Genomic DNA, 72,089 nt, shown 5'->3' with positions numbered 1-72,089 from the left:
ATGACAACAACACATTTACCTCAGACTTGACCTCCATACAAATTACGCAGTTCTTAAGTCGATACCAAAAACGTGCTAATATGTGCAAGCGGCCAAGAAGGACGCCAAATTCAAAATGGCCGACTTCCTGTTGAGTTGAGGCCGTGGTCCCGATTGACTTTTTTGTCCGTCTTGGACTATACCAAGTTCCCACCAAGTTTCGTCAAATTCGGGGCAACTTAATTTTGGCTTGTTCCATCCACTTTTCGCCTTTGGGGCACTATAGAGCCCTTGAGCAACGCACGGGTTTAGGCACTATAACAACAGTGCATTTATGATATACCTGAGTTTTTATGCACGTAAGCGCCCTCAAAAATGACCACAACGACACAGAATAAAAATAGTATTCTGAAGGAAAACAATAGGCTAGGAGCCGTTTCGGCCGCTAGCATTCATGCTCGGGCCCTAGTCAAATGAATGCAGGGTTCACTGTGTGTTGAGCAGTTAGCGAGATGGTATAATTCATTCATTTTCGCAGGGGCATTAACGGCGCGTTGAGCTTAAAGGAGAAGCTTCAAGGTGCATTCAAGGAACCTCTAAAAAGGCTCATCACTCATACAAAAACAAACAAAGTCCACAAACTAAATGGTTTGTGCCGCTGCTGCCACCTTGTGGTAATACATGCACAAATAATGGAATACTCACCCCCCCCACCCCATCACTAAATTTAATACGATATTTTCTAAATACAATTTTAATCCTCAGACACCATTAGGTGAATTATATCAGATATCAGACTTTATCAGGCTAAATAAATCCAGAGTGTGTGATTGGTCGATGCGGCTCGTGATGGTATCTGCTGTTTCTCTGTATCTGCATGTGTAAAATCATGTGGGGGTTTTTTATCTAAAATATAATCTCAATCCATCAAAATCACTCAGGTTTTGCACTTAAAATTCAAAGTTTGTAGGTAAAAAAAAATAACAAAACACTATCTATGAAGATACATTTGTTGAATTAATGTGAAAAGTGGGTTTGTTTAGGTCCGTGTGCAGATGTATTATACGTGACCTTCAGGTACTGCTGAGTTTATTAATGTTAGGTTAGACTCAGATTACGGCAAAAGTTGCAACAAATTTGTTGGGATTAACTTCAAGCTGCAAAATTGACACTTAATTATCGGGATTAATCGATGAAACACGGGTTGTTTTTGTGGAAAGTTCAGACTCGTCGGTGCCGCAGGAGTTTGGAGTTTTGTGTTGTTGTTGCAGAGCGATGGAAGGCACTTTCTCCAACAGCGTCATAAATGTAAGAGTGTGTGCGCGTGTACGAGCCAAACACCTTCAAATATTCACGGCGGCTGGTTTTGCAGAGCCGAGGTGGAGACGGTGTTTGGCTTTAATAAAAGCAGCTCAGATGTGAACTCGCAGAGGAGGACGAGGAGGAGAAAGTCAGTAAAAAAAAAAGAGAGAGAACTTCCTCCGTTTGCTTTCTTTTTTAACGCTTTTTTAATCGAGTCACAGTTTCTTCATCGTCTCCGACTGTGAATCAATGACGCAGCAGCAGCAGCAGCAGCAGCAGCAGCACGAGTGTGTTATTGTTTTCTAAACAAACATATTCACACAATATCCTGAAAGTGAAGCTACTGTGGAAGTGTCTAAGACCTGCATTCTCCTGAATGGCCTTTAGGGGGCGACTCTGACTTGATTTATAACTAGTGCTGGGCACCGTATTTTAGAAAAACTCTGAAACTTGCGATAAAGACCATTAACTACTCAGGAAAACGCTAACTGACGTTATAAATAGTGCCGGGCAACCACGGCTAACGCGCCAACGACGTCAACTTTAACGCACGTTAACGCATGATGCATTTCCATGGCGACTGACCGGGAAAAAAAATGCGTGTGACGTCACGTTTACGCGCCCCGATCACCAGTTAGCTCTGTTAGCTACTTTAGCTACTTTAGCTGCGTTAGCGTGCCTACAGTCGAACTGGAGCGGACCGAAAGAGCAGCGTTGACGTTGACGCACGTTAGCCCATGACGCGTTTCCGCGACGACTGACCGGGAGTCATGCTTACGCCGTGACTCCCGATTGTTAAAATGCGTCTCTAAAGTAACGCTAACGTTTGAAAACAGAGGCACACATACGCAGTACACAGGTACGCTGGTTATTTGTTAGCGCTGCTCTTTTCCTTTAATAAACAGACCGCTCCAGTTCCACTGTAGGCGCGCTAACGGCGCTAAAGGAGCTAACGCGGCTAACGGAGCTAAGTGGTAAACGGTGCCTGGAATCCGGTTTCCGCGGCACGTAAACATGACGTCGCGCGCGTCTTTTTCCGGTCAGTCGTCATGGAAACGCGTCATGTGCGCCAATGTCGGCGCCTTTAACATACCATTTATAACGTCAGTTAACATTTTCCTGAGTAGTTAATGGTCTCAAAATCACTAGTTTCATCTATTTTCTACAATATGGTCCCCCATGGTTCTCAAACCGTGGCACGTGTACCACCAGTGGTACGCCAGCATCCTCTGGTGGTACATGGAGGGAAAATACAGAAATAACGTTCTACTCTAAATACCAAGGTATGTGATCGGAGCGGAGCGTAGGGCTGGGCGATATATCGTAAATGTATTTATTTATTCATTTCGTCATCAAAATTTACGACTATAATCGACATCATTTTGCCGTTAACGATATATTTCGATAATTTGAAGAAAAGAAAACAAATTAAAAGTCGTTAATTTTGGCCGTGTGTGTAGGGTAGGCAGGCTAATGGTCGATTATTATGCAAATTAGGCGATGATATCATTTAGCAACTTCATTTAAAAAAAAAAAAAAAAAAAATGTATTTCACTATACCAGTGTGTGAAGTATATGTGAGGAATAGCAGGAGGATTTACATCAAATAGACCTGGAAAAATCTATTTTCCTAACATTTCCTGTACCAAATCCCATAGAGAAAATCATCATTTTTAGCTCACAGGGTCACAGGAGCCTCTGTGTTACTGCTGCTTGATTTGACAAGTTTGTGTCACTGAGGTAAATTTCAGCAAAGATTTTACATGCCGACGTGATAAAATACAACATTTCTAGTTGGTTCTGGAGGCAGAAACGGGTCAAAAACTGCTGTGTCCATGCAGACTAAAAACACTGATTTTGTCAATGGAGTTTGGTGAGGACGCGGAGGAAGTGACACAGACGTCAGTTTCCTGCAGGAAGAATCTTTCTCCATATATTTTTCATACTGTACACTTAAAAAAATATAATATAGGGCCAGTTTTAGCATATTTTAGGTTATGATTAAGTTATAATATTAAAGTTTAGAGTGTAAACTTGAGAGAGAGAAGTAAAAATCACTCCGTCTCTTCTTCTTCTCTGCAGGGTTTTTCTTTCTGTGCATGGCTGAGGAAATGTTTGAAATGATGTGTTGGTGTTACAGGAGCAGGACCTCGACCTCCGTGTTAAATCTTTCACAACACAATGAGAGCTCAGACAGACTAAACAATCAGCCTCACACACACACACACACACACACACAGTTGACAGGTGTTGGACGTGAGCTGCTGCTGCTGCTGCTGAAATCACAGCGTACAAGAACGTCGGCCATGTTTTGTCTGCTCTGAATTCACTCCGCCTGGTTTTTTTTTTTGTAGCTTGTTAGTTTGTTTTTCCTGGTGAATCACTGATGACGGATCAGGTTCTGAGGTTTCTGCGCTCGCTGAATCAAGATTTGACCGTTAAAGATTCAGGAGGAAATCTAATCCTAGAGCTGGATTATTTCATTTTAAGCACATTTTTTTCGTTGTTTAGACCAGCACAGGTTCTTCAATCTGTCTGTTGGACAAAGATAATCTAGTTTTTCACACGTTAATTTCAAACTTAGGGGAAAAAGTTCACAACCCCTTCTTTCCGTAACATTTCCGAAAAACACCTAAAATGTTGTTTCATTTAGGACGCCAACTAACGATTATTTTCATAATCGATTTCTTCGTTACGCGGAGCAAAAAAAACGGTAAATATTCACATTTACGAAGTCCGAGTTTAAATTCAGTTCATGCAATGTCCACTAGATGTCACTAAAAACAAAAAGGTGCCACTCCCGAATAAAGTTTTATGACTCAAAAGCCAATTTAACATTTCTAAAAATCCAGAGTTGCCGTTTCTTCCAAAGCTCCCTCTAGTGTTCAAATTTGGAAATTACAACAGATGATTTATTTATTTTTTTTTTAATGTGACTTTTGTTACCTGGCCGGTGCTTTCTTCATGTGCTGGCCGACGAACGTGGCGTTGGTCATGCCCATCAGAGTGTTGGCCAGCGAGATGACGGACAGCAGGTGCTGCGTGGTGACGGCCCTCGACACGCCGTACGTGCCCTTACCCACGATGTCCGACAAAGTCAGCTTACGACCTGTCGCCAGGGACAACTGGTACAGCAAGGACTCCTGGGAAAAAAAATTATGCGAGTGTTATTCTTAAAAATATAAATCGTTTTGGTTTTCTTGACCTACAGAGGCAGCCATTTTGTGCCGCCGTGTTTCTAGGGTAGCTTGCGTACGAGTGTACGTTTATTATGCAAACAAATGTGAAATACATCCTTTTCTGGTCTGTGGAGGCCACCGTAGTTCCCCGACACACTTGGAAAAGTGAGGGTTGAGTATAAGAGACGTCTGCTTGTTATAATTTTCAGTCTCACCACTAGATGTCACTAACTCTTACACACTTGACATGAGGCCGCCATCTTGTGCCGCATTGTTTCTACAGGAGCCCGGACAGACAAACCAGAATCCGAAATTTTGCAGGCAACACGATATTTAAGTCACATATGATATGATATGATATTATTGCGATATTTAGGTCACGATACATTATCATGGTATTTAAGTCATATGCGATAAAATATTGTCACAATATTTAAGCCACATGATACGATAGTATCACGATATTTAAGTCGTATGCGATATGATATTATGACGATATTTAAGTCACGATACGATATTATCACGATGTTTAAGTTGCGTTATGATATTATCACGATATTTAAGTAACGATACAATATTATCAGGAGATTTAAGTCACAATACAAATATTATCACGATGTTTAAGTCACGATACGATATTATCACGATGTTTAAGTCACGATACGATATTATTATATTGCAATTTTCTGAGTAATTGTGAAATCATATATCGCGATATACTCACAGCTAACAGCGCTAGTGAGAGTGAGCATGAGGCGCCATCTAGTGGACTGAAATGTCAATTGTTTTTGTTTTTATCTACAGCTAGAAAAATGTTTTGACACATTTTGCAGTCTCACCACTAGATGTCACTAATTCTTACAAACTGGACCTTTAGATAGATAAACCTTATATAAAAGTCAATAAAATACAATAGAAGAAGAAACCATTCAATCATTCTGAACATATTAATGGTTTTAAGGCAGTTTTTAGCCCATTAGTCTTTGTTTTCATGACTCTCAAAGAGCCTCGTGACCTTATTTTTTGCTTTATTGCGATTAAAACTACAGTTCCGGGTACCTTGAAGGTGGGCAGCATGAGGGACATGTGTCCTCCTCTGGAGATCAGGCCAAAGGAGATGGGACAGTGTGGTCGCAGCATTCCCAGACGCTCCAGGCAGATGCCGTCCAGCTGCTGGTTGAGGCCCCAGGCGTGCAGGCAGGACATGAAGAGCTTGGCCGTGTCCATGGTCAGGTTGTACTCCAGCAGACTCAGAGACTTGGACTTCTCCTCGCGGCGCCTCATCTCCTCCTCCTCCTCCTCGTCCTCGTCCAGCAGGTGCTCCTTTATGGTCTCCTTCATGGTCTCTTTCACCTGGACAATTTAAATTGAAAAAAAATATAGAAATTAGACACAGACTTTCCCTCCTCCCCGTCGTCGGCCATTTTTGTCGTGACGGTTGTGACCTGTTTGAAGATCTTGTTGGCGAGGAAGGAGCCGCCCTTGTCGGCTCCGGCCTGGCTCTTCTGCAGAGACTCTGGAGACACCAGCATGGGGTTAGGCCTCTGGGCTTCCTCCGTCAGCAGCTGGATGATCACCGCCTCCACGTCGAAGAACAGCACGTGCATGTCCGGGTCCGTCAGGTTGGTCTTCATCGACTGCACCACCAGTGCATTGTGGGAGTATTTTGGCAGGTTGCCCTGGACGCGACGAGAGAGAAGACAATACAGAGGTATTTTGTAATTCTTTTTAAAAACTTGAAGGAAACGGTGATGAATGTTTAAAAACGTGCGACTGTTTTTCAACTGTGAGGTTTTTGTTTTTCTGTAGAAAAAAGAAAACAAAAAATGAGGAGGACGGAGGCCCAGAAGGGACATTAAGCAAGAATATAAACGAAGGATGAAAACCAGGAAATGTACTTAGATGTATTTTTGTGGGATCTCACAATCACTAAGATACAATATTATCACGATATTTAAGTAACGATACGATATTATCACGATATTTAAGAAACGATACGATATTATCACGATATTTAAGTAACGATACGATATTATCACGATATTTAAGAAACGATACGATATTATCACGATATTTAAGTAACGGTACGATATTTAAGTAACGATACGATATTTAAGTAGCGATATTTAAGTAACGATACGATATTATCACGGTAATAACGTCATGGCACGATACTATCACGATATTTAAGTCACTTACGATATGATATTATCACGATATTCAAGTCACTTACGATATTATCACAATATTTAAGTCACTTACGATATGATATTATCACGATATTTAAGTCACTTACGATGATATTCTCACGATATATAAGTAACAAGCAATAACATATTATCATGATATTTACGTCACATACGATATGATATTATCACGATATTTAAGTCACTTACGACTTGATATTATCACGATATATAAGTCACAAGCGATAACATATTATCACGATATTTAAGTCACATACGATATGATCACGATATTTAAGTCACTTACGATATGATATTATCACGATATTTAAGTCACTTACGATATGATATTATCACGATATTTAAGTCACGATACGATAGTACCACGATATATAAGTCACAAGCGATAACATTATCACGATATTTAAGTCACATACTATACGACATTATCACGATATCTAAGTCACAACACATTATCACGACATTTAAGACACTATAAATCACAATACATTTTCACAATATTTGAGTCACGATAAATTTTCACGATATTTAAGTCATGTGATACAAAATAATCACGATGTTCAAGTCATTGCGATTTACTGATTATTTGTGAAATCATACATTGCGATATGCTCACAGCTAACAGCTCTAGTAAGAGTGAGCACATGGCGCCACCTAGTGGACTGAAACGTCAATTGATTACTACGGCTATTATTTTTGCAATTTGTTCAAGTATTTTGCCTAATGAAGACAATTTAATATCTACATCTTTAATCATCTACTAGCATGAAAAACACGATGTTGACGGTCGAGACGCTAACGTCTGAGCCGTGAAATGTGAAGACGTTTAAAGGATTAAAGGGAGTGTGTGTGTGTGTGTGTGTGTGTGTGTGTGTGTGTGTGTGTGTGTGTGTGTGTGTGTGTGTGTGTGTGTGTGTGTGTGCGCATGGAGACTCCTGACTGAGTAAGAGACACAATACAGCTGCAGCTGGAGAGAGAGAGAGGAACAGCAGCCCAGCTTTGACAGGAAAGTCTTCCCTGGGGTTGTGTGTGTGTGTGTGTGTGTGTGTGTGTGTGTGTGTGTGTGTGTGTGTGTGTGTGTGTCACACCTCTCTAGGACCTTTCCTATTCCATATTACACACTGATTGTATCCAGGACCAGCAGTTCTCTCTTGAGGGACCAAAACCTGGTCCTAATGAGGCAGAACCTCAGTTTCTGGAGGTTTCGGGTTCAGATTAAGAGTAAGATTTGAACTGTGGTTATAGATTAAGATTAGCACCGTCACAGTGTCACTCCCCTCCGTCATAAACACTGACCTCGTCAGGACCAGTAGACCAAAAACCTGGTCCTAATGGATTGTGATTATGATTAAAGTTACAGTTAGAGATTAACTAGCGATGGTTATAAAGTCAGTGATAAGTCTTTGTTTAGTCTGTTTAAATAAATGAATGGAAGTCAATGCTGTGTCCTAAATAGAAACGCGGCAGCCGTTTTGCTGGATCAACACTGCCCTCTAAAGGCCAACAGACATATTACACACACACACGAGTGGATAGTTAATATTCACAGAGGAAAAACAAACACCACAGACGACAGATGATAAACACTTACTACTATATGTTAATGTTCATAAATGTAGAGCAGCAACTCTCACAAACTACTAACCTGATTACTGATTTATTTATTTAATGTCATAAAATTGTGCAAATGTGTTAAACAAACCCACAAAATATTCAGTTCACTGTCACAGAGGGGCAAAGAAATCACAACACGCTCACATTTAAGAGGATCTGATCCTTACTTATCATAGAGTTGGTAATTAATCGATCAATTAATCCCTGCAGACCTAAATAAACGAACCAGGACGAGTTATTTTCTTACATTTACAAGCAAAGTGGATCTGAAACTGATTATAGTGACTAATCTACAGGTATTTTTGATCAATTATTATATAAAATAAACTATTTACGACACAGATATGTAGAGTAACGAGCAGAGGACAGAGTCAAAGTCACAGACAGACAGAGACAAACAAACAAACAAACAAACAAACACACCAGGTGTAAACACACAGGGATGCAGACCTGCAGCTGACTGCGTGTAATGCTGGGGTTGATGCTCTGACATTTTATGGTCATTATCTGCCATTACACCCCGCAGGGGAGTGAGTGTGTGTGTGTGTGTGTATATATATATATACACACACACACACACACACAGTCATCAGGGACGGTGGGTGGTTTCGAGCCATAATTTGAGCAGATATGAGAAACGACAGAGGAGACGGGAACAGAAAAGAGCTGTGATTACGGACACTGATGGCAGGAGAGGCCCGAGAGACGCCTGCGATACATCTGAACACACACACACACGCACACACACACACATATATATATAAAAAGGTTATACACGATGGTGGGGGAGGAGGTGGAGGAGGAGAAAGACAAGGACAAGCTAAATGGATCACCAAACTGTAAAAGTCAAAGTGGAGCAGCTGAACTAAACGACGCTTAAATTATTCATGGTGTTTGTTTTCTGTGCTGGGAGGCCCCGGGTGGGCGGGGCTTACCCGACACAGCGACGCTACTAAAAAAAAAACAACAACAATCTGGTTTTCAGACTTCACTTTTTCAAGATATATCACAAAATTAACATAATAATAGACCCAGTCACACTAATATGGGGGGGAAAAGGGGGGCGGGTACAAGTGGGAGGGACTACAAGCAAGGGGGCGGGACTTTAAGTTGTCCGAATCGCACAAAACCACAGGAGATGTCAGCAAAATGACTTGTAGTTACACACACTATATCTGAGGATGGAAGACAGGTGTGGACGTGTCTGAAAACTGTATTTTCTTGAATGTCCACCAGGGGGTGCAAGTCTATGACAACAATGAGCTTCGACTTCTCACTTTGAAACACCAGGAAACATTTTCCTGAGCAGTTTCAGCTCTTTGTTTTGTAAATGATGTTTCTATTTTTAAGTCAAATGGATCAGAGATTCTTAACATGGGGACAGACACACACACACACACACACACACACACACACACACAGGGGAATAGTGAAAACTTTCCACATTTCTTCTTCTTCTGGACAGTCGAGCTCAGGAGGAGGAAAAAAAAAAAAAAACACACACTGCACCTTTTTGACATTTAAGATAGTTCATGCTTCCCTCTGAGACACCAGCGGACACACACACACACACACACACACACACACACACACACACACACGAACACACACACACACGAACACACACACAGGCAGACACACACAGGCAGACACAGTAGTGTTGACCTTTCGTTTGTCTCCAGCAGTATTTTAATTGGACTGTGACTTTGGCCAGCAATCTGACCAACTGTGTGTGTGTGTGTGTGTGTGTGTGTGTGTGCGTCAGAGAGAGAGAGAGATAAACACAACTACGGGCGATCGGGAGACATCTGAACTTCACACAAGTCAGGAAAAACGGAAAATTTGTGTCGCTCACTCTCACCTGCACCAAACCCCATAGAGAAAACCGGCGATTTTAACATAACAGCACACAGGAGTTCACAGGAGCTGTTGATCCACTGCTGCCTCTATCTTCAAGTTAAAATGTGTTATTTTAATGAATTCTGTGCTTGAAATACTTCGTTCCGAATTACGTAAATGACATAAAGCGAGGAAACGACGCAGCAGTAGAGCAGCAGCTCCTGCGTCACCGTGAGCTAAAAAATCGCTGATTTTCTCTATGGGGTTTGGTGAGGAAGTCAAAAAACTTCAGTTTAAAGCGACAAACAAAGACGGCGCGTACCTTGTCGGCGTTGTCGGCGGCGAGCAGGTTGGTGGCGAGCGTCTGCAGCTTGTGCTGGGCCATGTTCTTCAGCGCCGCCAGGCTGCGGCGAGTCATGGCCTGCTTCAGGTTGACGGCAGAGTGACTCAGAGCGTCCACGGTGGCCGGGGCCAGCTCGTCACAGGCGTTCAGGATCTCCACCGCCGTGATGCCCATCACACAGCGGTCCAGAGCGCCTGACGACACACACACACACACACACACACGCACACACACACGCACAATCGGAACGTTAGCAAACGGCAAATAAACCAGAACGTATTCGAATAAATCTTGATTTTTTGATTTAAAAACTACTTTTATGTCAATTATAATAATTATTGCGATAATATGGTTCTATATCTTTCATTTTGGTCAATTGAAGTCAACTTTTTGACATGAAAACAAGGATTTTAAATAAGATTAAAGGTCTGTAACTCATACCGGATTAATCTGGTGATTATTGTCGACATGCTTTTATATTTATCACAATTTTAAATGTATTATATTCAACGTTAAGTCATATATAAGCTTGTTTTGTGTTTAATTAAACTTCTCTACATGTTATTGTCCACTAAATATTTGATTTTACTGCACTTTTGTCTGTTTTTGCTTCTTATAGATTAATTTTTATAGTGAACTATACATTATTCCACATCAAAACAAAGACTTTTACTTTGAAATTCTGTGAAACATCATAAATATCGATATTGTGATGGAATATTGTGATTTTTTTCAAGACCAGCCCGCTCTTCATTAAGCAAAAATTATACAAAAATGGCAAATTTAAGGGATGTGTTGGTTTAAATAAGTAACTTAAAAACTGCTCTTTGACTCTTTTTTTCAAAATAAAAGACTATTAAAACAATTTAAATAACATTACAGGAATTTGGATGTGAAACCTATGATTTAAAACAGAGAAACTAGAGCTTTAAATGTTCTTTTTGGAATGAAATAATGGATGCGACAATAATTAGATTATTACTAAGTATTTTGAGTGTTCTTCTGATTTTTCAGCCTCTTAAATGTGAATATTTACTGGTTTATTTGATCCTTATTAACAAAGAAATCATTATTTCCAGGTTTGGTGAACAAAAAAAATCAACATTTTCTATCATTTTATGGACCAAACGAGATAATAATCATTAGTTGCAGCCTGAATTAAAAATTTAAAGAGCTTCTGCAGCTTCTAAAAGTGACAAACAGCAACACCTCGATGCACCTTGATGATTATATTCTAGAGTGATGCCGTCTGAGAGAGTGTGAGCAGACATATGTGTGTGTGTGTGTGTGTGTGTCTCATCATGTCCCTGCACTCTCCACTTTATATAAATCTGCTAAACCCTCTCTCTCTCTGTGTCTGTGTCTGTGTCTGTGTGTGTGTGTCTGGACGCTGAGCTTCATCATCTATTATCTGAGGAATATGATTCAGGTCACAGACAGAGATGTTCTTCACAGAGAATAGAGAGAATAGAGAGAGGATGAGCAGCGTTTCATACAGAGACATCATTAGGAGCACAGAGAGAAGTGGCACCATTATACCTGTGTGTGTGTGTGTGTGTGTGTGTGTGTGTGTGTGTGTGTGTGTGTGTGTGTGTGTAAAGCTGTAGCTGCTGGGAGATTGCAGGGTGGCTAAGTGTGAAATTAAGGAAGGTGTGTGTGAAGTCAGGCGTTTGACATGTAATAGAGCATGGCTCTCTTTCTCTTATGTCTCCACACACACACACACACACACACTATTTCTTGTACTTGCAGCATACTGAGGACCAGCATTTCCACTTTATAAATCAACACAATTACAAATATCTACTTCATAAATTACATCTATAAAGAACCACTGGGTGCAGTACCATAAAATGTCTGCAGGTGGAACCAGGTTTTGTACCAAATTGAGGGCTTCTGTTAAAAAAAACACAGTATAGCATGTTTACGACCTAAGGAAGTGATTTCGATGAAAACAAAGTGAGGCCCGGCAAAAAATGTCCTCACTTCGTAAAAAAGACCTCACTTTGTTTGTTTAAAAACACTCGCTGGTCCTCAGTATGCCACAAGTACAAAAACACACACACATTCTTGTACTTGCAGCATACTGAGAACCAGCATTTCCACTTCATAAATCAACACAATTGCAAATATCTACTTCATAAATTACATCTATAAAGAACGACTGGGTGCAGTACCATAAAATGTCTGCAGGTGGAACCGGGTTTTGTACCAAATTGAAGACTTCTGTTAAAAAAAAAACAGACTATAGCATGTTTACGACCTAAGGAAGTGATTTCAAAGAAAACAAAGTGAGGCCCGGCAAAAATGTCCTCACTTCGTAAAAATGACCTCACTTTGTTGGTTTAAAAACCCTTGCTGGTCCTCAGTATGCCACAAGTACAAGAACGCACACACATTCTTGTACTTGCAGCATACTGAGGACCAGCATTTCCACTTCATAAATCAACACAATTATAAATATTTACTTCATGAATGACATCTAAAAAGAACTACTGGGTGCAGTACCATAAAACGTCTGCAGGTGGAACCAGGTTCTGTACCAAATTGAAGACTTCTGTTAAAATAAACAGACTATAGCATGTTTACGACCTCAGGAAGTGATTTCAATGAAAACAAAGCGAGGACCGGTCAAATGACCTCACTTTGTTGGTTTAAAACCCTCGCTGGTCCTCAGTATGCCACAAGTACAAGAACACACACACATTATTGTACTTGCAGCATACTGAGGACCTGCATTTCCACTTTATAAATCAACACAAGTACAAATATCTACTTCATGAATGACATCTATAAAGAACGACTGGGTGCAGTACCATAAAATGTCTGCAGGTGGAACCAGGTTTTGTACCAAATTGAAGACTTCTGTTTAAAAAAAACTGAGTATAGCATGTTTACGACCTAAGGAAGTGATTTGAATGAAAACAAAGCGAGGACCGGCAAAAAATGTCCTCACTTCGTAAAAAGGACCTCACTTTGTTAGTTAAAAACACACACACACACACACACACATTATACAGCGTATAGCATGTTTAAGACCTAAGGAAGTGATTTCAATGAAAACAAAGTGAGGCCCCGGCAAAAAATGTCTTCACTTCGTAAAAATGACCTCACTTTGTTGGTTTAAAAACCCTCGCTGGTCCCCAGTATGCAGCAAGTACAAAAACACACACACACAGTGAGGACCCTCATATGGCGTTTTTTTTTTCTACTACACAGTCCCTACATGCTTTTTTTGGCCTGGTCCCTGGTGTTTTGGTCCGAGCCGATACTAAAATGTGACGTCGACAGACTGCCGGTCACTGATTGGTCAGAGAGTGACGTCCCTGGCATCATCCTTTAAAAGCATGACGTTAATCTCCAACATTTAGCAAAGGAAATGTTTTAAAATGTCAATATTTAGCGAGCTTTCATTAGCGATAGGGTACGTGGGTTAGGGTTAAAAGAGGTTTTCCGTCTCACCTGTGTCCATCTGCCAGACGTACACAGAGCCGTCAGAACATCCCACCACCAGGTAGTCGTCGGCCGGACGCCACTTGATGACCTGGATGGGGAAGAGGTGCCGCGACGCCAGCATGATGCACTTCCTCTCCCTGAGGCTGAGCAGACCCACCGAGTGATCGCTGGCCACCGAGCAGACGCAGTGCTGCACGCGAGTCTGAGGACGACACGGAGAGAGGAGAAGACGTTTAAAAGTCACATCGGGGACACGAGGACAGAGGACGCCGCGGAGTTAGTCCCAAGGGCGCCTTACGCTGCAGTTCTCCGGCGGGATGATGAGCTGCGTGATCTCGCCGCCGTGCACGCAGAAGATGTGCTTCATCTCGCCGGTGAAGATGTCCCAGACGATGACGGAGAAGTCCACGCCGCCGGACACCAGCGAGCGCTGGTCGTAGCGCGGGGAGACCTGGTACGGGTAGAGGACGCACGTCACCTTGTTGCGGTGGCCGCGCAGCGTACGGTGAGGAGGCCAACCTGCAGGGGGACGGGAGGAAGATATATGTATACATATATATATATATATACATATGTATACGTGTGTGCGTACATATACATGTGCATGAGTCAGTATTTGGCATTTTTTTTAAATAATCAATATTGATAAAATGAAGCATTTTTATTCGCAGAAACTCTCTAATATGTTTTAAATTTAAATCGAAATATCTTAGGACATCATCAAGAACATATATATATATACACATATACACGTATAGAAACACACATATACACACGTGTATATATATATACACACGTACAAACACATACATACATCGGTGTATGTTTATATATATATATATGTATATACACATACACACACATACATACATATATATGCACATACATACATACATATATATATACATATACATGTATGTATATATACATATACACGTATATATGCACATACATACATACATATACATATACATGTATGTATATGTATATGTATACATATACACGTATATATGCACATACATACATACATATATATATACATATACATGTATGTATATATACATATACACATATATATATACATACATATACACATATATATACACATACACACATATATGCATATACATACATATGTGTGTATATATATATACACTGTATATATATATATAAACATACACATACATATGTATACACACACATACATACAAATACATATATACATACATATACATGTATATCCACATATATATACATATGTGTATATATATATATGATATGATATATATGTATATGTATATATATATATATATCCACATATATATACATATACACATATCCACATATATATACATATACACATGTGTATATATATATATATATATACATACATACAAACATATATATATATAAACTTACATATATATACACACATACATATATATACACACATATATACATATACACATACAAACATATATATATAAATATATATATATATACACACACACATACATACATATATACACATACAAACATATATATATATATATACATATATATACACAAATTCCACCAAACATCTCTTAATTTACCAATAAAAATACATCATGTGCTCCACTAGTCACAAATTGTCCAACAAAAATTGTTCAAAAAGTGTGCCCCCCCCCATATAGAAAGTTTGGAAAACAACATTATACAGTAGAGTACAGCGCCCCCTAGTGTAACAATGTAGAATTGTCTTATATATATCTGTCACCTCTGCGGAGCATGTGTTCTCCCTGCAGCAGCTGAACGATGGCGGTCTGCGTCGCAGGAACCAGGATGATGCTGCCGTCCTCTCTGCCGCACACCAGACGACCCTGAGAGGGGATGTAGACGCTGGCCGTCACCTGTGGAGGGAGACACACAATAACACACACACGCACACACACACACACACACACAATAACACACACACACGTCAGAGAAAGTGTTTAAAGTGGACACTCAGAGACAGAAACATGAGCTAAATAAATAAATTAAATATGTTAAAAAAATTTTTACCTTGATCGGTTCTTCTTTGCCGGGCAGAACGCTGAGCTGGTCGATGATTCCAGCAGACACGGGGGTGAGTTTATCAAACGCCTCCTGGAGGCTGACGGTGGTCGACGCAGGCAGCTCTGCGCACACACACGCACACACACGCACACACACACACACAGTAAACACAACTTTAAAGACCGAAAACAATGAGGTTTCTGTGCATAAGTCAATATTTGTCATTTTTTAAATAATCTTCATTGGTCAATGATAAAATGAAGCACTTTTCTTCTCAGAAACCTTCTAATATGTTTTAAATCTGTGGGGAAAAAATTAAAATATTTCAGGAAATCATCATTTTAAGTCATTTTTTTATTTTTTTGGACTCAAACAACCAGAAAAAAAGTTAAGCTATAAGGTGATTTAAAGGCGCCATGTGTAAGAATGTGGCCAAAAACGGTTACTACATTCAAATTCAAAATACCGAGGTCTTTTAAGTTTTGTTTTCTGACTGCAACTGGCAACCCGTGGTTGCTCGGCAGCTGAGACTCTACCGACTGCAATGATTGGTAGACGGCGGTAGGTGGCGCCACATGATTTGCAGTCTGCAAAAGATTTTTTTTAATGCAAATATTTTGTCTGTACTGTTGTTGTTGGTGAGTTCAGTTTGTTATATGAACATTATTCCTGAGTCTCTGCGACATATTAGGAGGATTTTATGGCTTTAGTTGCTTAAGATTTATTACATAATGCAAAAAAAAAATTTGAGTTGCAGTTTGGTTTTTGAAATATATGTAAAACTCTGTGGTTGTCAACAAGAAATTTAAAAATATAAGTAGATTTCCAGCTAAAAATGGGATTTTCACAACTTTAAAATCAGTAAGAAAAACAAATAATGCTTTGTCATGACATATATCGGCCACTAGATGTCACAATTTCATCAACAATGTCTCAATGTCTCTTATTACCCACATTTTTCTATTGTATACATGTTTTTAAACCATTGTTCATGTTTGAATTAGTTTTCAACTCAATTTTAAATGATTTCTTATAGTGTTGTGTCCAGATTATGAGGTCGATAAGAGAAATAATCCCATGACCACAGACAGTAGTGTCCTCACCAGCAGCATCAGCAGCAGTGATGGACGGCGGCTGCACAGGTGAAGACTCCGGGATGCTCCACAGCGACAGACGACCCGACGAGTCGCCCTGAATCAGCAGTTTGTGAAACGGCTCCCGACGGCCGAAGAAGAACAGAGTCACCGGAGGACAGATCAACAGCTGGAGGCACAAAAAAACAACAACAACAATAATAACGTCAACAACTAAGAAGTAAAAAGGATATTTTTCTACTTTATTTCAACTTGTCAGTCTCCTTCACCAAACCCCATAGAGAAAATCATCGATTTGACATCACTGCACACAGGAGTCGTTGATCCACTTCTGACTGCATCACTGACTTCAAATGTGTTATTTGGTGATTTCGGTGTTTGAAAAACATCATTCAGGTTTAATGCAGTGACACAAAATGGCCACAGGAGGCAGCAGTGGACCAGCAGCTGCTGTGTCTGTGTGAGGTTAAAACGGTGATTTTCTCTATGGGACAAGATCGAGACAAGATAGATCGAGACAAGATAGATCGAGACGAGATAGATCCAGACATTTCAAGACAAGATAGATCAAGACAAGATAGATCGAGAGACAAGACAGATCGATAGATCAAGACAATTCAGTACAAAAATAGATCGAGACAAGATAGATTGAGATAAGATAGATTGATAGATCAAGACCAGATAGATCGAGACGAGACAGATCGAGACAAGATCGATTGATAGATCAAGACAAGATAGATCGAGACAAGACAGATCGAGACAAGATAGATTAAGACAAGATAGATTGATAGATCGAGACAAGATAGAATAAGACAAGATAGATTGATAGATCGAGACAAGATAGATCGAGAGACAAGATAGATCAAGAGACAAGATAGATCGAGACAAGATAGACAGATAGATCAAGACAAATCAAGACAACATAGATCAAGACAAGATAGATCAAGACAAGATAGATTGAGACAATTCAGGACAAGATAGATTGAGACAAGATAGATCAAGACAAGATAGATCGAGACAAGATAGATTAAGACAAGATAGATTGATAGATCAAGACAAGATAGATCGAGACAAGACAGATCAAGACAAGATAGATTGATAGATCAAGACAAGATAGATCGAGACAAGATAGATTGAGACAAGATAGATTGATAGATCAAGACAAGATAGATCGAGACAAGACAGATCAAGACAAGATAGATTAAGACAAGATAGATTGATAGATCAAGACAAGACAGATCGAGACAAGATAGATTAAGACAAGATAGATTGATAGATCAAGACAAGATAGATTGAGAGACAAGAGAGATCGATAGATCAAGACAAGATAAATCGATAGATCAAGACAAGATAGATCAAGACAATTCAGGACAAAATAGATCGAGACAAGATAGATCAAGACAATTGTGTTGTGTTGGTGCGGGAGAGATTTTAGTTTCTATTCAGGAAAAATAACATTTTCTTATAATATTGTCGATTTTATTAGACGAGCCCGTCGTCATGTGACACAGACGAGACCGACCTGTTTGTCTGAGCGGCTGGCGATGCTGTAGACCAGCGGAGGGATGGAACCCTCTTTGGTTTTGCCGACGTCGCTGCGGAAATGTTCGCTAGCAGGAAGACAACTGGGGGGAATAGACATAATAGTAAAAAGTATCAAATGGATCGTTTGCATTTTTAACTGATTCGGCAGCTAGAGACGTCCAGGAAATGCCGCGTCACGATTACCTGGCGGGCAGCTTGTAGATGTAGCTGCAGCCGTCCTCGGTCCAGATGATGACTTTGTCGGCGGCGATGAACTCTCCTCCCGTCCACACCTGGTCGGCGTCGCTGGGCACCGAGCAGAGCAGCGAGTAGTCGCCGGCGTCAAACACCTGATCGATTAAAAACAATTATAGATTACAGATGAAACGGTGAGATGTTCACGTGTTCGTAAAAGATTCTCCGGCGTCTCTTACCCTCCAGTACTTGGAGCAGACGACCAGCAGGCTGCTCTGAGTGAAGGTGCAGAAGGAAATGCTCTGACAGCCCTGACAGTAGATGGGTTTGGACTCTTCTTCAAACACGGGGTCCATGTCCTACACACACACACACACACACACACACACAGTAACAGATTACATCCACACTAATTTAAAGTGTAATTAAAGCCCTAAAACCACTTATTTTCAGGCGTAAACCAGTGTATTTTTGTATGTACTTAATATTCTTTGCCAATCCAGGTGCAAATATTAGTATTCAGTAAGTATTGACATTCAGTATCAGATTTCACTAACAGACCACGCCCCCCCACTCTCTGCACTAGTCCCTGCTTCGGCTCTCAGCCCACTTTCCTGGCATTTCTTCCAAAATAAGACATTAGGCAGCGTTAGCCTTACAAGAGCAGGTTTAATTAGCCTTTAAATGGACTTTTATGAAGAAGAATATGAGACAAGGAGTTCCTGATTATTAATTTGAGTTATATGATTAGTTTTTAATGAAAACAATGAAAACACACATTAAGAGATTGCACCCACACTAATTTAAAGTGTAATTAAAGTCCTAAAACCACTTATTTTAAGGTGTAAACCCGTGTATTTGTGTATGTACTTAATATTCTTTGCCAATCCAGGTGCAAAATATTAGTATTAATTTAGTATTGACATTATTCATGTTGTATCTACTGCCCTCTCTGGTCAAACACCAGCTACTGCAGTCAAATTTTACCACTGGATTTCTAAGTTCACATTTTCGTCAACCTCATTGTCACAGACTCCTCCCCCCTTTAAAAAAAAATGTCAGAGATATCACTACCACACTACATTGCTCTCTACCTCCGCTCTCAGCTCACTTTCCTGGCATTTCTTCCAAAATAAGACATTAAGCCCAATTTATACTCCTGCGTAAAGTGCTCTGCGTAGCTACGCAGAGTCCTCTGCGTCGACGCAGAACCTGTCGAAGAGCCTCTGCGTCGTCTCCGGGTGCACGGAATATTTTTTAAGTGTCCGTCACTCCGTCAAGGGACTACGGAGACGGCAAGAGCTGCGATTGGTCCTCAGGACAGGCCGAGCTAAGCTGCTCTGTGCCGGCTCTCAGTGCGCTCCGGGCGTCCTGACAGAGGCGGAGCTGATCCCCGCCGATAACGCCGCTGCCGAACTATAAATACGTCATATCTATACACACACAGCACATGTTTAGACTCTAAATGGCCAATTTCTCGCCTCAAATTATCTTAAAACTGCGTTCCGTGACACAGAAAAGTGAGAAACGGCCACTTTTTCAACAACAACAGTCTTTCTCTCTCTTTCTTTCTCGGACGCCATTGCTCACTGTAGCCAGAAGCACAACAACCTTGCGCAGCGACCCCTACTGATCGGGCGGGAAATTGCAGCGAGTGTCCGTCACCACGACGCAGAAGTATAAATGCTCGAGGCGTCTCCGTGGTGACGCAGACGGATAACGCATACGCAGTCGGAGAAGTATAATGTGGCCTGTAGGCAGCGTTAGCCTTAGAAGAGCAGGTTGAATTCGCCTTTAAATTGACTTTTTAAGTTCCTGAAGTAGCACTGCACAATGAATTAATGATTTAACGTTGTAATTTGAGTTAATATGATTAGCTTTCAATAAGAATTGATTAAGCGCACACACACACACACTCATGTATACTATGAATTAAATGTTCAGTTTAGGTCAGGTGGTTAAGTCGGGATTAGAAATCGGGATGAATTAGTTGTGTGAGAAAGCCCGACGTTCATAATCACATGACGTCCGACGCGACGGTGTACCTGCATCTTGCTGACCTCAGCTGTGATGATCCACACCTTCAGAATCCCGGTCACTGACACCGCCACCACCGTGTCCTCTGCACACACACACACACACACACACACACACACACACACACACACACACACACACACACACACACACACACACACACACACACACACACACACACACACACACACACACACACACACACACACACACACACACACACACACACACACACACACACACACACACACACACACACACACACACACACACACACACACACACACACGATTCAAATTAAACGTCGGTTACCACGACGACGCGTGAACAGCGTCTCGGTAACCCGCCGTCCCCTCACCTTGCGTGCGGTGGGAGCGGATGATGCTCATGGAGCTGATCCAGTCGGGCAGGATCTTGGACACCAGCGAGTACAGGACCTCCAGGCTGGTCGCGTCCACCACCAGGATTTCTGGGTAATGTCCGTTACAGAGCAGGCGTCCCTCCCTCTGTGTGCCGATGGTGAACTGATAGAACTGGAGGACAAAGAGGACAAGGAGGACGTGGGTGAGGAGACACGACGTAGACATTCATACCTTCCTTCCGTCCCAGGACAGTGATGCGAGTCTCACCTGAATCCCCGTGTGAGCACAGGCCAACTTTGTGAACTCAATGCAGCGTCCGTCGTTAACGTCCCACAAACACATCTCCCTGAGACACGAGAAGACACGAGTTAGACATGATGATATGATGAACCTCAGTGGTTTGTCGCCCGTGGTCTCTGTGGACTCACCCGCTCTCCGACGCGCTGACCATGTACTGCTTATCGCCGCACGCGCTGGCTTTAGCCAGACACGTGATGGACGCTGTGTGTCCAAACAACATGGCTCTGGGACAGATCTGAACGCGGGACAGGACGAGGGAAGTTAAGATTAGACAAGACAGCGAGAGACATGGTAGATCGAGACATTTCAGGCAAGGCTATTCAAGACAAGATACATCGAAAGACAAGATAGATCGAGACATGATAGATCGAGAGACAAGATAGATCGAGACCATTCAAGACAAGACATATAAAGACAAGATAGATCGAGACAAGATAGATCAAGACAAGTTCGATTGAGACATTTCAAGACAAGATAAATCAAGAGACGAGATAGATCGAGACAGCTCTAGTCTAGACAAGATAGATCAAGACATTTCAAGACAAGATAAATCGAGAGACAAGATAGATCAAGACAAGATAGATCGAGAGACAAGATAGATCGAGAGACAAGATAGATCAAGACAAGATAGATCGAGACAAGATAGATCGAGAGACAAGATAGATCGAGACAGATCAAGACAATTCCAGACAAGATAGATCAAGACAATTGAAGACAAGATAGATCAAGACAAGATAGATCGAGACAATTCCGGACAAGATAGATCAAGACAAGATAGATCGAGAGACAAGATAGATCAAGACAAGATAGATCGAGAGACAAGACAGATCGAGGGACAAGATCAAGACAAGATAGATCAAGACAATTCAAGACAAGACCGATCGCAGAAATTCAAGACAACTCAAGAAGACAATTCAAGACAAATGATGACAAGACAATTTAAAATAAGACATGATAAGTCATTATTAGTCCAACTATGGGAACATGTGCAATGCTGGGATGTTGAGAATCAAGAGTCAAACTATGTCGTCTTTCATAGAATCTGCCTCACAACAACAGCAAACCAGGTACAAACTTAAGCTCCATTCATTTTAAATAGCAAACAAAATGCTCAAAATCTGTAATATAAGTATATACATAAATATGAACTAATTAAACCAAAAAATATACAGTAGGAAAACAATCAAAGAAGAAATATAAGAAAAGGGAGAGGGGAAAACAAAGGTTGGCGATATGCTGACTCAGCATTTATTTATGAACTAGCGAGATAAAACCATGTCAGAGACAGATTATAAACACCACCATGGTCTTCATCAGTACCTCCAGCTCTGGCGTCATGTCCCACAGACAGATCTGTCCATCGTGGCAGCCGGTGATGATGGTGCTGAAGTCGTCCATCACCAGCAGACTGCTGATGCAGTGGGTGGGAGCCGTGCGGCCCCAGAGCACTATGGGTAAAACCAGGTTGTTCCCCGACATTATTGTGACGTGTCTGTAAACAACGAGAGAGGAAGAAGAATTATTACGATAACAATAGCGGAGTCATGTTGTGTTCTTCGCAATGGGAGAAGAATATTTATAACACTGTTGGAGAATTATGTCTTTGAATTTGAAAATGGCTTCAAATGACTTTCCGAGTTGTAAATACGACAACTGCAACGCTCCATAAGAGGAGCAGCTATGAGATGCATTCAAAGTCCCTCAGAAATGTCAACAATTCTGCAAACACACGTGCAGTTGGGCAGTTTTAGTACAAGTACCCCAGGTTGGGAAACACTGGTTTAAATGGTCTAAAATGACTGTATCGCACTGTTATCGGTAGATCGATAGATACTTTGTGATATCGGTATTAGACACAAACAAGTGTCGTCAATAACATTGATTTTTTACGCACTGGACCTTTAATTCTGACTCATCGTAATTCCAGTTCAATCTACAGCATCTTCAATCCCTCTATGACGAGTCATAATCGAATTTTAGTCAATAACGAATTTCAGACATTTATTATGATAATCCCGATCAAAATAAATGGGGGGGGGAAGTGACGTCATTTGTCCCAGAAATCGTGAATTATAGACCTTGAATGTCATTTTGATTAGAAAAATGTCAGTGTGGATATTATTCGTTATTTTTTTTAATGTGTATAATTGAAGCACAAACACACAGCATCAGTGAATCAGCACAACATCATAAAATAATCCACGCGCAGTGTAATAATCTAATCCCATGTGATGAAAACATCAACAGCTCGTGCGTCACCTTGACGTTTAATGTTTAATGTTAAAAACGCGTCGCATTAACACGACAAACGGTTCATTTTGACGCTGCGCCGCTACACAAGTCACCCGCGACAACAGATATGGATTAAATGTCGGATTATGTGGCTGTTAGAGGACGCGACTACCGTCATCTGTGAGGCGCTAACGCTAAACGACATCTGCAGTGTCGCGACTTCCGGTTGTTAGCAAGCGCAGCTAACGGAACCAAAACAGAACAACGCAAATGTGCGGATACGTACCAGGAAGTACAGGTGTCCTAGTGATACATGTCCCCCCGGGGACAGACGCGTGACGGTGAAGGTTTCCCTCCGCGATAAAAAACCCGCACGGACTCTCTCCGGAGTCGGTTTATTTTAGCTGCTGTTACGCAGAGACACCGATCACATCCGCGAGCTAATCACATGACAACCGGTGGCCGTATCCGGGCTCAGGTTTTCAAAATAAAATCGTCTCAAGGACGCCATATTGGTCCGGGCAAGAGTCGGACGTTGGAAACTGAGAGCGGCCTCAAAAACCACGTCTGACTTATTTATTTCACAGTAAATCATTTGTGCACAGTTAACGGTTTCATTAATTATCCGTGGACGTGTTTATATGCGACGTGTACATCGTTGTTTTAGCTAACAATAGCTAGCCCAAGATACGTTAGCATCCGGATTTTTTATTTATTATTAAACTCGACCAAACTACATCAGTTGTTTATTTACATAAATCATTATTTTGAACATAAAAATAAAATAAAAAATATAAAATAACCAAATAAACATAATGTACTATTATTTTTTTACTCACAGATTTTTTTGGATTACTCTCTACCTTCTTGGACAAATTTGTACATCCAATTCTCACTATTTTTTTCTCAGCAAATACAATATTTTTAATGTTGACAAGACACCGACACGTACAGGTGTTTTATTTTTATAGCGCTTTTAGTGGTGAATGTGCTGTCCAACATAATCAAGGAAGCTAGCAAGATAACTGGGATGCATGAAAGACAAGTTTTGCTGAAGGCACAAGTCGATCCTGGAAGAATCCATTATTATTCTCCCCCATCTGTGCAAAGACCCAAGTGCCACGCCCCCTAATGGTCCTGAAGCTAAGCTAACATAAACAAACAGAAGTTTGCATTACTTTTGTGTGGTCATGAAACAAGAGTGAGGACAGCGTTGTGTTTGTTTTTGTTGACGCCTCAGAGTGTGCAAATATGCCCACTTTCCCGAGGGCCTTTGGTGCAGAAGAGTGAGTTTAGGTGAATCCACAAAAGCCCTAAAACACTATTTTTTGTAAAACTGGTCCCAGAGAGCGACAAAAACTCAAAACTCCACCTTTGCCCCTTTTTTTTCCAAAAACAACCGAAACGCGACTTTGGGAAAACGATAACGTCGTAGCTAGTTGTTGCCGTCGTCTGTAGCTGTGTTACAGCGCCACATACAGGCCTGGCATATGTACAACAGCGTTTATCGTTGTTTTCGGGGTGGGCTTCATGCGTACGGAGACATTTCTCGACACAATGGCATGATGTCGTGGATTTAAAACGGCAAACTTCTGTTTTTTAGGCTGTTTCTGGTTAACTGTGTCAATAACTCATGCATTCCCACTTTTAAAAACAAATAAAAAAAACTGTACCTCTACAGAAAAAAAGGAAAAGACAGAAAAAAATAATAATAATCTGTATCCCATATGTCCACAAAGTACCAGACCTGCCAGGGATTACCAGCAATGGCCACAAGAGGGCAGACTAGGACAGCAGATCAACAGTCTATGTGAGTGAGTGGACACAAAAGATTAAAAAAAAGATATGTCTGTATGAACAAAGTGATTTATTTACCACCAAACCAGAGCATGTCAGTGTACGTGGTCTTCTTTAAATTTAACTTTTTACATTTTTATCAACATTTGGTACAGAGGGGGGAAAAAAATGCGTACGTACATATACGTATTTTCAACATAAACCAATATGCAAATATTGGAAGTGGTTAATTTGGGTCAATAAAACAATTTAAAAACGTTCTTTTTTGTTTTGGTTGCACAGTCATTTATATATATATATATATATATATATAAATAATAAGACATTTCCTCATTAAAGCCTTTCTGTGATGGATTTAAAAAAATACAAATGGTCGGAACTGTTAAAATGGTCACTAAAAGACACACAAAGGGGTTTAAATTAGTTTTATGCAACCTGGTCCATCCTGATAGATCCAATTAGTGCTGCTTTATCTCACCGTTTTTTTCTAACAGGAAACTCTGCTGCACCAAAGCCCATTAAGAAAACAAGCATTTTTAGCTCACGGGGGGAAAACAGGAGCTGCCGCTGTAGCGCTGCCTCGTGTGGTACGTTTGAGTCACTGGGGTTAATCTGAAATAAGGATTTCAAACGATCCCAAGTCACAAAATAAGACATTTGAAGTCAGTGAAGGAGGCAGCAGTGGACCAGCAACCGCTGTGTGCTGTGATGTAAAATCGCTGGTTTTCTCTATGGGGTTTGGTGTGGGAGAGTGAGCGGTTTACAGAGTGACACAAACAGCGAGATTAAACAGTCCTGGGCTGGGTCTCTGTCAAAACCTCATTCAAACACACTTCAGAAAACCTGAACTATCCCTTTAGGTGACGACGACCGTGTCCTGCTCATGATGAGGACACACACACACACACACACACACACACACACACACACATTCTTGTATTTGTACTGCATACTGAGGACCAGGTAAACGTGCTGGCAAAGTGAGGACCAGCATTTCCACTTTATAAATCAACACAATTACAAATGTCTACTTCATGAATGACATCGATAAAGAACTACTGGGTGCAGTACCATAAAATGTCTGCAGGTGGAGCCCCAGAGCACAAAGTGTGTGATACACCGGGACTGGAAAACAGGTTTTTGTACCAAATTGAGGATCGAGTATAGTATGTTTACAACCTAAGGAAGTGATTTCAATGAAAACTGAGTGAGGCCCCGGCCAAAATGTCCTCACTTTGTAAAAATGTCCTCACTTTGTTGGTTAAAAACCCTCACTGGTCCTCAGTATGCGCGAGTGCAAGAACACACACACACACACAGCAGTGGGACTTTGGGTGTCGTCAGACTTCCGACTGAAGACGTTTTCAAAGCATCACAGATGCAACAATTGTTTTAAAAAAGGGGAAAAAAAAACATTTGTCCCGCCCCCTAAAGGACACACTTTTAGAAGGTCTTCTAAAATGCTGCGCGTCGATCCAAAAGACGTCTCTCAGGCACAGTGATTTCGTGTCTGTCACGATCCCGACATTAAAATTCTTATATTTAATATAAGATAAGGTCCATTGTTTTCTAGGGACTAAAATCTTTGGGGGGGTGTCCGTCCCGACGTCCGTCCTGATTTGTCGAGAGCAGACAGGTGCGAGTGGGCGTGGCCAGGGCGGACGCTTCACCAGCCGCTTCCCGTCTCCTGTCCGTTGTTGAAGCTGGAGTTGGCGTTACTGCAGCTTTCCTCGTAAGTGGGCGGCGGCTCTGGAGGAGGAAGGCCAGGAAAAACAGATTTTAGCTTCGTCAGAAAAGACTCAGGCTTCAGTTTAATTTACTACCCTCTTCAGTCGTTAAGGAAAAAAATCTCCACTTTAAAAAACTCCTATAAAAACTTTACAGAGTCATATTTTGTGTTCTCCTTTTCGTACAAAACTTTAGTCCTGAAATTGAAAATTTTTCAGGATTTTAACCCTTTAAAGGCCAGTTTGATTACTTGATGTCACTGATGTTATTTATGAAAAAAAAAAAAACAGAAACGACATCAATCTTATTGACTTTGCATTAATAGTTTTTGTGTAGCATCAGATTTTTAAAAAAATTGAAAAAAAATAAAATACTACCCTTTAAGTCCTTAAGGACAAAAATGACCACTTCCAAAAACTACTATAAAAAATAGCATAGATAAAAAAATCTTCAGTCATGATGAAATATTGAATAATTATCATGATTTTAACACTTTAAATGGCAGTTTGATTACATAACGCTAATAATTTTTATGAAAAAAACAAAAAAAACTTGTTTTCCATATAGCAAATGGGGATAAGATTCAAAACGTACCCTCCAGTCATTTAAGAACAAAAATGTCCACTTCCAAAAACTGCTATTAAAAATACTATGGTTTAAAACAAACCATCAAATATTGAATAATTATCGGGATTTTAACCCTTTAAATGCCAGTTTGATAACATAATGCTAATAATTTTATAATAATAAATTATTTTACATATAATACATAGGGACCAGATTCAAAATGTACGACCCTCTTCAGTCATTTGAGGATTAAAATGTCGCATTAATCTCACACACCAAACCCCATTGAGAAAATCAGCATTTTTAGCTCACAGAAACATAGGAGCTTCTGATCCACTGCTGCCTCATTAGGTAAATCTGTGTCACCTAAATTAACCAAAACAAAGGATTTTAAACACAGAAGTCACAAAATTGACATTTTATTGACTAATGGCAGCAGCAGTGGATCAACAGCCTTATGTGTGCTGTGAGGTAAAATCGTTGATTGGGACCCTGGTATGGGAGAGTGAGCGGTTTACTAACATACTAACCGTGAGGGTAGTCACAGCTGCTGTACTCCGGAGGGAGAATGAGGGAACAGGAAGTGGGTATAGGAGTCACATCTCCCTCTGTGAAGAACGGAATGGTCGCCCCGGTGGAGACACAGAAGAGCGGCGCGGACGCGTCGGGCCGCCTGTGGTTGGGCGGCAGCGCTGCACCCGGCGCGTAGCTAAAGGCGCTGGGCGACATGGTGACCGGCTGACCCGAGGGATCCTGCTGAGAGTGACTCTTTGTCGGTATCTCCTCGTTGACCACGCCCCCTGCGCCCTCCACTGGCTCGTCCTCCGCCGGCGGGGCGCTGGGCATCACGCCCGCGGCGCCGCAGCGGTCCGGAGTGGAGGGGACCGTCCTCGACGGAGACAAGTTGACAGCGATGTTGCCGATGTAGATGGGCAGAGTGACGACTGCGTCTGGAGACTTTAGTGACACCTGTGAGAAAAACATGAGCCTGAATTAGCTTCACAGCAATTAGCCTGAACATATAAGGCTTAAAATTAGCCGCAAACAACAGAGTTCTGGACTGTGTTATTAGCATGACGCTTACATGGTCTTAATGCTTTATCATTGGTGTTGGAGCTGTGTTGTGTACTTATAAATGATTTTATAGATGTTTAGCAAAGCTGTTTTACATGCTAATGTAGTATAACTTCAGTGCTAATGTAGTATAACTTAGGTGCTAACGTAGTATAACTTAAGTGCTAATGTAGTATAACTAAAGTGCTAATGTAGTATAACTAAAGTGCTAACGTGGTATAACTAAAGTGCTAATGTGGTATAATTTAAGAGCTAACGGAGTATAACTTAAGAGCTAACGGAGTATAACTTAAGAGCTAACGGAGTATAACTTAATTGCTAATGGAGTATAACTTAAGAGCTAATGGACTATAAATTAGAAGCTAGTGGAGTATAACTTAAATGCTAATGGAGTATAACTTAAGTGCTGACGGAGTACAACTTAAACGCTAACGGAGTATAACTTAAGAGCTAATGGAGTTTAACTTAATAGCTAATGGAGTTTAACTTAAGAGCTAATGGAGTAAACAGATGACATTATAATGGACGTCGCTACTGAGCTAGCATTACAACCGTCAACAGTAATGTTTGTTATATTATCTTACATTAGCTAGCTAGCAGGTAAATTGTGATTGTTTGAAAATGCTACTGATACACTTGGGTTAGTTTAGTTGAGTGGTTGATTTTAAAAGAGTCACACGTCACTAAACTGACCTGGATGAAGTAGTCGATGTCTATGAGGCTACAGCCGGTTAGCGCTGACTGAGGAAGAGGAGGGACGATGATCTGCTCCCTCCACTCCGCGTGTTTTCCTCCTTTCACTCCGGCTCCTTCCACCTCAGCGATCGTCCGCAGGTCAAACAAAGGTCGCTTGGTCTTGTAGGTCACTTTCTGATGTGAAACCATAAAACACACCAACAAATAATACTAGAGAGTCACTTTAAACCATGTCGTCCTCCTCTCTCAGTTTAAATACATGTCCAGTGTCTACCTGTATGAGACTGGCCAGCACACATCCCGTGTCCTTCCCAGACTTGTTGTGGATCTCCGTCGCCAACTTGATGACCTGACCGGGAACGTAGCCCCTGAGGTCGCTGCGAGCTTTCAGCATCAGCGTCCCCGTCTTCACCAGGAGGTAACTGAACTTCTTTGTCGTCACCGCACAGTTGGGAAGCTGCAGAGACAACGGAGAGAGTCACACTAATGAGGATTCATGGGGAACAAAGAGGAGAAACTGATTTTAGAGCCTTAAAGGCGCCATATGTAAGAATGTGGCCAAAAACGGTAACTACATTCAAATTCAAAATACAGGGGTCTTTTAGGTTTTGTTTTCTGACATAACTGGCAACCCATGGTTGCTTGGCAGCTGAGACTCTACAGACTGCAATGATTGGTAGACGGCGGTAGGTGGCGCCACATGACAAAACATGATTTCAAAACATAAACATGATTAGCAGTCTGCAAAATATTTTGTTTAATGTCAATATTTTGTCTGTACTGTTGTTGTTGGTGAGTTCAGTTTGTTATATGAACATTATTCCTGAGTCTCTGTGACATATTAGGAGGATTTTATGGCCAGTTGCTTTATATTTATTACATAATGCACCTTTAAACAAAAGGCCACCTCATAAAATCTCACATTTGGTGCATTATCTCAAACTTTCACAACAGGAAAACTAAGTTTGTGTCACTTTGAAAAACATCTCATTCTCCCACAACAAACCCCATAGAGAAAATCATCAATTTTACATCACAGCAAACAGGAGTTTTTGATCCACTTCTGCCTCCATCTGTAGGGTCAAATATGTTATTTAGTGAATTCGGCACCTGGAATGTTTCATTAAAGGTGCATTATGTAATAAATCTAAAGCAACTAAAGCCATAAAATCCTCCTAATATGTCACAGAGACTCAGGAATAATGTTCATATGACAAACTGAACTCACCAACAACAACAGTACAGACAAAATATTTGCCTTGAAAAAAATATTTTGCAGACTGTAAATCATGTTTATGTTTTGAAATCATGTTTTTGGCATGTGGCGCCACCTACCGCCGTCTACCAATCATTGCGGTCAGTAGAGTCTCAGCTGCCGAGCAACCACGGGTTGCCAGTTACGTCAGAAAACGAAACCTAAAAGACCTCGGTATTTTGAATTTGAGTGTAGTAACCGTTTTTTGGCCACATTCTTACATATGGCACCTTTAAGGTGTTCCAAAGTGACTTTGGTGCAGAAAAGTGATTAACTTTTTTCTTTTTATGTTAAAAATGGCTGCCTAAAAAGATATTGTAGACATAAGCCATAATAGATTTGATGGTGATTTTAGTCAGGTATGTAGATTTGGAGGATCAAAACATGAACCTGGACCTTAGAAACCCCCCTGGTGGACACTTACTTCAATGTCCGGCACCTCGTTGAGGTTGAGCAGGTTGAGTAAGTAGAAGGGCTTCTTGATTTTGTAGTCCTTGGAGAAGCGGCGCGTGTCGATGGTCGCCACCATGCGGTACGAAATCTTCCCAAACGGTCCCTCGAAGGACGTCGGGACAGCAGCTGTGGAGACGGAGGACGGTGGTGCGGGTGTTAGTGTGACACAGTGGACAGTTACTGACATTTTCAGACATGAATTCTGCACTTTTCCGGCTCTTTAACAGTGAGAAATATCCCTTCCGCCAGCAGGGGGCAGTAGCACACACCCCTCAGGTCTGACAGGAGGGGGAGGGAAAAGTTTGGGGACATGAAGACTAATTAAACAGTGACTACACAGAGCACTATAAATAACCCCGTCCAGCCCCTGTGCTGCTGCCCACGCCTGACATGAGTGCATGATAACAAGACAACAACACGCTCCGTGTGAGCACAACATGGCCACCAGGGGGACAATGGGAATACTAGTGTCAGACTAGCGTACGATGTCTTTATCACACGTTTCACTCACTGTTAGACGCGCTTTTCTTACAGGAAACTGAGGTTTGTGTCGCTCTGTAACGCCCCCACACCAAAGTCCATGGAGAAAATCACACGTTTTGCATGAACGCACACGGGAGTCGCTGATCCACTGCTGCCTCCGTCAGGAAGTTCAACTGTGTTATCGAGTGATTTCGGCGGGTTAAAATCCCTCGTTAAGATTTAACCAAGTTGCATAAACTTATCAAACGAGGCAGCAGTAGAGCAGCAGATCCTGTGTTTGTGTGAGCTTAAAACAATGATTTTCTCTATGGAGTTTGGTTTGGGAGAGTGCGCGGCATACAAAGTGACGCAAACTTGGAGTTCCTTCAAGAAAAGGTTGTCTATAAATATTATGTAGATATCATAGACCTTTTATTATTAGTATGTCTATAGTTAAGTGGCTAAAATGTTGTTTTTCTTGAGTCGCCATGTTTTTACTGAGGATGAAATTATCCCTTTATTTATTAATGCATTTATTTATTATTTTATTTACATATTTATTTATTTATTTATGCATTATTTATTTATGCATTATTTATTTAAGCATGTATTTATTTATTTATGCATGTATTTATTATTTTATTTATACATGTATGCATTTATTCATTTCTGTATTTATCTATTATTTTATTTATATATTTATTCATGCATTTATTTATTTATGTATTTAAGCATGTATTTATTTATTCCTGTATTTATTTATTATTTCATTTATACATTTATTTATTATTTTATTTATATATTTATTCATGCATTTATCTAAGCATGTATTTATTATTTTATTTATACATTTATGCATTTATTTGTTTCTGTATTTATTTATTCATGCATTTGTTTATTTATTTATGTATTTATTTATTATTTTATTTATATATTTATTCATGCATGTATTTATTTATGCATTTATTTATTTATACTTAAATATCTTAAATATTTATTTATTTAACCCTATCTTAAATATGGAGGACTAAACCTGACATATCAGGTTTAGTCCTCCACATATAAGAACTTATTTGTGGTTTATGAAGCTAGAGGCAGGAAAAACGTCCTCATTTTTACAAGTGTATGTTAATGAGGTAACTGGTAACACACTTCCACTATCACGCACGCACACACACGCACACACACACAAAGGCCGGGACAGTGGAAAAGTTTCTGTGTTATCACAGCAGCAGCAGCAGCAGCAGATGCTGATGTCACTCCTGATTAAAAAAAAGAAAAAAGCAAACAACAAAAGAAAAGAAAACAATGAGATAAGAATTAAAAGGGACCAGGAGGGCGTGGCCAGGTCACAGAGGAACAGGCAGGTGCACTCACGTGGAATGATGAACTGGAACGGGAAACTGTGCTCGCCTGCCGCCAGCGTTCCTGTAATCAGTGACACATTTATGGACATTCAGTGATTTATTTAATCACAAACTACACGGAAACGTTAAGATATTCAGAGCAAACATGAACGCGGAGATTCTAGTTCGGATTCTTCGAGCGCTCGTGTGCGCGTACAGCGTCTCATCGCGGTGGAAACTGGAGAGTAAACAGGACCTACTTTCCCACTGGGATGGAGTTTCAGGCACAAACGGGCTTTTGTCAGCGAGCGGTGAATGTAAAGAGGGCGAGTGAAACTCCCGGGGTCAGCGGCGTCGGGAGGGCGTGAGGCGAGCGACACGTGTTCTCTGGCAGAGCTGCAGCTCTTCTCAGGGAAGTTAATGAGTGACTTTCACTGAGTGAGAGGCAGACGTCAACAAAACCTGTGTCAACTCCTCTTAGTCAATGTAATAAAGGGAATAACTCACTGGAGCTTTGAATAACCTCACGTGTTTGTAATAAGACGCTGAAACACGCCGATGTATCTCGTTTGTTGACGTCTTCACGCCCTGATAATCATCTTTAAACGGCGCGTAGGACGTGCAATATGACACGGAACCACTGGTTTAGGTGAAACCGATGATTATTTTTGATTGTCGACGAGTAAACTAAACGGTTAATCAACTTAATAACCTGTAATATGGGCATCAGAGCGACGGACGCTCATATATGGGAAATATTAGGCTTGTTAAAGGGCTGTTTCACCCATTTTTTCACTTCAAGTCAAGTGAAGAACAAACTTAAGATCCTTGCAATGCTGCTGTGTTTATGTGACTTTCTCTTACAGAGCTGGAATATTCTTATATTTAATATACATATAAGATCCTTTACTCATAACGGAGGGACTTTGATGTCGACTAAAATAATATTTAAGAATGTATATTTTTTGCCGAAGTGTCCCTTTAAGTCTTAATCTGAGTGAAGTTTGGGGACTACATCACTGCATGCATGGTTTGGTCTAAAAAACTAACCTAGTAGGGCCAGAATTAGACTTATTTGTTTGTGTTGTGGCCTAAAAACCTGTTAAAAAGGTCAAAAAACAGCCTAGAAGTGCATCAGACAGGTTTGAAATTACATTACCAAAACGTACAACAGAGGGCGCTGTGAGCACCAAAGCCCTCTTAGCTCAACGGAAGACGACAAGAGTGACGTTACGTTTGTTTTGAAGTGACAACGGACAACAACGACAAGCTAGCTAGCTAGCAAGCAAGCAAGCTAATTGTCAATATTCGAAATAGGTAGTTTCTCTATATTCACTGAGCTGAATTTAAAGTCTGAGCTAAAGTTTCCAAAGTGTTTGGAGAAGCTTAAATGCTGACACAGCTTCACACGGTCCATTAAACTGATAACAAGAGCAGTTCTTCTTTTCCGTCACACCTCAGTAAACCCGGTTATTGATTCACCAGATGATCTGTGCGATAAAAAAGTTCTTCCAAGAGAGCGAGAGAGAGAGAAACTCGTCTTGACTCATTGGGGACGAAGAAAACGACTTTTTTCCGTTCAGTTTCTGTTTCCTGAGAAGTGGTGCGTGCACGTGCACTTCTGCGTGTGTGTGTGTGCGCGTGCATGTCGGTTCATTTGCATCACAGAGGAAGAAGCAGTCATGCTCTAAAGCAGTGCAGGTGCAGCAGCAGCACTGCAGATGAACTGCCATTAAAGGGCCAATGTGAGGACGTTTTTGAAGTGCACTTGTACAGAGTCAGTGTCGTCACACACAGGTGACACGGCTGAAACCGTATATTAAAAAAAACAGGTTTATCCACTTCACAATAACTGAAGAAATAAGATCTACGTCAGCTGCTGAGAATAAATATTTTAAAGACAATGCCCCGTGTATAATCTTGCATCTTTCAGTAGACCGCTCACTCTCCCGCAACCAAACCCCATAGAGAAAACCGGCGATTTTGCATCACAGCACCGCCGCCTCCATCAGTAACTTCAAATATTCATTTGTCACTTTACTGTTTCAAATTTACTTATTTAGATTCACCTCAGCGACAAAAACTTAACCAAACGAAGCAGCGGTAGAGCAGCAGCGACTGTGTGAGCTGAAATCGCTGGTTTTCTCTATGGGGTTTGGTGCAGAATAAAAAAAACAAACATTAGCAAAACTGAATTAATTTTCTAACACTAATACCTGCAATTTGTGCAGAGATGCGTGAAATGGTATTCATGAATAAAAGTACAGATAACAGCAGCAGCAGCAGCAGTGGGAGGGACGGCGTTTCCTCACTTTGTGAAGGTCATTAACCAACAACAGTGACAGGATGAAGAGTGGACTGTGACATCATCGTTACTGCTGTGCACGCTGCCAACCGCCAAAGCATCTGTGGCATACCACATTATCAGTGAGCCAGGCTGGCTTGTGTGTGTGTGTGTGTGTGTGTGTGTGTGTGTGTGTGTGTGTGTGTGTGTGTGTGTGTGTGTGTGTGTGTGTGTGTGTGTGTATATCACACTTCCTGTCTGGATCTCTGAGCGTCCCTCAGCCCATTTTTGGAAAACAATGGCACTTGGGAAGGGGTAAAAAAAAAAAAGAAGATAAAGACGCTACACTTTCCAGACTCGTGTTCTTTGTTGTATTTAAAGCTGCGCTCAGTCATTTCTTTGTCATCCTCTTCACCTCCTTGGCTAAGTGATTGGCTAACGTACCTGTCCGTCACTAACTGACCCCGCCTTCTCACGATGTGTCGTCACGACACTGCAGCAGCAGATATGGGAGAAGGTGGATTGTGTGGAGCAGCTTTTTCCCGCAGTTACCGACCCGACCTTTACGCCTCATTTATGCTCAATGTTAGATTTTTTTCAAATTTATTTTTAAACATGAATGGGCGGAGCCTAATGTCCTTGCTAGGTCCACATGTGTAAGCATTTAGACGATGTCCCCTATAACAGACAAACGTGAGAGAAAACAGATGCACTAATGTTGCTAACGTCATAAAAACAACACTTACTAACAATGCTAACCAAAAAAAATGCTAAAAAGTTAAAAAAATTGTTACCAAAGTTAGCAACAATACAAAAACACCTATAATGACGAACTTTTGTTTTTACTTGTTATCAAAACTATTACATAGTGTCGCACTGTTACCAAAAAAAATGTACAAATGTTTTCAGGCTATAGAAAACATAAGTTTAGTTCCAAATGTTGCAACATAAGCAGCTATGCTACACACAAGTAGCATAACAAAAACATAGGTGGGCGGAGCCTTGACTAGAGTACATACAGCGGAGGTTGGGATGTTTTGTTTGGTAGGCGTAGCCTGCTTATGTTAGCTTTTCCACACATTTCCACACCCCGGTGTTAATGTAAACATGTCAGTATTATGTCTACATGTCTAATCTGCTGCCCAGTGATGTCCATCCATCCATCCATCATCATCCAAGATCGTGTCTCGGGGGCCACAAACTTCCCTTTCGTCCACATCGTCCAACTCTGACTAAGGCATCCATAAGTGATCTCCGGCCAACAGCAGATATAATCTTTCCACCTTGCTCTGGGTTTGCCCAAAGGTCTCCTCCCAGTTGGATGTTCTAGGATCACCTCCCTAGGGAGGTGGCCTGGTGGCATCATTAACCAGGTGCCCAAACCACCTCAACTGGCTCCTTTATACACAAAGAAGCAGCTGTTCTGCTGTTCTCACCTGATCGCTAAGGGCTTCTTGTACCTGAGATCTTGTTCTTTCGGTCTTGAGGTGAAAGTAGGACCGAAGATGGACCAGTAGATCTAGAGCGTTGCCTTTTGGCACTCCCGCTCTTTCAATTCCAGTCCAACCAATCTCAAGCTCCATTTTTTACCTCATCCATGAAGACCCTGAGATACTTAAAACTCCGTCACTTGGGGTAAAGACTCCACCCGGAGTAGGCAATCCATCGGTTGATACTACTGATATGAGAACCATAGCCTCTGATTTAGAGGTGCTGATCCTCAAACCCCCGATCCGGTCCAGTGATGCTATCATGACCACATCATCTGCAAAATGGCCACCAAAATTGGAACCCCTCCAGCACCTGGAGATCCTGTCCATGAATTTGGAGGCCAACATCCACCGGACATACCGCAGAGTATTCGGGCACATCTCTTGATTTGGGCATACAGGGATTGGATGGACCCTGAGAAGTGACCCCCCCCCCCCTCCACCCCTCACCATAAACACCCACCACACCTTCTCCAAATCCACAAAACACATGTAGACTGGTGGAAAATGTATACTCCAGGATCCCTGCCAGAGTAAAGATCCGCTCCATTGTTTCACGGCCAGGACGGAACCACACATTGTTCCTCTTCAATCTGCCGCCCAGTGACGGTGATCTTTGAATCAAAAAGGTCAAACACCACTGAAGCAGAAACATGAAGTATGAAGTTGATTCGTTGTATTTGTAAATCAATATCTAGGATATTGAATTCATAATATTTAGCGTGTTTCACAAATGTAGTGATACCTTATCACGATATCACGACGTCTGAAATCTAAGACCCTATTTTGTCTCACGTCACGATTTAATCTGCTGTGGGATTTATCTGCAACCCTTACAAAAGATGGAAGATCACGCTTCAACAATAACCGTCCCGTGAGCTCTGACTTGCACAGGCGAGCGGCCGAGGCCTCGAGGGGGCGGAAACAAAAGAAGAAAGAAAAAGACGAGCCGTCCTCTGTGGATCGGGTCCAGTCTTCTCATGAGTCACCGCTGGAAACCACGTGTGACCTCAGGGAGGCGTCGTGCAGACAGCCAGGCTGGACACTGTTACTCTGCCTGATTGAGGCTTTTATCTCCTCACTGCCGCTGCTGCTGCTGCTGAGAGATTAATCCTGCCGCAGCATATTTCCCATAAGCCAAATGAGCTGGAGGGGCGGAGCCTTCGCTCGCGTTACACAGCGATGTTTTGTTTTGATTAGAGAGACTCCGACATGTCAGCGCTCTCAGATGAGAGACGATATGACGCTTTGTGTGTTTTGTGACATTCAGAGAGCGTCACAGCGAAATGAAGCCAATGTGGAAGTGTCTGAAACCTGTCTTCTCTCAAATGTCCACCGGGGGGCGACGCTACTGGTTTCTATGGAAGTGTATGAGTAAAAATAACTGACTTTTCACTTGATTTATACAATCAACACAGTATTTATGGAATTAATTATGATGCTGAACATTTTTCAATATTGCGTTAAATTAGCGTTAAATTGCGAAAACCACAATCGCATGTAATGAAGACAGAAGGAAAAAAATTGTTTGTTGCAAACCTTTTTTTCAGACTTATTTCACGATTACGAACTCTGTACGACTAAAATTGCTATATATTAAATCACCCTCTGTAGAGAAAGTAACGCCGTTTTGGAAAACATCGGTAAACGCAGAGTTTTCCGAAACTTTCCAATTCACGCGTTGACGTGGACTCATCTCGTAAACTTCGTAAACATTACGACAACATTTGAAGGCTAACGGTACAACAGGTGCATAGTTGCAGGTATAAATGGACAGGCTCCACCCCCTCTCTTCCAAATATGGTTAACTTCTGGTTTCGCACACAAAAAACAAGATGGCTCTGAACAAAATATCAAACTATGGCGTCACAGGAAAACATCGGTAAACGCAAAAACTTTCCAATTCACACGTTGACGTGGACTCATCTCGTAAACTTCGTAAACATGGCGACAACATTTGAATGCTAACAGTCCAACAGGTGCATAGTTGCAGGTATATATGGACAGGCTCCTCCCCCTCTCTTCCAAATATGGTTAACTTCTGGTTTCACACAAAAAAACAAGATGGCGCTGAACATATGATGTCACAGTGATTTAAAATTCCATATAAGGCTACAACAACTACATTTATCATCAAATATTTTTGAAAAGTTTGAGTGTTGCTGTGATTTCAGCCTCTAAAATGTGAATATAATCTGGTGTCTTTGCTCTTCTGTGACAAAAAAGTGAAATTTTTGGTTTCTTTAGCATTTTCAGACAATTTATGGACCAAGAACAGGAAAACTGACGACTGCATCCATTTCTTTGTGTGTGCATGTAAAGAATCACCAGAAAAGTGCTACATTACTGACGATCAGACCTGACATGCCACCATAAAAACTATAAAAACTAAAAATAAAAAGTGTTTTTTCACTAACTGTCCTCACCTCTGTCGGCCACAGACAGCGTTCTGTTGAAGTACTGCTCCTCCACGCTCCATGACGTCTCGTTCACTTTGTTGGAGATTCCACAGGAGCCTTGACAGCTCACCTTGATCGCTGCCAAGAAACGAGAAGAGAGATAAAACGGTTTCCATTAGTGACGAATCAGCAAAAAAAAAAAAAAAAAAACTTTCTTGACGGATGAGTTCATGATCGAGTCACTTTCTATTTTCGGTGAAATGTTTGCACAAATCCTTCAAATCATGGTCTGGTCAATAAAAATGTGGAAAAACAGATTGCAGCCACTTAATCTAATAAAATGTACATTGTCTATGATATCTTAAGAAATACATTTGCTGCTTTATTTTGCTCTTAGACAACCTTTTTCTGACAGGAAACTGAGGTTTGTGTCACCTTGTAACCTGCGTTCTCTCTCAGCGATTTTACATCACAGCACACAGGAGTCGTCGACGCACTGCCGCCTCCTTCACCGAGTTCAAACGTGTTATTTTTGCGACTTCTGTGTTTGAAATCCTTTATTCGGATTCACCTCAGTGACACAAACTTACATAAAGACGCAGCAGTCGACCAGGAGCTCCCGTGTCGCTCGGAGATTAAATCGCTGATTTTCTCTATGGGGTTTGGTGCGGAAGAGCGAGCAGTTTACAAATCGACATGTATTGCAGTTTCTTCTCAGGAAACAGACAAATATCAGGCCGCAGATTTGGGTTTCACCTGTCACAGCTCATACCAACGCTGAATCCTGTTATTCTGGCATCAGACAACACACACACACACACACAGATGGCAGATGGCTGCTCTCTCCACACCAGCAGGTCTGTTGGCACAGTTTTGTGGAAGAGGGAGGGACCATTGGTTTTAGTGAAAAAAAAAGATAAAATAAAAAAAATATAAAAAGTCCACAGCTCAGTGTCCATTTATTTGGTCATTAATTTAAACATGCAATCTGCTGCTCAGGCCATCTGCCTCGTTCATGCCCGGAGAACAACACCTCTCCGTACGTCACATTCACACAGTCGTCACGGACAAAAACACTAAAGTGACAAGACATAAGTGACAGTATGTTCACAAAAAAATAAATATTGTGAGATTACGACTAAAACGGGACTTTTAAAACGCACTGAAATCGTCCTATACAGAGTCAAAAGCTGGCTAATGTGTGGAAATAACATAAGAAGCTAGTGCAAAGAAAAATCTCAAAACATATGCTGTCATCTTAAATAATTGTATATATGTTTAAGTTAATGAACAGTATAAGAGTCGGAATCGACATGCTAACAATTAGCAGCATGATTAGCTGGAAACCAGCTCATACAAACGAGCTGAAAGTGGAAGAAAATTACACATAATGTGTATTTTAAACTTGTTTACTTCTCTCAATACATGCTTGAGACTTGGTTTTTGTACAATTACTGGAAAACAAATTGATTTCAGTGTCCACAGAACTTCACAGGTGGGATATTTGCTGAGTATTGTTAGCTAGGTTTTGCGAACTAGCAAGCTAATCTTTGTCCATTTGACAAACACACTACTGAGTGGTATTTCACTCATAAAAACACCACAGTAACATAAGTAGGATGTACGATACTGTACTGTGCGTACGACACAAAAATACAGATAATTTTTAAGAAAATAAACGGTGAAAACAACAACTTTCGTGTCGTTGATGCTAGGAGCAGCCATCTTGAAGAGGGAACTCGGGCGCGAGTAGTTTTAACAAATAAATGACATGGAATGACATTTTTAGGAGGCCTTACATTTATACTTTCTGATATTAGGTGGTAAATTAAGACTTTTTAATACCATTAAAGCAGTCGAAATGGAGCCAGACAGGAATAAATTGCTCGTTCTCGCCTACACCAAAGTCCATAGAGAAAATCATCAATTTAAGCTAACAGGGACACAGGAGCTGCTGCTCTACTGCTGCCTCATTTGGTCAGTTTGTGTCACTGACGTGAACTAAAACAAAGGACTTCAAACACCAAAGTCACAAAATAATTAGCGCTGTCAAACGTTAACCCGTCAATGGCGGTTTGACGCCATGTTTACGTGACGCCGGATTGTTAAAATGAGTCTCTAAAGCAGGGGTCACCAACCTTTTTGAGATGAGAGCTACCTTAAGGGTAAAGAATAATATGGAGGGCTACCACATTAACATTTTTTTTTTGTTTAACATTTAAATGATTAATATTATGCATTAAACTGCATACACATTAATTCCAGTGCTTACTCCTAACGATTAGCAGTTTTTATAAACAATATCAAAGATATTTTACTGAGCGATCATACGGATACATGCAAGTGAGGTGAAGTGAAGTGAGCCCGCGGGCACCGTATTGGCTACCTGAGGGCTACCAGGTGCCCGCGGGCACCACGTTGGTGACCCCTGCTCTAAAGTAATGCTAAACTTTAAAAACAGAGGCACACATACGCAGTTCACAGGTACGCTGGTTATTTGTAGCGCTGCTCTTTTCGTTTAATAAACAGACCGCTCCAGTTCCACTGTAGGCTAGCGCTAAAGGCGCTAAAAGGAGCTAATGCAGCTAACGGAGCTAACTGGTAAACAGCGCCTGGATTACCGGTGTAGTGGCACGTAAACATGACGTCATGCGCGTCTTCAACAATTATTGCTAGCCGTGATGTTAAAAATTGCTGTTTTTTTCTCTATGGACTTTGGTGTGGGGAGAGTGAGTGGATTTTTAAAGTTGCAAAAGTGTCTCCAACAGTAAAATAAAGCAGTAATACTATACCTTTTTCTGTCTATAGAGACTAGGGACTGGTGCCAGTATGAGTATATTCAGATAATTGTCCTTGACAAACATTTAACGCTATTCAGAGACTAAAATCCACGCAGTGCAAACTCTTAAAAGTAGTGTTTGGTTTTTCTGACACCGACAGCTCCTAACTTGCCCTCACGGTGGATTACTCTGCCAGCAGAGGAATTTACAGCAGAACAAAGCGTAGCCTGAGGCAGACCGACTGACTGAGGAAGAGGCAGCAGCAGCAGCAGCAGCTCTGACTCAGCAGCTGACTGCATTTGTTACCAAAACACCGAGTCGCTCCAGGATCCTCTCTCTCCGTCTGGATGCGATCCCGGTGCTACAACTACTACGGCTCATGATGTTCAGTGTGCGTGTGTGTGTGTGTGTGTGTGTGTGGGCAGACGGATACGAGCGAGACGCTCCGTCATTGATATTCAGTCGTGTTTCATTAAACCAGAGATGTCTCTCTGATGGAGGAAGTGAAGGCGTCGGTTCGGTCACATCTGTGCAAGACAAAAAAGGAAGAACCACACCTCACTCAGCCCACCAACCACTGTTACTAAATCAATCCCCTAAACTATTTGCGATAGTAGTTTTTGAGAGTTTTTCAGCGTCTTAAAGGGATAGTTCGGAATTTTGGACCGATTTTACAACTCAGCCGGTATGATGGAGACGTCTGGAGACGTTTTCAAGAAGTTCGCTGGTGCTATGGCTAGCGCAAGTCAATGGTACCTGCTAGCATGGCATTAGAAACACTCACACCGACTCCACAGTGCACCCGAGGCAAATCAATTGTAACGGCAGACTATCGATGTACATATCTGTGTTGATAGAATAATATTTGAAACAAAACTAACCTCGCATCGCATGAATTTTTGAGGGACTACTTTCTTTCGGAATCAGTCCGCCGCTGCCATAGCCTAACAGGAAGTATGACGCGCTGCTGCTGCTGAGACATAAATCCTTCAAATTGCAAGGTTGGTTTTATTTCAAACATTCTATCAACACAGATATGTACATCGATAGTCTGCCGTTACAATTGATTTGCACTGTGGAGTCGGTATGAGCGTTTCTAATGCCATGCTAGCAGGTACCATTGACTTGCGCTAGCCATAGCACCAGCGAACTCGGCAACTAGAAGAACTGAATGAAATTTCTTGAAAACGTCTCCATCACACCGGCTGAGTTGGAAAATAGGTCTTATGTCCAAAATTCCGAACTATCCCATTAAAAGTAAATATTTCCCTCCGTGTAACAGAGAAATCATTAAAACTGAATATTTTCTGACATTTTACGATCCAAACGTCAAATTCGTGATGAAAATAGTCCACAAAATGCTTCGGAGAACTCGTTTTAGTTACTTTAAAAAACACTTAATCCAGTCAGAGTGATTCAGAATGGTTATTTCTTCATTATCATTATCCCTGAGGGGCTATTTGTTGCACAGTCAGCAGCGATCGCACACACACACACACACACACACACACACACACACACACACACACACACACACACACACACACACACACACACGACAGACTGTGGTCGACTGTATCGCCACCAAAACAATCAGTTCACAGTAAGTAGTCCAGCCCAGATGGCAAAACAAACCACAGCAAAGTGATGGAAAAAGTCAACATTTTCCGCTTCACGCAGCTGCTTTCAACGATGACTCGTGAAAACAAACGTGATGACGAGGCAAAAGCGTCCGCGGTGAGGACAAATAAATCATATTTATGGGTGATTATCATACGATTACGGATGGGACAAACCACCGTGGGGTTCTGCGACCTGTGGACAAGTGAACGCTTCCGCCCAAATGTGAAAGAATTCCCTCAAGAAGATGTTGAGATATCGTTCTTACAGATTCAGAAACGCAGTGTTTAGCTTTTACACAGAAACCATGAAGTCAGACGTTTCAGCCTCTTGCATCATCATCATCATCGTCATCATGATGAGTGAAGGTCTGGACCTCACAAGAACAAAAACCCTCTCAAACACAACAGAGAAAATGTCGACATTCCTCACATGCACCGAAACTTTGTCCTCAGACGTCATTAAAACATTCCTGCATAATCAGGGCCATCGGAACTCCCAAAAAGATTGTGTGTGTGTGTGTGTGTGTGTGTGTGTGTGTGTGTGTGTGTGTGTGTGTGTGTGTGTGTGTGTGTGTGTGTGTGTGATAAGGGTCTGTCATCCAGATAAAACAGAGAGTTTTAAAAGGGTTTAAAGGGTTAGTCTGGCTTTTTTTTTTGAAGTGGGTTAACCACAGCCACAAAGGCTCACCTGCTACATTAAGTCTATGTTATCTTAAGAATGTGTTTGCACACTTTAATCTCACTGTTTGACGACCTTTTCCAGGAGGAAACCTGCGTTTTTTTTTAAGCTGTTTACTCTCACACACCAAACCCCATAGAGAAAATGAGCCGTTTTAGATCACAGCACACAGGCGTTCCTGCTGCACTGCTGCTTCATGTAAGTCAGTTCAAATGTGGCGTTTTGTGACTTTGGTGTTTGAACAGCGTCACTTGGATTCACCTCTGTGACACAATCGGTCAAAACGAGGCAGCAGTCGACCAGCGGCTCCTGCGTCGCTCACAGCTTAAATCGCTGATTTTCTCAATGGGATTTGGTGTGGAGCGTAAATTAGTTTTAAGATTCTGTTTCCTAATTCCTAAAAAAAACAACAACAAAAAAACAGCATGAATTCTGAGAAAAAAGACAGAATTCAGAGATTAAAGTCAGAAAGTTGGAATTCTGAGATTATAGTCAGAATTCTCAGATTAAAGTCAGAGAATTGGATTTCTGAGATTATAGTTGGCATTCTCAGAATAAAGTCAGAATTCTGAGATTATAGTCGGAATTCTGGGATTAAAGTCAGAGAGCCGGAATTCTGGGATTATAGCCAGAATTCTGATATTATAGTCGAAATTCTGGGATTAAGGCTGAATCCCAATACCACCCCTTAGCCCTCCCCCTTCCCCCTACCCCTTGTTTTTGCGCGTTCATGTGAGGGGTAGTGCTGTCTCATTTCTCATAAGGGTTAAGGGGTAGGGCCAAGCCGAAGGGCTACGTAGCCCTCGAAACGAAGCTTCCTCAGGACCACACTTGAAACGGAGGGCTTTGAGGAATTTCGCAGCTTCCGCCGCGTCACCTGTCAGCGAAGTTTGAAAGCTGGCCGTTAAAGACTCGCACAAATGTATTTTCAGTATTTTAATAAAGACAGTCATGTGTAATGATTGTATTGCGGTCTTCTTCAATTGTCAACGGTGTTTCTGAATCACTAGTCAAGTTTGTTTTGAATTACTAGCTAGTCGTAGCCGATGCTATCCCGGCGTTCCTTTCGTAAGTGGTTAGCTAGCTGCTATCGCTATTTTTTTAACATTAACAAATTGTGCCGGAGTGCACAGTTACGTCTTCAGGACAGAACAGGAGATTCTGTCCCCGCTCTCCTCCGCTCTGTCTGCGAGCAGCTTTCTCCCTCTGCGTGTGTGTGTGTGTGTGTGGCTATGGTAATGCAGCGGGTCTGCAGTCGTTGTAACTGTGTGTGTGAACACTCCTCACAGCGTCGCCGCCGATGTCGTTGGTTAGCAGCTGACAGTCGTAAAAACAGAAAAATAGCCCAAACATTACTTGTTAGGACGGCATTTTTGGATTGTTACATCAACAAGCATCGCATCGCATCGGCTTGTTGATGTAGCAGTCCGTGAGCGTCAAGTCCGGACGACGTGATGACGTAATGGAGGTGTGTCTCATTTCTTAGGGGAACGTTCGTACCCCTCGCTCCCTCAACTCTGTTTTGAGGGCCAAGGGGAACTCTGACAAAGGGGTAGGGGGAAGGGGGAGGGCTAAGGGGTGGTATTGGGATTCAGCCTAAATAGTCAGAATTCTGATATTATAGTCGGAATTCTGGGACGATAGTCAGTACTCTGAGATCATAGTCGGAATTCTGGGATAATAGTCAGAATTCTGAGATTAAAAACTCAGGAAGTCAAAATTCTGAGATTAAAGTCAGAATTTTGGAATTCTGAGAAAATAGAATTATCATTTTGAAATCTGAAAGTCGGAATTCTGATATTATAGTTAGAATTCTGAGATCAAAGTCAGAAAATTGGAATTCGGAGGTTAAAGTCAGAAAGTCGGAATTCTGAAAAAAAAAAGAAACACTATGTCCAGTTGTGTAGTTGCCACAGCGATTTATCAAGGGTGCACCTGCGGCACAGATCTGTGCCTCGTGACACACTCATTTTCTGTTGGAAAATGCTAATACACAACAAGCTAATGATGATTGGGGATGATTTTATAAAATTAGTGTTAAGTGGCTATAACCTGTTTTTTGTTGTTTTTTGCCCAGCTCTAGCAGCCTCTCAGCACAGGGAATGTTATCATACCACAAAAACACTGAACTGTGCCTTTAAATTTAAGAATAAATAAAACAACAAAACAAAGGAATAATTCTCACTCCTCGCGCAGAGAGAGCACTGAGGTCGCGGCGTTCGCTCGGTCGCCACAGAGCGGCGGCGTAATCCGACACTTCAGTTTTAACGACCTTCATTAAATCTTTAAGTGCTGAAAACAATTAGTCCCTCTCACTTTCCCAGAGTCTCTTCCTTCCTTTCCCCCCCATTCCTCCCTCTCATCTGACTTCCCGACGTCTGCCGTCAGTGACAGACAGACATGTCAAACACGGCCATCACCCGATCACCTGATCCATAAAAAAAGGACGGAGCCAAGGACTGTTGGTGCAGACGTGTCCCGAGTCACCTCTGTGAGACGAAGACGCTCAGAGGACGAACCAATTCGCTCATTAACAACAACTACACAGCAACAGGAACCGGCGAGGGGACGGTTTAGCCGCTAATAAAGTCTACATTAGCTTGAATATCACGTCCACTGCTTTATCTCACTGTTAGAAACAGAACGTCTTCCGACAGGAAACTGAAGTTTGACTCGCTTTGTAAACATCTCACTCCTGCACCAAATTCCATAGAAAAGAAACGTCGACTTAAAGCTCACAATGACACAGGAGCTGCACGTCCACGGACGCTTTGTTTACGACGTTTTGGTCGCCGAGGTTAATCCAAACGAAGGTTTTCAAACACAGAAGTCATAAAATAACACGTTTAAAGTTACAGATGGAGGCAGCGGTGGAGCAACACGTCCTTGGTGCTGTGCGGTAAAATCGCTGGATTTTTCTACGGGGTTTGGTGTGGGGGAGGATTGAGCGGTTTATATATATATATGTGATAAAACTTCAGTTTCCTGTTAGAAAAGGTTGTCAAACGGTGTGATAAAGCCACAAATATAATCTCCACATACCTCAAACATAGAACATACAGTATATATAAAAACTGAACTGTCCCTTTAAAGCTAAAAACTCCTCTAGTGCGGCTTTAATCTGCTTTGTAACTTTCAAAATAAACTGCGATCTTATTAAATCTCAAAAAGGTGTTTAGTTTGTCCCCTGTGGGCCACTGTAATAGGATTATTCTGGATTATTGGATAAACAACAAATGATTTAATCAGGTGATTGTATAATTATAAAATATTAAGACAATCGGAAATGAATTATACACACTGGACCTTTAACCACACACACACATATGTGAGAACAGTAACCTGTGCGTGTGTGTGTGTGTGTGTATAAGAGGCTTATCCCTGCACAGAGGTTACATCACACATCAATCAGCCGACGTGTAATCTGTAATCTGCACGCTCAAACACAAAGTGTAACGTGAAGAGGAAACCATTCATAGTTCTGTTTCCCTCTGTGTGTGTGTGTGTGTGTGTGTGTGTGTGTGTGTGTGTGTGTGTGTGTGTGTGTGTGTGTGTGTGTGTGTGTGTGTGTGTGTGTGTGTGTGTGTTCTTGTACTTGCGCAATACTGAGGACCAGTGAGGGTTTTTAACCTACAAATTGAGGTCATTTTTACGGAGTGAGGACATTTTGGCCAGTCCTCACTTTGTTTTCATTGAAATCACTTCCTTATAAAAAAAAATTTTTTTGGTAGCATAACATAGTATAGCATGACGGTTTTTTTTTCACATTTTGGACGACATAGTATAGTATGACGTTTTTGTCAAATTTTGGACCAAAAATTACAAAAAAAAAAAAAACATCGAAAAAGTTTTGGAGCCCTTTTTGCTCTGGGGCTCCACCCGCAGACATTTTATGGTACTGCAATCAGTAGTTCTTTGTAGATGTCATTCATGAAGTAGATATTTGTAATTGTGTTGATTTATAAAGTAGAAATGCTGGTCCTCAGTATGTGGCAAGTACAAGAATGTGTGTGTGCGTGTGTGTGTGTTCCTCTCTGGAGTCAGAACTCATCTCCTTCACTTCCTCAGATCACTTTCGATGGTTTCCATGTCGACAGTGACCTACATTCAAACGTCGCCCTCGTTCTCCTCAGATGACCTGACACTATTTTGTTTGTTGTTTTGTTTACTGGCCGTCAGATTAGATTTTAATCCCTTTATATTGTGAGTGAGTTAAGTAATAATGAAGCGTTGTGACTGCGGTGAATCACAGAGCAAAGTTCAGGAGACAGACGGAACTTTTCTAATCTGTGGTTTCATATGGAAAGTGCCACGCCTTCATGTATTGTTCAATCTGACCTGTGCTCTGACTGAAGCTGGCGAACTCTCTCAGAATCAAACCAACCGTTTCAAACTGTGACTCAACTGGTACTAAAAAACAATATTAACCCCTAGAACACAGAGCATTTAAACTGTATGGGATTAGGGACACGTGTAAAAAAGATTTTTGAAGGAAAGTTTTAATAAAAAGAAAAACAAAAAGAAAAACCCAGCATGAATTCTCAGATTAATGTCAGAAAGTCAGAATTCTCAGACTATAGTCAGAAAATCGAAATTCTGAGATTACAGTCGGAATTCTCTGATTAAAGTCAGAAAGTTGGAATTCTCAGATTATAGTCAGAAAATCGTAATTCTGAGATTATAGTGGGAACTTTGGGATTGTAGTCTGAATTCAGAGATTAAAGCCAGAAAGTCATAAATCTGAGATTATAGTCAGTATTTTAAGATTACAGTCAGAATTCAGAGATTTAAAGTCAGAAAGTCGTAATTCTCCGATTACAGTCGTAATTCTCAGATTAAAGTCAGAAAGTCGGAATGCTAAAATTATAGTTAGAAAATGGAAATTCTTATATTATAGTTAGAACTTTTATTGTAGTCTGATTTCAGAGATTAAAGACAGAAAGTCGGAATTCTGAGATTATAGTCAGTATTCTGAGATTGTAGTCAGAATTCAGAGATTAAAGTCAGAAAGTCGAAATTTTCAGATTATAGTCAGAAAATCGAAGTTCTGAGATTATAGTGGGAACTTTGGGATTGTATTCTCAATTCAGAGATCAAAGCCAGAAAGTCAGAATTCTGAGTTTATAGTCAGTATTCTGAAATTATAGTCAGAATTCAGAGATTAAAGTCAGAAAGTTGGAATTTTACGATTTAAGTCAGAATTCAGAGATTATAGTTCGAATTCAGAGATTAAAGTCAGAAATTCGAAATTCTGAATAAAGTCGGAAAGTTGGAATTCTGAGAAAACAGTCAGAATTCAGAGATTAGAGTCAGAAAGTCAGAATTGTGAGACTAAAGTCAGAAAGTCAGAATTCTGAAATTATAGTCGGAATTCTGAGATTAAAGTCAGAGAATTCTAGATTAAAGTCGAGAAAAAAACCCACTATATCCACATTATGAGTTGTGTATTGTTGCCACAGCGATTTACCAAGGGTGCACCTGCGGCACAGATCTGTGCCTCGTGACACACTCAGGGTTAAAGAACAACTTCTTTCTTAAGACAAATATGAAGAAAGAATCTGAACAATAACACATTTAGGGTTATTTACACAGCGCGTGCAGGACTGGGTCAACTCTGTCATCGTTGGCATTAGGACTGGGATTAAGTGAGTGAAAGTAGGCGTTAGTATATATTAACAAGCCCTAAGTGGGTTTAACTTCTACATCGTGTGTACGTTGATGCTCAAACGTGTTGAATAAACATGAAATAGTAGAAGAAACTCCAGATTGAAGCTGTTTTTTCAGTTATTTTATTATACTGTGTAATGGCGGTCTAATACGACTTTAGCACAGTACTGTATTTTAAAAAGCTGAAACATGACCAGGCATTTCATTTCATTTAAGGCACTTTAGTCGTTTAAGAGAGAGAGAGTCCAGGAACTGCTGCTTCCCAGAATGTTCAATAAACACAGATTATATTAGAGCTGCATTTATGAGCTGAACCGGAGTGCTTACGTTTTTTTTCAATAATTAAAAACAAGTTTCTTTGACTTACATGTGAATATGTTCTCAGTTTCCTTTTGCTCCGTGTAAACAAAGAAATCAATAAAAACTGAATCACGTTGGTTTGTTTGGACAAAAACAAGACATTTGAGAACATCATCATTTCCAGGTTTCAGAAACGCGGGTCGATATTTTACTACTCTGTCTTTCTGACTCATTTACAGAACAAACACATTAAACACAATCAATTAACAGAGAGATTATCCGTAGTTACTGCTCTGTACAAGACAGACACCTTCTTTTGTTGTGTTTGATCTTATCCCTGTTGTTGTTTGTTAGCCATTGTTAGCCACTGTTAAGCCATTTTTAGCCACCCTTAGCCATTGTTTACCACTGTTAGCTATTGCTAGCCAGTGTTAGCCATTGTTGGCCACTGTTAGCTATTGCTACGTCAAAAAAATTTCCTTTGGAATAATAAAAGTATTCTGATTCTGAGTAGCCAGTGTTAGCCATTGTTTACCACTGTTAGTCAGTGTCAGCCACTGTTAGCCATCGTTAGCCACTGATAGCCGTGGTTAGCCACTGTTAGCAAAAACACAACTCAGTATTTTGTTCACACAAACGGCGTAACATGATCCGTACTCTGTGTACGTGTTTTTACTTTTGACGCCAGTGGCAGCCATTTTGGAATCCTGTGTTGGGCTTGATTTGATTCGGTAATCCGATATTTTAATGAACAAATGAAGGCGCTCTAAAGTAAACAGTTCAGTCACTACTTCATGTCTCCTCACGGTGGCGCTGCTCAAATGAATAAATGAATGAATGAGGGGGAATCTTAAGATGGAAGTGACCAGACTGAAGAAGAAGAGGGAGTTTACAGCGGGACAATGGTGGAGTAAAGCTACATTATGACCTTTGACCTTTTACCTCTATGTTGTGAATAAATAAGAGAAATCCTGCATTTTTAAACTTTGATTATCGCAGAATCGTCGCGTCTTGATATTATCAGTATTGTGGACCACTTTCTGAGCTGGAAAATCCGAGTTGAGAGGGTGTTCCAGTTTAAACTTCCGACAAGGAACTGGGAAATTCCGACATCCGACTACAACTGGAGTCTGTTTGTTTCCACGCGTTTCAGATTCTTTTGATTTTGTGTGTTATTTTATTATATATTTTTTTTGCGCCCGTGTCCTACTTCCTGCTGCTTGTTTTGATTCAGTCATGGAGTCTCCGCTGACAACATCGGTGTGAACTCTGTCACCGACTCACTGAGGGAAACACACACACACACACACACACACACACACACACACACACAGATCATGTGATGAGCGCTGACTCATCAGCACCTGCCAAAATACTCATGTGAAGCATCACGTGCCGAGGAAATAAATAAATAAATAAAAACGCGGAGATAAAAGAGCAGAGAGAGAATGAAGTCAGTGCGAGTCACAGATTCTCTCGCTGAACCCTTGCGCGTCACAGTCCTCACTTCAAGACAAAAGAAACGAAGAAAGACGCTCGGAAAATAGAAAACGAGAACAAGGGAAAGTGAGGAAAGTAGCAATTTAATCTGCAGTGATTGTGTTATTGTTTCACAGAGATAGAACATCTAGGAGATTTTTACTCATTTACACACTAGCAACCTGACACCTGACATCAACAAGCAGCTCAAAGTCAGAGGTCAGAGGTCAACGACCTAATAAAAAGGATGTTATAACTAAACTCTGAAGACCTCAAGGCGTTAAATAAAAGCTGAAGGCAACAGGAAACCACAGCAGGTGTCACTACTGTGTACCGAATAAAGTGGACGACGAGTTATAAAAGTTACACAATCCAAACTGAAACTCGATGTCAGCCAAAAAAGAAAAACACACCCGCTGTTATTTGTAATAAGATGCAAAGCAATTCCAGGAATCCCTGATTCATGTAATGAAATATTCTGTTTGCTTTAAACGTAACTGAATATTCTTTTGTTATTTTGTTGTTTTTGTGAAGAGTCTCCATGACATGAAACATCAGCTCTTAACCCACTTTTGTACATGTTTTGTTGTGTTGTGTTACTGTATATATTGTTAAATCTTAGGTTTCTTATTTATATTTTCTAATTTTACTCTACTTTTAAAAAAAGTCAGGGTCCTCCTGTGTGAATATTAGTTGGCAATAAGTTCTCATTTACACATGACATGTACGCTGGTTATTTGTAGCGCTGTTTTTTTCCTTTAATAAACAGACCGCTCCAGTTCCACTGTAGGCGGGCTAACCGGAGCTAAAGGAGCTAACACTGCTTAAGAGATAAGGCAGCTAACGGCACTAAAGGAGCTAACGCAGATAACGGCACTAAAGGAGCTAGCGCAGATAACGGAGCTAAAGGAGCTAAGAGTACTAAAGGAGGTAACGACGTTAAAGAAGATACCGAAGCTAACGGCGCTAAAGAAGATGACGCAGCTAACGGTGCTAAAGGAGATAACGGAGCTAACGGCGCTAAAAGAGATAACGCGGCTAACTAAGGTAAACGGTGCCTGGACTCCGGTGCCACGGCGCGTAAACATGAAGTCACACGCATCTTTTTCTAGTCAGTCGTCATGGAAACGCGTCATTCGTTAACGTGCGCTAACGTTGACGCCGTAAGCACGGAAAAAAAGAATGTAAAGTGCTGAAGATTCAGATTTGAAATGCTTTTTAAACACTTTTAGGATGTATTATTTTTATTTTGCAACTTTTTTTTTTAAGACTAGCGGCCCAAAGGCAAACATTTGGCGGGCCAGTTTTGGCCCACGGGCCCCACTTTGAGCAACCCTAATGCAAACTTAGCTTTTGGACGACCAGGCGGTCGTTTTTGTGTGATCAACTAGGTTTGAATTAAAGATTAAGAGAAAAAATCCAGGACAAATATCTGTGTGTGTGTGTGTCTCGGGGGACATCTCGTCTTGTTTACACACACACACACACACACACACACACACACACACACGCTCGGGTTACAGTGAACGCCGTTTGAACGCAGCGTCTCATTTACGCCTCTGATGACTGAGATGGTTTTTCATAAACGGGTCAAACGGAGAGTAAACACACACGTGCACACACACACACACACACACACACACACACACACACGGCTACATCTCCAGTATCAACACACACTGAGAGTCAAAGAGACAAGAGAGGAGGTTAAAGAGAAGAGACGGGTGGACGACGCCCCTTTAACCTCCAATCTATAAAACTCCCCTGAGACGATTATTCAGACGCTGGAGCCAAACATTGATATCAATTCAAAAGAACATGACACAGATTTAGAGTCGGTGTCACTACTTCATGTCTCCTGGGGGTGGAGCTAACCGCAGAAATAATTAAAAGTAGAATAAGTGAGCTGTAATCTAGGTCATCTTAAGTCTGCGATAGTTTTAAGAATATATATGTCAACAGGAAACTTCAACATTCTCCTGCACCAAACTCCATAGAGAAAACAGTCGTTTTTAAGATCACGGGGAAACAGGAGCTGCTGGTCCACTGCTGCCTCGTGTGGTCAGTTTGTGTCACTGAGGTGAATCTGAACATAGGATTTCACACAGTAACACGTGTGAACATAGTGACAGAGGCAGCGGTAGACAGCATCTCCTGTGTCCCTGTGATGTAAAAACGACGCTTTTCTGAACGGGGTTTGGTACAGGAGCGCCAAAGTGCCGCAAACTTGGATTTCCTGTCGTAAAAAGTGTGTCTAACAGGGAGATAAAGTAGAAAACACACTCCGAAGACGCTCTAAGACTTAAACCGACGTAGATTTTTCTTTAATGAGCCTAATATCGAGGGACATTTGACGATAAGTGGCTGAACAAACAGAGTCATCGACGCATTCATGACTGCGCTCATGCGAAGGAAGCTAATCAATACAGACGTGGTCTAATGGCTCCATCATCAATAATACAGTGAGGCTGAAAGCATGTATCCGTTTTATTATTATCTCTGTCACACACACACCTCAAATATAAAAGTGTCCACTTTGATAAAAACACACACACTCGGCTCGTGAACATGGTGTGTGTTTTCCCCAATAAAACATATTAGCATCATGTTATCAAGCTAGCATATAGAGGGTTAAAATCCTGATAATTATTCGATAGTTTTGAGGTACACAGGTACGCTAGTTATTTGTCTTTTCCTTTAATAAACAGACCGCTCCAGTACGACTATAGACGCGATAACGGCGCTAAAGGAGCTAACGCGGCTAACGGAGCTAACTAATGTAAACGGTGCATGGACTCCGGTGCGGCGGTACGTAAACATGACGTCACGTGCGTCTTTTTTCTGGTCAGTCGTCATGGAAACGCGGCATGCGTTAACATTGACACTGTTATCGCCGTTAACCACGGCTAACTGATGTTAACATCCCCAGCACTAAAAAAAAGAATGTTAAGTGCTGAAGATTCACATTTAAAATTATTTTTAAAAAGAGCTCAATTATAAGCACATGAGAAAAAAGCTATTTTAGGACGTATAATGTTTATACATAGGTGGAGTCGCAGCTTGTGAACATGGTGTGTGTTTTCCCATAAAACATGTTAGCATCATGTAATCAAGCTGGCATATAGAGGGTTAAAATCCTGATAATTATTCAATAGTTAATAGTTTTGATCCGGACTGAAGTCGATCAAAAGATTCAAGCCAAAAAAAGTGTTATAGCGTGTTTTTTTTAGGAGCGCACATTTTTGTCCTTAATGCCCAGAGTGTCGTACTTTTTTTTGGTAGTGAATATTTCGGCTAATCTTTGACATATTCAAAGATTGAAATAATCCCCGGGATCACCAATGATCTGCTTCATTGCACAACCGGTAGCTAACGGCGCTTGGTTCAGTCTGACGGAAACAAACTGGAGAAGAGAAACAGGAAGTTCTCAGCGTTAAACGAAGTAGAGACACACACACACACACACACACACTTTCCCTGCTGCTGCACCGTGATTCAAGACTGATGGAACCATCATGGGCAGTTAATGCAGTCTCAGCATTTACAGTGCATTAACAGAAGCGCTGAAAGCCGGAGATGGGAACAAGCGAAGGTTCTCACTTAAAGGGATAGTTCACAGAGACACGGAGGCTCGCTCTGAGTGAAGATCTTAGCTTCTTAACAAAAGCCTCACCAGATAACGTCGACGCTAATCTAAGTCTGTAACTATCCGAAGAACGCGTTTCACCGCTTTATCTCACCGTTAGACGCGCTTTTAACAACCGGAAGCTGCCGTTTGTGTCGCTTTTGTAACCCCGTTCACTCTCCCACACCAAACCCCATAGAGAAAACCATCGTTTTAAGCTCGTGCGGACGCAGGAGGACACAAACTTCTTGTTTCCAGGGCATTAAAAAAAAAAAAAATCGCACACTGTGCACGATGACTTCCTTACTCGTGTAACTAATGCTGATAACTGTGTCAGTGTCTCACAGAGCCACACCTGTGTGTGGGTGCTGCAGGTCAGTGAGGTGCAGGGGGAGCAGCTGGTTGCCACAGATGCAGCACACAGACTCCATTGTGTGGTCCCTTGTTGTGGGATTCTTCACTGATAGCAGAAGCCTGGTATGTTAATTGTCAGGGTGTGTAAATAAAGACGGCTGCGGGAGAGCGATGGGGTCGTCGGGTTGATTCATTTGGCAGCAAAAAAAAGTTTTTTTTTGTGTGTTTTTCCCCATAAAACAGATTAGCATCATGTAATCAAGCTAGCATATAGAGGGTAAAAATCCTGATAATTATTCAATAGTTTATATGAGTTTCGATCAGGACTGAAGTCGATCAAAAGATGTAACGCAAAAAAAACTAAAAAAAATTTTTTTGAATTCGTAGCATTTTTATAGCGTTTTTTTGGGAGTGGACATTTTTGTCCTTAAGGACTTGAGTGTGTAGTACATTTTTAAAACGAATAAAGCATCAAAGTCAATATTTGGCTAATCTTTGACATATTCAAAGATTAAAATAATCCCCTAAATACAAACATTTTTTTTTTTTTTTTAGAATTTTAAAGGGTTTAAAGGTGCAATATCAAACTTTTAGCCTCACGAGTCAGTAAACAAATTAACTGAGGGAACAGCATCGCTAACAGTTCGACTTCCGATGTAAATAAAAACACACCGACAGTAGCGGGTATGCTGTTGACATTTAAAGGTACAGTGTACTAACGTCACCCTCCCCTTCCAAGAGTGTAGCAAAAAACGGTAGCCTTCGGTTAGCATGTCCACTGTGAGCTAATGTAAAAACACTAAAACTAAGTCTCAAAGTGATTAAACATACTTTAAATTGGCATGAATCGAGACGAAAAGTGGATTCAGTAAATCAGCAGCAGCCTGATCTTTAAAAGTTACAAACTTTTAGAAATGACGCTACGGCCACTTAATATCAAGTTATAACAAAATTATGATTTATTTTGAAATTCCGTGAAACATTGCCACAAATATCATCCTTGCGATATCACGATATCTATTTATCAACAGCTGCTTTTCCTAAAAAATGAAAAAGTTGCACTTTTTGTCACTTGGTTTTCCGTACGTTTTATTTTGAAATTCCGTTAAATATTGCCACAAATATCATCATTACGATATCTATTTATCAACAGTTGCTTTTCCTAAAAACGAAAAAAGTTTGACTTTTTGTCACTTGAGCGCCCCCTGCTGACCAAAAGGGGACTTTTATTTCATTTTTTTTTTAAAAACAAGAAGAGACGTGACTTCATCCTGACACAGTTAGGTTTTAGGAAACACAAACTGTGCCTTTAACGGACTCCTGTAGCGTTTCTCTGCGATATTTTAAATTAAAGACAGAGACGTGTCCTCACACACCTGTTGTCCTCCTCTCAAACATCAGTGGAGACACAGGAGGAGAAAGAGGAGAAAGAGGAGAAAGAGGAGGAGGAGGAGGAGGAGGAGGAGGAGGAGGACAGTTTGTTTGAAGGAGCAGGATAAAGATCAGGATGTGGTTAAATATCACTCTGTTACCGCTACTGCTGCTGCTAACTAAAAACGCTATTTACGGCCAACTAAAAACAGTACTATTGCTAACTAAAAACACTACTATTGCTAAGTTAAAACACTACTATTGATAACTAAAAACACTACTATTGCTAAGTAAAAACACTACTATTGCTAAGTAAAAACACTACTATTGCTAACTAAAAACACTACTATTGCTAAGTTAAAAACACTACTATTGCTAACTAAAAACACTACTATTGCTAAGTTAAAAACACTACTATTGCTAACTAAAAACACTACTATTGCTAAGTTAAAAACACTACTATTGCTAACTAAAAACACTACTATTGCTAACTAAAAACACTACTATTGCTAACTAAAAACACTACTATTGCTAAGTAAAAACACTACTATTGCTAACTAAAAACACTACTATTGCTAAGTAAAAACACTACTATTGCTAACTAAAAACACTACTATTGCTAAGTTAAAAACACTACTATTGCTAACTAAAAACACTACTATTGCTAAGTTAAAAACACTACTATTGCTAACTAAAAACACTACTATTGCTAACTAAAACCACTACTGCTGCTAACTAAAAACGCTACTTACTGCTGTTTCTTAAACACGGCGTCAGCAGCTCCTCTCCTCTCTGCCCCCTGAACCGAACTAAACCGAACCGAACCGAACCGAACCACATGAAAACACGGAGGTAAAAGTTTGATGTCCCCGGTGAGCGGCTCTTTACCTTTGAACTGTACAGAAGTGCTGGTCCGGATCTTCACGGCTCCGCTCACGGACTCTCCGGAACCGTAAACCACCTTGTTGTTAGCGAAAGTGATGTCGAATTCCTGAAGCTTGCCCATGTTGGTGCTCCTCCTGCTCCTCCTGCTGCTCCTCCTGCTGCTCCTCCTGCTGCTCCTCCGGTGTCTCCGCTCCTCTTTCTGCTCCTCTTTCTGCTGCTCCTCAGCTCAGTTCCGCTCCGCAGCTCCGCCGCTCTGCGTCTGAAGAGAGAGAGCGCGAGGCAGAGACCGAGAGCGCGAGGACGCGACGCTGCTCCTCTCACCTGCTGCACGAGACCATGGAGACCAGTGACGTCACTTTGACCGAAAACCACTGACTTTGAGGATTAGAATCCAGATAAACTACAACAATAACAGTAAAAAATAAAGATATATTAACAGTAGTTAACCCAACCGAAACAATTAACTTAATTCAATTCAATTAAATAAAAGACGAATATATATAAATACACACGGACCACAACAAAATATTATATTATTTAATTATTATTTTTAAATATATGCTTCAGTTGGGTGTACTACTGTTATTATTTAAATAATAATATCAACAAATATTATTATTTATACAAAAAACAAATCAGGAAAAAATATGATTAAGAATGAATATATAGTTTAAAAAAATACTTTCTTCCTTATAATAATAATTTAATCATTACAATAATAATCCATATCATTATTAAATATCTATAAATATCTATAAATGTCTATGGTGCACATGTAAATATAATATATAATAATATATATATATAAAGCAACTTCTGACAATGTAATTTATGTAATGTAAATATATTCTGTTTTTTATAAATAATCATCTATATTAAAGAACTGAAACACACACATATATTTGTATACTCTTATATATATTTATATATATATATATATACTAATGTCTGGCAGTGGTTTCCATGGAAACCCTGGAGTTGAGTCTCAGTGAGTGACACTTTCCTCAGTGATAAATTAAGTGTGTAAATGTTCACACGCACACACACACACACACACACACGTTCCGCACAAACATGAATCAGCATCAGACTGTCTCTCACACACACACACACGCACACTTCCTGTCAGGCTCAAACTACTTCCTGTCAATTGTTGTCATTGTTTCACAGCAGCTTCTCGTGTTTTTAGTTTTCACTCTCAGGTGTTGACGTCAGGTATTTCTTCACCTCTTCAGTGATAATATTCATTTTTGTTGTTTAATGTTTGTTTTCTGGGAATGTTCCATCTTTTTCTGTGCTGCTGTGTTTTTCTGCAGCTGTTTTTTGTCCCAAAAAAATACAAATAAATCCGTTAAAACACTTAAATACATGGTCATCATTTTGTATTAGGGAGGGAATATTAGGGCAATAACATCTACACTGATTTTTTTATTGTTATTACTAAGCTATTACTTGTTTATTACATAAAAAAGAAGAATTATTACTTCTTTATCACAGAATAGTGACTGTATGATTACCATAATAGCAGATAAATGATCATATAATTAGATTTTTTTTGTTCCTTCTTCTTTGATGTGACGTCGTAGTGTTTTTGTTTTTATTTTTGTATAAAACACACACACACACAGAGAGAGAGAAAGACACCGACTCTGATGCTGATTTGTCCTCATCTCACCAGGCTCAGAGCGACGTTTCCATGGCGACAGACAAACGCCATCGTTGCCAAGTTACTGCCTGACTGTCTCCATGGCGACGCAGCACACTGTGGCCTCACATCTGCTCTGCACTGGTAGAATGAGAACGACGATGCACGGAGTTTATGTCATGTTATGTTATTATGTGCTCGTGTTACGTAGCCCCGCCCACTTCCACCAGTGTGACAAATGTCAGGTCACATGACAGGAAGTGAGACCATGAGACGGTGGGCGACATGTGTCCAGTGGACGTCTCATTGTTTTTTTAACGGCGCGAGAAACTAAAGAATTTTACAGTAAACTGAAGAAAATTAAAGATCATTTAAAACAAACCCGTGGCTCGTGGGCCACATGTGGACCCACAGACGACTTCCTGTGGTCCCTGACACCAAATATCAAGCTATATATAAAGTTATTTTCTGCATGTTTTTGCTCTATATGGATTAATTTTTTCTGTTTTTTTTATCATGAACTTTGTTTCGTTCACTTTTTAATTAATTTGTTTAAAAAAAATGTATAATTATGTGAAATAATCAATGTATTTGTTTTATAATTGTGTTTTTTCTGTCTTAAGTTGTTTTGAATGAAAGGAATACTAATTTCTTGTTTATTTTATCTCTTTATTACAAAATAAAATTGGGGGCGATTTTTGTGAAACTATTTTTTTTAATGAATTATAATTTTTTTAAAGTTGAAATTATAATTTTGTTTGCAACATTCTTATTTACATGTGGCACTAATCTTCTTCCATATTTTTCTGGGAAAAGGTTAAAAATATTATTTCACATGGTTTTTCTGGGTTGTTTTCGGTCATTAAAAAAATCTATATTATTATTATTACATTATATATATTTATAAATAAATACATTGTGGGGTCATGATGTTTGTTTTATAAAAGATTTCCCATAGCTTAACAGAGAAGTAATTAAGTGTTTTATTATTATTATTATTATTATTATTATTAATAGTAATAATAATAATAATAAAGATCACTGTCTAACAATTTATTATCAAATTAAATGAATTTATCAAAAAACATTACATTTTGAATCAATAAATAAATAAACCAGACTGTGTTTGTGATTCTGCTGAAGTGAACAGCCTCTACTTTGGCGCCACCTGGTGAACAAGTGAGAGAAGACATTTACATTCCAGTGATTTGACTGGCTGAATGGATCCAAACACTTTCTAAATCACATAACATATAACTCCTATCTTTATATACTTTGTTTATTCCAAACACCCTAACCCTAACCCAAAATATCACTTGGGAGAATACATTTAAATATGAGCCAAGAACAATCACGACAACGTCCACAGAACTAGGTCAGGAGATTTTTGCCTTAAAACAAAGCAGCAGAAGAATCTTACTGGCGTAATGAAAGAGAAAAAACACAGTAAATATAAATGGATTGTAAAGATTTTACAATTATTGAATGGGCAAAAATCTTCAATTATTATGAAATTTCATGTGAGTGACATACTGTCCTCCTGCCACAAGGGGGCGCCTGCATCTTTCAAATGGGTCCAGGACCTCATGATTTATAATAGTTTTTCCCAGTCTTGTTCCATCAAAAATGTGTAAATTATGTTTAAAATTTAAATTTTATAAAAGTGAAATTAATGTTTAAGAGATTTCACTTCATGAACCTTGAAATTTACATGCAAAGTAGGGAGCATCCGTGTGAGGGGGCGGAGCTTGGGCAGGAAGCTGGCAGGAAAAGAATCTAGAACATTCAGCTCAGGTCAGAAAGCAGCGTTACCTTTGATAAATGACTGTTTCCCCCCCTGGTTACAGCTACGTTAGCACGCGTACGTCTATCACAAACACAAACAACACACGTTTATTCATGGTCGTCCAGGTTGGGTGATCGCAAACATGGAGGCTGCACCTTTTACACGCCCTCCTCCTCCTCCTCCTCGTCCTCGTCCTCCTCTGAATCCAGCAGACACGTGCGCGCGATGGCCTTGGTCACGAGGTACGGGTCGCAGTTAGCCGCGGGGCGCCGGTCCTCGAAGTAGCCCCGGTTGTCCTCGCCCACCTGCCGCGGGATGCGGATGCTGCAGCCACGGTTGGCCACCGCCGACGAGAAGCTGTGGATGCTGGCGGTCTCGTGGAGGCCCGTGAGGCGGCGCTCGTTGTCGCGGCCGCCGTTGGCGTCGTAGACGCGGATGTGCTCGCGGTGCTTCTTGCTCAGCTTCTCGATGGCGCGGTCGATTTCACTGTCAGGGAGAAAAAAAAGCTGGGGTTTTTTTTTTTTTACGTTTAAAGGCGCCATATGTGAGAATGTGGCCAGAAACGGTTACTACATTCAAATTCAAAATACAGATCGTCTTTTAGGTTTGGTTTTCTGACGTGACTGGCAACCCGTGGTTGCTCGGCAGCTGCTGACTGCAATGATTGGTTGAAGGCGGTAGGTGGCGCCACATGCCAAAACATGATTTCTAAACATAAACATGATTTGCAGTCTGCAAAAGATTTTTTTTGATGCAAATATTTTGTCTGTACTGTTGTTGTTGGTGAGTTCAGTTTGTTATATGAACATTATTCCTGAGTCTCTGTGACATATTAGGAGGATTTTATGGCTTTAGTTGATTTAGATTTATTACATAATGCACCTTTAATTCTACAACATTACAATATTAGCATGCCGTTCGTGTCTGTTTGTTCTCCCACACCAAACTCCATTGAGAAAAACGCAGATTTTTTCATCACAGCACACAGAGGTGTTGATCCACTGCTGCCTCCGTCAGTGCCTTCAAATGAGCTATTTTGTGAATTCTGTGTTCAGAAAACTTGGTTCAGATTCACCTCAGTGACAGAATCTTATCAAACGAGGCACCCGTTACAGAGCAACTCTTGTGTCTCTGGAGGCTCAAAATGTACTTTTTTCTCAATGGGCTTTGGCGTGGGAGGGAGCGCGCAGTTAGCAAAGTTCAGTTTTCTGTCGAAAAAGAGTGACAAAAAAACCGCATCTGTAAGAGATTGTGGAGTTAAGTCGAGGGATATTTAATTGGTTGAGCCTTTTGTTAAGTGGCTAAAACCAGTTTTTCCTGGAGTACCTGTTGGCAGGCATGTTTTCACTGAAAGTGACTCTTGAGAAACGGGTTAGTGTTAACCCTAACCCTAGGGTGAACCCTTACCCTAAGGTGAACCCTAACCCTAGGGTGAACCCTAACCCTAAGGTGAACCCTAACCCTGGGGTGAACCCTAACACTGGGGTGAACCCTAACCCTAGGGTGAACCCTAATCCTAGGGTGAACCCTAACACTGGGGTGAACCCTAACCCTAACCCTAGGGTGAACCCTAACCCTAAGGTGAACCCTAACCCTAGGGTGAACCCTAACCCTAGGGTGAACCCTAACCCTAGGGTGAACCCTAATCCTAACCCTAGGTTGAACCCTAACACTGGGGTGAACCCTAATCCTAACCCTAGGGTGAACCCTAACCCTAGGGTGAACCCTAACACTGGGGTGAACCCTAACCCTAGCCCGGGAAACTATTACCCAAATATAAAAACACCTTTGCCGGTGAAAACAAAACGTCCACTCACCGCCGCCCGCCTTCTTCCCTCATCTGCTTGGTGCTGACGTTGGTGTGGCACCCGGCGCCGTTCCAGTCCTTCAGCGGTTTGGGCTCCATGGACGCGACCACGCCAAAGTCCTCGCACACGCGGTGCAGCAGGTAGCGCGAGATCCACAGGTGGTCGCCCATGTCGATGCCCTCGCAGGGGCCCACCTGGAATTCCCACTGAAGGGAGGCGGAGGGGAAGTACATGTTTTTGTCAAATAAAAAACGCTTTTTGAACCAAAACCAAGCCTAAAGTCACGACAATTATGCCGATAAATGTTCATATCAGCAATGTAAGGACCCCCACAATCTTTTTGCCCGGGGCCCCCCAAAGTCTCTTTAACACGCTAAGATCATCTGCATACGCACACATATGGAACGTCCCTGATGATCTACAGCCTCTAAAATCCTCCAAATCGTTCAAAAAATGTCCTCAAAACACTAACATCCCAAAAAATAAACATGTTTCTCTATAAATATAACATAAAATAGTTGTTTTAATGACTTTAATCCAAGTTACAAGGGCCTGTTGTCCGATAATGTAACCGTTTATAAGGGCGTACCTCAAGGCTCTGTGTTTAGTCCGCACATATTTACTATTAACTTCAATAATCTTGGACAAAATGAATGCTAATCTTCGTTTATATGCTGACGACTGTTTTACATACTACATATTTATGCAAATGTCATTCAAAATTGTCTACGTTGATCAATACAGGTGAGCCGACACCCACCTGAGACGGCATCACTTCAGCGTTGGTGCCGTAGATCTTGACGCCGGCGTACATGCAAGCCTTGTAGTGACATTCCACAACGTCGCGTCCGTAAGCGCTGTTGGCCCCCACGCCGCAGTAGTAAGGGCCTTACAACAGAGGTTGTTTTAAGACGAGATTAAACACAACACAACGCTGTGCAGAAACAAACAATGGCATCACTACGTTTGTTTTTGTAGATTATACAAAAACAAATACACAACGCTAACTCACCCTGGGGCGCAGGGTAGCCTTTCGCCGGCCAACCAAAGGGCCGTTCGTCGACTCCATAGAGCGTGTACTCCTGCTCCATACCGAACCAGATGCAGTGCTCTTTCACCTTCTCCATCACTCGATTGCAGCTGTATCGGCGGTTGGTCTCTACAGAAAACGAGGGGACAGTTGTTTCCTGAGGTAAAACCGACCGACCGTTCGAACGAGACCGTTAGCGCTTTGAGACGCGGTACTTACGGGCAGGAGTGTTGTCGAACTTGAAGACTTCGCAGAGCACCAGCTTGTTCGGGTCCAGGGAGAACGGGTCTCTGAACATGCAAACGGGGACGACGTTCATGTCGCTGTTGGAGCCGTCGGACTGGTACGTGCTCGAGCCGTCGAAGTTCCACACGGGAATATCTGACAACGGAAGGTATCTCTTCTTTACTGGACGCTAACTGCTCATTTTAGCCACTGCACAAAAGACTCGTCTAAAAAAAAACATCTGTACCGTTTCAGTCGTTTACCTCGTATGTCTTTTGGCTCGCGGTCCAGAGTTCGGGTCTTGCTGCGAAGTTCGCTCCCGGTGCCGTCGATCCACACGTACGTGACCATGCAGTTATCCCCTTGTGGCAGACTCAGGTACTGCTGACGCATGCTCTTGTTGAGGCGGGAGCTGACCGACACGGTTTCCATGTTTGCCTTTAAATCAGAAGAGCACAAATCGTAAAAAACGTGCTGTCTGAGCGTCATTAGCTCTGCAAATACGGGGGGAAAAAAACTAAGAAACGTTAATATCTACGGAAGCCCTTAAGTCCCGACGGGTGTTTGGTACATGTTAGATATCAGCGATATCTATAAAAAAAAAAAAAACATCTTCAACCAGATAGATAGTTCTAGTTAATAGGTGTGTGAAAAGACAATTTTTAGAGACCTAGCATCATAGCTAGCCAACCTGCCATAGATAGATAGATAGATAGATAGATAGATAGATAGATAGATAGATAGATAGATAGATAGATAGATAGATAGATAGATAGATAGATAGATAGATACTAGGTAATTTTAGCTAGCTAGCTGTGAAATAACCATGTTAGCAATAGACAGATAAATATATGGACAGATACATGGGTGGGAATTTAAGCTAGCTAGCTTAATTATCGCAACAATACTGTATCTTACTGTGACCTTAAATATCGCCATTATGTCTTAACATAACTTAAATATTGCGATAATTTCGTATAATGACTTAAATATCACGATAATATCTCAACATTCCTTAAATATCCCAATAATATCGTATCGTGTTGTCTCTGGCGAAAACCCAAAATTTACATCATTTCAATAATTCTGAAATTTCAACAGTTAAAAAATAAAAAAGTATAAATTAAAAAAAATTAATAAATATAAATAAATGACTTACTCTTTTGCCAGTGTCTTCAAGACGTGATTCAGGTTCACCTGGTGTGAGTGTCACACTGAGACAGCACCGTGTGTTTGGTCACTAAACCAGTTTGCGGGTGTTTATTTAAGTACGGTGTTCATTAGCATAGCGTGACGTGTGTCACTGGGCGTTCTTCAACCGCTCGCGCAAGTCTAATGTATTCATTGGAACGAATCAGAGCCTTTCACTGAGGAGATTCTGCTCAACGTGTTCGTCGATTTTCAAAGAATAAAAGTTTGGGGGGTAAAAAAAAACCCTGGAAATATTAAAGAATCTTCCATTTATTGTAAATCTGGATTCACCACATAAACAATCAAATCGTAATCCGTGTCACAGTTTAAGTGAATAATTGCACACGGCTTATTTCAGCCTCAATTTCACATCATCTTCAAGCTCCGCGGAAACAAAGGCTTTTACCTGGATTGCTCTTCAGAGCACCTGTACCTGTGATGTCATCACAAAAAAACTCATCTCCGCGTTAAACATAATTACTAACAGTCGTATCAGGCCGCGCTCCCGTGAGAGACGGTGATTAACACCCACCCTGCTGACGGTTTGCTGAGCGGAGACTCTTTCGGCTCACCGAGCTCGACGACAACAACAACAACAACAAGGACGTCCGCAAACTGCTCGTAAAGCTCAGTTTCCAGCGGCTCAGCTCTGTCCTGAAATGACCCCGACGGTGCGTTAAGCTAAAGATCAGCTGAGTCTGAGGAACCAGCGAAGAGCTGCCACGCACAGAAGAACGTTCTGCTGAATCCTAAAATGACCCGTGTCCTCAAAGTTCTCGTTTGAATATTTGCAAATACCACCAAGATCTGCACCCAAAACAGATATTGGCCACTAGACAAAAGGCTAATCCATCCGTCTTCTACCACTGTATCCTCCACATGAGGGTTGCAGGGGTTGCTGCGCCAATAGGGGCACCCTGGACAGATCGCCGGTCCATCACAGGGCCGCACATAGAGACAAACAACCACTCACACCTACGTTCAATTTAGAGTGTCCAATTGACCTAATCCTCAAATCTGCATGAAGACCCTTTGTTGCGAACCTTCTTGCTGCAAAGGCAAAAGTGCTAACCACTATACCAACCATGTGGTCCAAGGCTAATCTAATCTAGTCCATCAATCAATCCATATTCTACCACTATATCCTCCACGTGAGGGTTGCGGGGGGGCTCCACCAATCTCAGCTAACAGGGCGATAGGCACACCCCTGGACAGATCGCCAGTCCATCACAGGGCCGCACATAGAGACAAACAACCACTCACACCTACGGTCAATTTAGGGTGTCCAGTCGACCTAATCCTCAGATCTGCATGAAGACCCTTCGTCGTGAACCTTCTTGCTGCAAAGGCAAGAGTGCTAACCACTATACCAACCATGTGGTCCATGCAAATCTAATCCAATCTATCAATCAATCCATCTTCTTACCTCTTGGATCGCCCCCAACTGCTCAAGACCCTCAGGAGCCGATCCGAGTTGGCATACCCTGGATCCATCGTATCGCAGGGGCAACATAAAGATACGAACTTTACGATAAATTCACTCTCATATTCACACCCATGGGCAGTTGAGAGCGTCTTTGGATGTTTTTGGACCGCAGGAGGAAACCGAAGTAGAGCTAGAACTGTAGAACTCTCGTTTTGACTCAAGAGACAACGACAAAGATGGAACCAGGGGAACCTCCTCGAGGTTATATGAGGACATCAGATCGTACCAACACGTGTACAAAACAGGGTGAATTCCGGGAGAGAAACCTTTGCCGAAAAAGGTAAATATAGAGGCCAGTAACCCCCAGTCCCCTGAAATGTGGACCCGTTACGTCCAGAATATCGGAGAAAACGCTCCTGCACCAAAGTCCGTAGCAGAAGGGTAACGTACAAGAGGGGGAACATCCTGACTCTGAATGTTGAGAGTCCATGCTGCAGTTGATTGGTTTATCTTAACGGGGGCTAATCAAACACACCCAACCACGCGTAAAGTGGATAATTTGGATAATTGGCTATCAAATTCAAAGCTCGATGTGTCACTCCTTTGTCGACTATTTGTTGTACTTGCTGTGCAACATTCCGGTTGTGACTGGAATTAACAATTATGATTGAAAAAGAGAGAGAGAGAGAGCGAGCTGAAGATGCGACAGTCGGCCGCGAAACAAAAGCGGAATAAGTATAGTTCTTGTACACGTTGTTCCAGAAGCGCCGAGGGCAGAGCTGGAGGAAAGAATTTGAGGCGTGGAGGTGGGAATTCTTCGCACACACACATTGTCGCAGGAAACTAAAGGTTCTGTTAGCACCCGAGTCAGTCAACAACATGTTTTCATTCAAACCTCATTTAATGCACGATATTAAAAACATATTCACAGAAATGTTAATTAAAAGGTTGGGGAAATTCTGTAAATTTGTTTGGGGATCCAGAACAAATCTCCTGCGACCCAGTAAAGTCAGACGAAGGCAATAAATACGTCACGTAAACAAGTTAGTCTGACTAAAATCAAGCTACTCTTAGTCGGACTAAGACGATAAACAAGTTACGTAAAACAAGTTAGTCCGACTAAAATCGAGCTAGTCTTAGTCGGACTAAGACAATAATTTGCTTTTCTCAATGTCACGTAAACAAGTTAGTCTGACTAAAATCAAACTACTCTTAGTCGGACTAAGACGATAAACAAGTTACGTAAAACAAGTTAGTCGGACTAAAATCGAGCTAGTCTTAGTCGGACTAAGACAATAATTTGCTTTTCTCAATGTCACGTTAACAAGTTAGTCTGACTAAATTCGAGCTAGTCTTAGTCGGACTAAGACAATAATTTGCTTTTCTCAATGTCACATAAACAAGTTAGTCCGACTAAATCGAGCTGGTCTTAGTCGGACTAAGACAATAAACAAGGTACGTAAACAAGTTAGTCTGACTAAAATCGGGCTAGTCTTAGTCGGACTAAGACAATAAACAAGTTACATAAACATGTTAGTCCGACTAAATCGAGCTAGTCTTAGTTGGACTAAGACAATAATTTGCTTTTCTCAATGTCACATAAACAAGTTAGTCCGACTGAAATCGAGCTCGTCTTAGTCAGACTAAGACAATAATTTGCTTTTCTCAATGTCGCGTAAACAAGTTAGTTCGACTAAAATCGAGCTACTCTTAGTCCGACTAAGACAAACAAGTTACATAAACAAGTTAGTCCGACTAAAATCGTGCTAGTCTTGGTCGGACTATACAATATTTCGGTTTTTCTCGACGTTCACCATTTGTTTTTATGTGACGTAAACATCAGCAGGAAACAGAGTCAATAGCCTGTAGAGGGCTATAGCACCACCTGCAGGAGCGGAGTCAGACGTACACAATTAAAGAATCCATTTTCGCCTCTACATGTACATATATTCGGACTTGGCAAGTCCTGTTGCCCTTAGTCTTAAGTTTAGCCTCAGCTCGGTTAAACTGTGCGTTTCGGGACATTTTAGCTCTCGCACTGCAAACAGGAAGTGATTGGCAAGTTTCGTGCATGAGATTCCACTGAGTCTCAGTTGAGGTCAACCACGACACACACCTCAATCACGTCAATCATCCATTTCCCTGTTTACATCGTTGCCTGAGGATTCTTTAGATTCCTTAGATTTAGCGATAGACGATTAAAGGGAACCTGAAGGACCAGTTTACGATGAAGCTGCCTCACGTAAACAAACACAGTTGATCTACTTAGAGGAAACTGCAGCAGCTGCAGCGTCAGAGAGTCAGTGTTGTGGTCATTCTCATCAGGCTTTCCTCACGATGCGGACGCTCTTCCTCATGTCGGTCCTGAGCGACGGTCCGCTCGTCCTCCAGACTCCCTGACACGCCCGAGAGCTGCGGAGGAAACAAAACATCGTTATAAATCTATTCTAAGATAATCACTTCAAAGGCAAATATGTTACCAGAATAATGAAAGAGCCATGGTGGATCACTGGAAGGTTGTGGGTTCAATTCCTGGCGCTGCTAGTCTGCTATGTGTGTTTTTGAGCAAAGACACTAAAGTCTGCAGTACAAAATTCATGTAGCTTTGTGTATTTATATATTTTTTTTTTTTAGCAACAAACTCTGTTACTGTACTTAAGTACAAAATATTTAAGTAGAAACATCGATACTGTACTTAAGTACAAACCTAAGTACAAACTTTGTTACAGTACTAAAGAGCAAAATACTTCAGTACAAATTTAAGTACAAATTTTGTTACTGTACTTAAGTAGAAAATATTTAAGTACAAACTTTGTTACTGTACTTAAGTACAAAATATTAAAGTACAAACCTCCATACTGTACTTAAATACAAATCTAATAAAAATACTTCAGTACAAATTTAAGTACACATTTTGTTACTGTACTTAAGTACAAAATTAAGTAACAGAGATTCATTACTGTACTAAAGTACAATATATTTAAGTACACATTTCGATACTGTTCTTAAGTACAAATTTAAGTACAAACATCGATACTGTACTTAAGTACAAAATTAAGTACAAACTTTGTTACTGTACTAAAGTACAAGATATTTAAGTACACATTTCGATACTATTCTTAAGTACAAATTTAAGTACAAACATCGATACTGTACTAAAGTACAAAATACTGAAGTACAAAATGAAGTATCACAGTATTTGAACACTGGCTCCAACTTCCCAAGTGGGAAATTCCGACTTCCGTCTTCAACTGGAATGCATGAAAAATCTTAGTCTTAACCAGTTGTTCAGAAATAGGTCTCCATGAGGACCACACACACACACACACACAAACACGCTCACACACACACACACGCGCGCGCACACACACACCTGGAGTGCAGCAGCAGAGGTGAGTCAGCTGATCTGCGGGGTTTCACGCTCTGTCTGCGGTGCTGCATTAACCCGCAGATCAGCTCGTGCGCGATCATCACGTAGAGCAGGAAGATGAGCACGGCGGGATCCATGCTGCGCGTGCACGCGCCGCGCCGCCGCTGAGGGACGAGCAGCAGGTGGAAACGAAAACTGGTCCAGATGAGGAAGAGGAAGAGGAGGAAGAGGAGGAAGAGGAGGAGAGGGTCCTCGTGCACGAACTTTTAGTGAACAACCATGCTGCTGCTGCTGATGATGATGATGATAATGATGATGACACACGTGAATGAAGGCGTGAATTTGTCTCCGTCTCACTGGACACAGATGAGAGCCGCGGCGGTGACAGCAGCAGCAGCAGCAGCACAGGGGGACACCGCGGGATGTTGCCGTAGCAACGAGAGCAGCGGTTGCTAAGGACAGGATGACGTCATCACCCTCTCATCACCAAGGATGAAGGAACTCTGAATAATGATAATGACGTCATTTAAATCTGCCTATTATGGGATTAATATTTAGTCATATTACATGTGTGTATACGTGAATATATAGTTTTTATACATATACATATGTATATACATATACGTGCATATGTATATCTATAAAAACTATATATTCACCTATACACACGTTTGACTAAATATTAATCCCATAATGGATTCACATGTATTTATACATATACATATATAGATATAAATACATACAGTATATGCACTGTATATATACATATATATATATATATACACACACGTATATGTATATACATATATATCTTCATATATATGTATATATACATATACACACATAAACGTATATATACACATGTATTTATACATACATACATATATATACATATACATACATATATACATATTTATACATACAGTATATGCATGTATATATACATGTGTATATATATACATACATATATATATACATATACATATACATATACATATACATACATACATATACATATACATATACATATACATATACATATACATACATTACATTGAGGTTTAACCAGATTAACTTTTTTAATCCATGTGATTCAGTTAACAGTTAAAGGTCCACATTGTAGGAGTTAGTGACATCTAGTGGTGAGACTGCAGATTGTTCCACTCACGCGTGTCAGGACGTCAACGTCGTTCTTCTTCTTCTTCTTTTTCATTGGCGTAGAAAAGTGATCTTACGCTTTTAGACGAAGATTAACAGGCAACACAGTTTGAGAACCACGCTTGTCAACAATAAAAAATAAACAGTGACGTCAGTGTTTCAATGCTTCACTTTGATTTATTTATCATTGGGGAAAAGCAGCACATGTGATCGCCTCAAACTACACTGCTTTATTCCTTTGTCCCTGGCGAACCACGTCTTCTCCCATCGTGCAACAGGACGGCGAGCGTCCGACCTCTGGGAAAACCTTTCCCCGTCTTTCAAACGTCTACGCTACGCGACGCTAACGGTGCAAATGTGCGAGCGGCTCGCGAGCTTCGCGCTCAGGGGACGACAACAATCACCGCAATTTTAAAGGAAAAAGTTTCACTTTA

At 41.1% G+C, this 72,089-nt stretch overlaps 3 protein-coding genes across 3 annotated transcripts in view; all 3 read right to left on the bottom strand.

Moving 5' to 3' along the window:
* The window catches only part of wdr7 (WD repeat domain 7), an 83,820-nt gene extending 59,773 nt beyond the window's left edge, over positions 1 to 24,047 (bottom strand). Inside the window, exons 1-18 of the mRNA XM_083892827.1 lie at positions 23,990 to 24,047; positions 22,792 to 22,963; positions 21,600 to 21,706; positions 21,439 to 21,517; positions 21,168 to 21,342; positions 20,818 to 20,894; positions 19,012 to 19,131; positions 18,782 to 18,927; positions 18,576 to 18,663; positions 17,063 to 17,222; positions 15,966 to 16,081; positions 15,679 to 15,811; positions 14,218 to 14,438; positions 13,926 to 14,121; positions 10,443 to 10,657; positions 5,906 to 6,139; positions 5,520 to 5,813; positions 4,228 to 4,424 (exon numbers count right to left, since the gene is read on the bottom strand). Coding sequence (XP_083748953.1) covers positions 4,228 to 4,424; positions 5,520 to 5,813; positions 5,906 to 6,139; positions 10,443 to 10,657; positions 13,926 to 14,121; positions 14,218 to 14,438; positions 15,679 to 15,811; positions 15,966 to 16,081; positions 17,063 to 17,222; positions 18,576 to 18,663; positions 18,782 to 18,927; positions 19,012 to 19,131; positions 20,818 to 20,894; positions 21,168 to 21,342; positions 21,439 to 21,517; positions 21,600 to 21,706; positions 22,792 to 22,950 — 2,717 coding nt within the window. The 5' untranslated portion in view covers positions 22,951 to 22,963; positions 23,990 to 24,047. The remainder of the gene's footprint in view (positions 1 to 4,227; positions 4,425 to 5,519; positions 5,814 to 5,905; positions 6,140 to 10,442; positions 10,658 to 13,925; positions 14,122 to 14,217; positions 14,439 to 15,678; positions 15,812 to 15,965; positions 16,082 to 17,062; positions 17,223 to 18,575; positions 18,664 to 18,781; positions 18,928 to 19,011; positions 19,132 to 20,817; positions 20,895 to 21,167; positions 21,343 to 21,438; positions 21,518 to 21,599; positions 21,707 to 22,791; positions 22,964 to 23,989) is intronic.
* Positions 24,048 to 27,062: 3,015 nt separating this feature from the next.
* On the bottom strand, positions 27,063 to 58,137 carry arrdc1b (arrestin domain containing 1b; the record flags this gene model as incomplete). The annotated part of the gene is made up of 8 exons (XM_083910336.1): positions 27,063 to 27,249; positions 28,326 to 28,764; positions 29,563 to 29,739; positions 29,840 to 30,022; positions 31,245 to 31,399; positions 33,113 to 33,163; positions 39,282 to 39,392; positions 58,020 to 58,137. The coding sequence occupies 8 exons, from the start codon at positions 58,135 to 58,137 to the stop codon at positions 27,167 to 27,169; spliced, it is 1,317 nt and encodes a 438-aa protein (XP_083766462.1). The 3' UTR covers positions 27,063 to 27,166.
* A 3,468-nt stretch (positions 58,138 to 61,605) lies between these two features.
* On the bottom strand, positions 61,606 to 64,942 carry LOC310944292 (glutamine synthetase-like; the record flags this gene model as incomplete). The annotated part of the gene is made up of 6 exons (XM_083910023.1): positions 61,606 to 61,933; positions 63,265 to 63,461; positions 64,016 to 64,143; positions 64,268 to 64,414; positions 64,505 to 64,666; positions 64,774 to 64,942. 6 exons carry the CDS (start codon positions 64,940 to 64,942, stop codon positions 61,606 to 61,608), a joined length of 1,131 nt encoding a protein of 376 aa, XP_083766149.1.
* Positions 64,943 to 72,089: the final 7,147 nt, after the last annotated feature.

The sequence above is a fragment of the Microchirus variegatus genome (genome assembly GCF_963457635.1).
Source record: "Microchirus variegatus genome assembly, chromosome: 1".
NCBI lineage: Eukaryota > Metazoa > Chordata > Actinopteri > Pleuronectiformes > Soleidae > Microchirus > Microchirus variegatus.
The sequence above is the reverse complement of the archived record's forward strand: the minus strand, read 5'-3'. Positions and strand labels throughout refer to the sequence as shown.